Below are 72089 nucleotides of genomic sequence, written 5' to 3'. Positions count from 1 at the left end.
ACTTTTCAAATCAATATTTTTTTTTAATATTTCTAAAAATAAAATCCGAAATAACTAAATATGATTGAGAAAAAACAAGTTCTTTTTAAGAGCAATGTAAACTGGTCAGCCACTGAGGCTAGTCATCAAGACGCCTCTATTTGAAAAAAATAGTTTTTCCTATCAAACATTTAAATAAAAAAACACGTCGATTGCAATAAATTCGACTTGACTTCTGAAACTAATAAATAGTTTTGGTAAAGTTTACACCAATGATTTATGTAAGAATCAAGACACTAGACTTTTTTCTAATAGTGAGAAAAAATAGGACCATTCCTTTTCCTTAGTTTGAACAGTAGGTAATTTAGAGGAAAGAAAAAACGAAAAAATTAAAAACAACGAGAAGGATTTATATATTGTACATATTTGTTGGTTCGCTGTTCAGATAAGATTTTATTGCCTTTGTCTTGTGCAGTCCTCCGTGTAAGCAACAAAACGAAAATAATTTTATTATTATACTTTTATATATATATTTAATTATATTTGCATATGCAATTTATCGATGTCGTTAGACAAAAGCGTGTCCCAAAGCATGATGTTAAATAAAATAATGAATATGAACAACAAGATATTTTGAAGATAACTAGTATCCCATTTCTAAGTTAGTACATTTCAAACTATCTACTTCTCCTCCATATATATATATATATATATATATATATATATATATATATATATATATATATACAGGAAGAGCGAGAGAAGATTGTACATGTACATGTTCTCTCACTCTCTCTCTCTGTCACACACACACACACACACACACATATATATATACATACACACATGTATATATATATATATATATGTCCCAGCTACTATCCCTATCTCCTTATCTTTAGCTTGATATATATATATATATATATATATATATATATATATATATATACATATTCAGGCATATATTGTTTATAATAACAAAGCTTTTGTTAAGCGATGCCTATTTTTTGTTTTGCAAGTTTTGTATTATCTTTTTCTCTATATACATCGAAGGTTCAAGCATATTTCCTGTCGAATTTTCAGCGGTTTTAACTTTTCGGGAAATCGTCTTCATATTCACAGGAATGTGTGATAGTCTCGGTAAAGAATTAGGCATCATGGGAGATTTGCTGAAATAATAGTTAATGGTGTGTGAGCTAGGACTGTTTGACTGATGACTGCGTGAGGGGGATTTGTGTGGTAGGGAGGAGTGAGGAACACCTGCTGTTCTCGAGTGAGTGATAGGACAGGTAGTTGGGGGAAGAGAAAGTTTTATCTAAAGATATGGAGTATATTTCTACTATTCTGAATTGACATGATTGAAGGTAAGTTTTTGCGGTTTTGAAATATACAAAGTTGTAGCAGTCCATCTGAAGTCAAGCAAGGGTGATTTTGGACTAGTGTGCAGACGCCGAGCCCTGCTGCTCCACTTAGGGTCTGGCACCACCAGGGATCAGCACACTCTTCACACACTCAGGAATACTTTGGTGTTGAATTTCAAGCCGACTTCGAAGATGTGGTGTATCATTAGCGTCATGGGGTGGTCCTCACTTAAAATAGCACCAAAGACCATAAGCGTGCCTGGAAACTACGTTGAGCTGTGCCCTCTATAGCTACACTCTCCTGATTCGCATTTAAAGGAAGTTGGTAATGGTCCTGTTGGCATATTTTGGGTGTAGTGGCGCATCTCTGACCTCGCTCGTTGAACATTGCGTCACTTTGAGACATTATAAAATCTTCTATCTCTCTTGGGATTTGTACACAACTGGAACGAGTTAATTGTCTGCAACAAAAAGCAAAACCAGTTTTCAGCAAACCTAAATGCCTTTTCTAGGGCGATAATGTTATTTTCCACCTTGTACGACAAGACTTTAATTTATACTCGAATGATATTTTCTCTTCGTATTATTTTGATTCTGCTAAATACTATTCTCATTTAGAGTGTATATTTTGGACTAGGGTAAGTTTCTCTCGACCGTGGGAATGTAGACGAAATTCTGAATGGAAGCGATTTATATACTTTAGGGATTAGCGTTATTTCATTTCTTTAGCCATGAACTGATAGAGGTCTTAAAGTATTGCCACGGGTGTTTTCGGTCACTCACACTGAGAATAACACCTCACAATATCAGGAGAATATAACGTTTCCAATGATTTTATAGTATGGGCGACCGAAAAAATGCAATTGCGAATTAATTAAGCCCTCTATGCCGTCATGGGTGGCAGAAAGAGTGCATGTTACCTCCGTGATGTAAATAAGACTTACATTCGAAATTCGTTCAAATTCCTGAGTTCGACAAAAACATACCATGAGTCTGACAATATACACTTGAAGAAGGTCGACGGTTACATCGACCGAAACGTTGTGACAATGACACTTATAGTGAGAATAGTAGTCCGACACATACAAATAATCCAAATAATTAATCGTCATCTAAAAAATTCAGACACTTGTTTTTACAAAGGAATCGCCTCTTATCAAGGTTCAGAAGCCACGCGAGAGTAAGGGTTAAAGAGTGTACAGTGGTCAAAATGATAATATCATAGTAATCAGTACAAGTGTAAATTTGGCAAATTGGATTACTTAAGAGGAACGGCTCATCAAGAACTTGTTTACATTGGACTTGAAGACGGTCCTATTGTAGTCAGCTGGAAAGCAGATAAATAGAAGAGAGTTCCACAAGTGTGCAGTTTTTAGAAAGAAGCTTTGTTCATGGAATATACGTTTAGATTTTGGAACAGATAAAGAGTGGGGTAAATTATTGATAGTGTTTACAGCCAGACTAGTGTTTCTCGTGAATGTTTGGTGAGGGTGGACAATAGATTGGAGCTCAGAAATACTGATGATGGTATTTTATAATACATGTAACATTACGAATGAATAGAATTAAACTAATAAAATACAATACAATTAAATTATACTCCTATTTTCAACGTTCAAGCAGTTGCCGGTTCAGTGTTGTGAAATGGAAACACTTTTTCCATGGTCACTTCTCGCCGTCATATGCAGGCCACTGTTCTCTGACGACAGATACTCGCTATAGAATCAACATGTGCACTATAGCACAAAGAAAGGATATATATCATACATTCATATTGAAGACTTTATTAAATTTTTACGTGGCCTCCATTTCTGCTAGTTGAGATGTGAGACAATCTAGAGGTCACGCGTTTCTGGAGACTGGTTGTTTCTTTTGGAATTAACTGTTGCCTATTCTCATCATGTTTTATCGCTTTAAATTTCCGACAGTTTACGTCATGTCAGTTTCATTATATCGAGTCTACAAAAAGGGACTATGTTTCTAAATGTTTAGGGCCCTGGCTCCATCTGATTTTATTTTCTGTTTACGCGTTTACGGAATCTCAGTTAAATTATATCAGCAAATAAGGGTGTGATGATGCAGCAGTTATATGAGGTCGTTACAAAAGGAAACGGGCAATGTTGAAGAGTTCAGACGGAAAGACTAGTAAAATTAAAACGAACGAATTATTGTACTTCAATATATATATTCATGCACATATAATCACTATTATCAATTCATTTTGCCATGAAGTTAATGGCGCATCTCTGCTTCTGACATACATCCAATTTTCCCCACTCTTAGCAAATTACAATTTTTTTTGTTCTTATTTTAACGATGTTTTTTGGAGTAATAAAACAATAATAAAAACAAAATAAAAAAATTTAAAAAACCGGGAACGATTCGATTCATCGTTACTTTTTTTTATTCTGATAGTTTTTTTGTTGTTGTTATGTTTTTGTTTTCTCTCATACCAAATGCACTCATGCGTTATTTAAAATTATAATTTTATCAATTATCATCATTTATTGTCGTCCAGTCAAATTTTGCAAAATTACATTTTTTTTTCATCGTGGTCACAAAGTTTGTGTTCAGTTTAGTGCAACGTTATAATTGATAACTGAACCCCCACGTGAAAAGTTATGAAATTGGTTTTTTATCAAATTTTATGTTTATTATCTGGAACGTAAGTCTGTAATCGATGATATAGACAGGAAAAAAGTATTTAAAAAAGTGAAAAATGTGGAATTTACTTAGAACTGCACGCATATGCAACTCTCTGCCACTTGCCTTTCTCCCTCCTGACTTCAACTGGGATGTCTTCAAGTCCAACATAAACAAATTCCTGATGGACCACCTCCTTAAGTAATGACACTTTATCAAATCTCCCATACTAACGAATAATACAACATTACCCCATTGATTACTGTACACACAATAACCCTTATCCCCGAGTGATTTCTGTGCCTTGATAAGTGGTTACCCCCATGTAAAAAAGAAGATCTTGTGTTTTAAAGACTAACACCGCCAATATCTGCAACATTATTATTAGACTTTCAGATCTGAAATGCATAACTTCAATCATCATAGAACTGCAATAATCAGTCGATGATTATCTATTGGGACTGAATAAACATATGCGATTTAACCTTTAAACCCCTGTTTTATTCGACACAATATTAAACAGGTAGCCTGGTTCATACTTTTCCAAATTGTATGATCTGTTAACCGAGTACGTAGTCTACGATGTGATCAATTAAGCTATTTACAAATAAGCTATTACATACATTTATTTTACAAAGTGTGTGTAAAAGAAACAGAAATATGATTGCACATAGCAACATGAGATAAACTGTAATTACATTCGGCTTTTCGAATAAATGCATTGAGCCCCGCCCGTGTATCTTTGTGAATCTGTCAGGAGATTACGTAATGTCTCGTTGCATATTAACATCGCCCAAAGGGGCAGACTATAAGAGTAGTAGGAACGATATTACATTAAAAAAATTGTTACCGTTTTTCGTCTTAACACTTTGCAGGTGTATATATTTATTTTCATAATTTATCTAAACTTAACAAATTCGCAATGAGACAAAGATATGGAGGCGGGAAAAGACGTAGATGGCAAAACAGACTTCGTAATCAAAGAGCAGAAGTAGTATAAGATAGAATATACTGTCATTTACAAAATAATGTAAGTCAGTTAAGATAAGTTCGGTTAGTTCTTTAGTAATACAAGATAGAATTAAAAAATAAAACAACGTTAGAATGATGCGCAAAGTAATAAGAAAATAATGTTACTATAAGCAGGTTTAATAAATAAATATAAGGAATAATGATAAATATGAGAAAATTGTTCAAAATATGAATATTAAAAGACAACTTCCGTATGTAATAAATACATATATTATCAGGGAGTTATAAATTATCAAAGTCCAAAGGTCACTTAAGGACAAGGGTTAATGAATCTAATGTGGTAGTTTAGAAATTGATAATAGTATAGGTTAGGTGGAATTGCCAGTATTTAACAGGGATTGCTCACCAATAATTTGTTTACATTAGTCATGAATGCAACCATATCCTGATCGGCCGTGAATGTATACATGATTATAGCTAAAAGGTTTGACCGTAAGAAACTGTTGAGGCAGTTATTATATATAAACAAATAACATTTTTTTCAGTAAAATAGATCAATAGTGTAATACCAGAGCTACAAATAAGTGTGTAGCTGGCAGATCTTGTTGTGACAGCAAACCTCGGAACCGACCCAAAAATCAAAAGAGGCCAAGATGTGGCTTTATAAGGAGTGCTACGAATTTTACGTTTCTCACACTGAATCCCTTGAACCCGCTAAACGACTTTACTGATCATACGTCGAGAATATTGTCAACATGACCTCCCACAACAGCAAAGCAAGCCTGATGCCGCCATTCGCCGAGTATTCGCCGAGCTCTAGCCGGTGATGTGGAAATGCATGCTCTCAGTTCTGAGCCCGTACCGAGAAGGTGATTGAGGATGAAGGCAACTACATCGAATAAATGTCAGCACTACAACTAAATAAACGTACCTGAATTGATGTTGTTTGTAAATTTTATTTTAAAATAACGTTGTAGTGTTGTTAACTTAAGAGGGAAAACATTGTCGTTCCACCATATAAAATATTCTCTATCTAAATAAACATAATCTCATGCGTCATTATTTTCAACTCTCTCTCATTAATTATTTAATTAATACCATTACTTTTCATTTACTGATCTTTTTTTATATATTGTGACGTGCAATGACCATTACTAACGAAGAACAAAATTATTCTGATGATTTTCAACAGGGCATTTCAAATCGTTGCTTTTTAGAGACAGTGATTTTTTTTTAATCGAATTTATGTATGTGTAGAGCATTACGAGTTGTGTTTTACTTGTGGAATGAATTCAGGAGTACTAACTCTGTGAGTGACTCTATATGTTCTAGCTTTCTAATTAAATCTCACCGTTGCTTATTGTTGTGGAGTACAAATCAGCCTTATTTGAGAATAAAGTGGAATCAAACATTCCTATGAATACCACTGGTTTCAGAGTCTGAATGGGGACATTCATACCATGTTAAGCCGCATGCTACGAACACGTTCTTCTCATACCACTTTAGTGGCTCTGGTATTCTTTACGATCAATACAGATTATATTTTATACACTTTACACTACTTGTGGTGTCTTTTATTTGTAACCTCTGCACGGGTCTACACCACTAATATTAATAACTTTATTTCTCTGACCTTGTAATGTTTCATTACAATAAAACTGCATTTCAAAGGAAATCGTTTGATGCATACGTTCCTCGTGATTTGAATAGGGTCTTCATATAATGTGCATTTTCAAATTCAAATAGTTTCACGAGTTGTGCTGTCGTTTAGTGGTTGTCGATCGTCTTGTTTGTTTAACTTTCACAACTATGACGTGGAAAAGACAGGAGAGGTGTGTTCGCTGTGTTTCGTCAAGGTTTTATTGTTTGGGATGTATTTAAGGATAGAAAGAGACTAAAATGATCTCCTGGTATTTTTTTTTAAATTATTATCTAAATTAGTGGCAATTGGACAAAGAGGCATCGAATGGAAGATTGGTGCGATTATGTGTTCAGACTCATGATAATCTCTCATTCAGATGTATACACACACACGCACACACACACACACACACACACATATATATATATATATATATATATATATATATATATATATTAGTGTTGAGGCGATTAATCGGAATCGGTAAAAAAGGAGCTTTTGGGGTTGGGTATCAGAATCGGTTTCTCAATCGAGAAAATTTGAGCCAATTTTCATATGCGAAAACCGATTAAAATTTAATCATCTATTTAATTTTATTTTGTTTTGTTTTGTTGCAAAATGTTTAAATGTATTAAGGTATTTTTTTTTGAAAATGTGTTTATGTTGAACAATATTGTAAATGTGTACTTAATGTAAATGTAATGGGTTTTTGCGACAGGAATTCAAAGTCATTATTAGATATATACATTAGAATTAAAATGATCTGGGAAAAAAAGACTAAGACGAATGGTTGGCTTAGAAATCAGTTAGAATTTTAGAGATTGGACCAAATAACTTACGTAAACAGGTATTTAGAGAGTTTTTAGATGTGATAAGCCGTAAGAAATATGTTGTTTCTTTTAGTATTTTGTGTTTGTTTTTTGTTTTTTTAGAGATCCTATATTTTTTTCCAATGGAAAGTGACTTGGTAGGGATTGATAAGAACAAGATGTGTCCCTATTCGAAAAAAATTGGGAACCTGTGTTAATTAAGTGCTTAAAATGAGCTGGTCGCACGTAACGACTCCAAGCAAGTGGTAAGACTTGGCTTAATTAATAAACAGGCGTTGGAAAGAATACGAAAATTCATAAGGGGACCGGTAAACCGATGATAGGTTGTCTCGGGGAAATAACATATAGCTTACTGAGGTGAGAGACAGGCAAAAATAATCCGTAGGTGTGTAAGAAAGATATAAACTTGTATTTTTTTTTAGAGACGCATGAATGTGGGATATATCTGCTGGATCTTGAAAGCTCTCGTGAGAGAAAAGAAAAATCACAAAAAAATCCGCCTATTAGATAGAATTTAGTGCGCGATTAAGGTATTGGGCGCAAAAGGTGTTAGTTAGTTAAGGCTGATATTTTCTGGATCTTCGTCAGGTTCTGAGAGTCCAGGCAAGGAAATCCGAGCGAATCAGTGGATGAAAGGTATATCTTAAACTTTGGAAGCCAATCACAAACACAAATGAGCTTTAAGATTGTCCCAAAAAGATAAGATAAGTTACAAAACGAAAACAAAGCTCAAATTAATAGAAGACCCATACGGAAGAAAGGATGAAGGACACAATAGTACGAAGTGTCGTCGATTTCGTAAAGAGGTAAAATGAGACCTAAGTTTACGGCATAAGGGTGGCTGGAAGAAGCAGCTGACGTGAGTTATACGAGGTATTAACCTACACCCACAAGGGACATGCCAGGAAGCTCAGATAGAGAGTCTGGTCTAAAACAAAATAAAATTATGAAGTCAGTTGAAAAAAAGGCTGACTTGGAAAAAACGTTTCGGTTATGTTTTATGGTGTCTGATCTTTTTTTAGCCAAGTGGTTATATAGAAATAAAATGTACTAAAATTAAAAAATGCGTGCATTTTTTGGAAAAATGAGAGGAAGGGATGTTACATGATAAGGGCTGTCCTCTTTTCATGTAAGTATAAAATAGGGAATTAGTTGAATGTAAAACTGAAATAGACAAGACGAAATTCGAACCTCGTAATTTAGGTTTAGAAATAGATTACGAGAGAGAATTACAAAATGGAATGTAAAAAAAACGTTGTTTAGCTTATAGGAAAATAGTTTTAAGAAAAGGAATGTGCATTTGCCAATTCTGTTATGAAATTGAATTGAGGAATGAAACTGTAGGATAATTTAATAAAAATGATTTTAACATATTGAAAATATAGGTTACTGGAAATATAGGTTAAAATTCCTTTTGTAAACAAAGGATAATGTTTTGGACACGCATATTCAGAACACGTGAAAGAAGACACATGTTTTAACATGTGTATGACGTCATGGAAAATGGGAAGTTCTCGATATAGTTAGAAACTTTAGAGTTAAGCAGAGAGAGTCTTAGGACGACAGATGACAGTCTGGAGTCCAGAGATGGACAGCCGAACGTCTGGAAGCGAGATGGTCACCTTTGAAACATAGAATGTAAAACTTTGAATTCCTGACTAAGAAAACCACCGACCGGTTCATGGAAATAAACGTGTCATGTGTTTCTATAAACGTCGTCTTTGTGTTGTAATTCTATTTAAAGGTAAAGTGAAATTGTTATTATATGTCTTATATATCCTGTGCTTTAAAATGTCTTCACATACACAATGTCTCTACATCTCATATCTACAATGTGAACACTAAGACTGTCTCAACACTGTCTCCTCACTCTAAGAGCTTCTACTACACTTCTAAGTATGAACATTTTATATATATGAATCTCTTCATAAGAGGAACACAGGACGCAACATCTCTTAATAAGACTCTCTAAGACTCACTCTTAATAAGACTTCCTAACAACGAACAATAACAACAACAATAATAATAATAATAATAATAATAATAATTATGAAACCTATATAACACGAACAGTATTTCAGAAAATCTAATTAATATTAATTTAGTTATGTTTATTTTGATCTATGTAAAGTTTGAACAAATAAATAAATCTTACACTTGAAATGAAGTATGAGTCACGGGAAACGGATTTGTTTCCAAAGAACCACAAGGTAAATTGCATTTTAAACAGCTTTATAGACGACCTTTTTCACTCCACATTCCTTACTCAAGGAGTGTAAAGGGCGTTCTAAAAACACCCGTTTCCAGTAAATCGCCCTCTATATGGGTCACAACGCTTGACCTGTAGAATGGTTAGATTAAAATTATATTACTAGTTGTTACTGAGGTGACAGTGATCCGGGGTTAATACCACACGCTAAAGACCTGTGTACCCCCAGTTCTATTCCAGTACGTTCCGCAAATAACAATTTCACCCATGGTGTCAAATTTAAGGTGGCTCTTACTGATGTCTATCTTTAAATAATTCTAAATTAAAACATATCGTCTAAACCATTGCCAACAATAAAACAGTATAATGCCTTCGTTGTTATGATGATTTTGGCAGCAATTATATGATCCCTACGAAGAAATTAGGTGAAATATACTCAATCAAAATAAATACACTTTTTAACATGTCAATATGATAGTACTTCTGGCAAACTAACTACATACCGTTATATATAAATCATCATTGGATCAACAAAGTAAAGAATCGTTGATTCTGGCCAGTACTAAATAAATGACTACTTTGGAATATCATAATGTTATGTAACAAGATGTCACACCTATCTGAACAAACCTAATAAAAGTAACGTCCTAATCTCCCCATGTGATATATATATATATATATATATATATATATATATATATATATATATTTAGTCATCGACATACAGTCCTGTTTCGTTGTATCACAAGTCATCAGTGCCGCTAGACTAGCATCTCTCCCAAGCCAAGGATTGAACCTAGAACTATCGTGTTGACAGTCGTCAGTTCTCGCATTCGACTATGGAATCGACGCCCATAAATAACTTGTCGGAATGTATATTTAAATAGACACAGACCACCACTTTTATAGTGCTCAAATCGCCTGGTCGTTAAACAAACAAACAACGAGCTTCGCATTTTCAGCCAATTAAGTAGCGGGTGAGATTATTTCCGACAGTGCTCTACCCAAAGAAGGGGGCTTAAAATATATTTGTAGTCATCGATATACAGTATATATATATATATATATATATGTATATATATGTATATATATATATATACTGTATGTCGATGTCATATATATATATATATATATATATATATATATATATATATATATATATATGTCATATATATATTACTGTGTGTCGATTACTTATTTACTTTCTTCCTCCAGCCTTGACAGACGTGTTATAAATATTCTCTCCAGTACTTTTTAATTTAATGATTTGGAATTGATTCATTTGCGATTTTTTTCCAAATAACTCTACATTTTGGATCATTTTGGACCATTTGGAACTCACCCATTGGATTGGAAAGTTTTAATTCGATCGTTTTGAATTTTACCATTCTTGGATTTTTTACCATTCACCGGACTGTCCATTCATGTAAAATCTTTTTATCATTTTTCTTTTACCTCCTATTCCCCTTACCTCACCCTTTTTTTTAACCAAGTAAGATTTGTGACTTACTTGTAGTTTCATTAAATACTTTTGCATGCAAACTCCGATCCCGCATTTTGTTAATTCCTGCCCTCCGATGAACAGGAGAGTATTTCTTCGAAACTCCGCGGATTAAGGACTATCCACTTATCTTCTGCTTCCTTTTTAAAATTAAATATGTTTTTAACTCTTTTTCAATATATCTTTTAACATGTTTTATTAATCATTTGTTCATACGACTGGGTCACATTTTTAATTAACATTTTTATTTACTAGAAACTCCCATCTGCGGGGGACGCCTGTTCAATCCCTTTAGACTGAATTGTGCCGGACATGGGATGTCGCAAGATTTGCTTAGTCAACCTATTTTTAGAGTGCCTGTATCTTATTTTAACAGCGTCCCTTTATCTATACATACTAATCTGATTTTAACTGCCAAACGTTTAACGACTATGGGAAGCAGTACTTATTGGGGATACAGTTACAATTTTCAAAATTCTTATTCCGATGCGGATATCACCTGAAGAAGGCAAAAGGATGAGTTTGCCAAAACATGGTGAAAACAACAACAACAACAACAACAACTATGACTGAAATGAGAAATGAATGCATTACAAACAAAACTGCTTTTTTTCTCATTTACAAGTGCTCAAGAAACGATTTTTTTCGTGAAATACGTGTGCGCACGCCAAACACAAGTTTACACTTAAAATATTAGCTGTTTATTCAAAATACGCGATTTGGAAACAATCAATTATATATGTATGTGTATGCATATCTGGGATCAAGCACGTACATTTAAAGAAAAGGAGACAATTTTATGATTGCTTTACTTTTTTTTTTAGCGTTACTTAGGAATTCTTATTTAATAAAAAATACATGAGGTGCAAAACGTTCAACTTTCGATTGGTTTATAAATATGTATTAGTTATCGACCTAAACTGTGCGATTCTTCGCGCACTTCGAACGAAACTTTATTATGCAAATGTAGAATATTGAAAATATTTTACAGCTTTTGGCACGACACAGAAAATTGTTTTTTGTTAATAAGCACACACATACACACATACATATATATATATATATATATATATATATATATATATATATATATATATTTATATATATTTATTCTTTTTTACTTTTTCAAAAAAAAAGTCCACCTTTCTCGGGAAAAATGTTGCCGGGAAACTTTAATTCAATCAACCAGGCTCAAATTGTGAGTCCTCGTACTAGACATATAAAAACACATTTATTGCCAACTTTCTTACTATTCCCTCTCTCTTTCTCACCCCCTCTCTGTTTCTCTCTTTCCCCTCTCTCTCTCTCTCTCTCTCTCTCTCTCTCTCTCTCGCTAACGCGGTGAAATAGTTTTATTGACGTTTTCACTATGGTTTAATGATTCTTTTATATACTTGCGGGCAATATCGGCGCTGTCAGGTGATTGTAACATTTTATGTCGAACGAAAGTTCGCACCTGAGTGTTTTCATTAAACGTGGCTTTGCACAAATATGTTTGCGCCCGTGAGCGATCAATTAAATAATTTAAATAAAATCAAATGAATATATACACATATATATATAAGGATATATATATATATATCCTTATATATATATATATATATATATATATATATATATATATATATATATATATCCTTGAATGAGTTTCTAGACATTTTCCTATGAGGACTTTTGTTAATGGTACACAGACAAAACTCTAGTCCCCTTCAAAGTAATATCTTCCGGATACTATGCACTTGTTGTAACGTACCACCAACATCTCGAAGCCTTTCTGGAAGTCCGGTTTTGTGGGTATCTCATTTGCAATCGCCATAGATGGTTTCATATCTAAGTTCTCTCATAAGGACAGCATATAAAGTTTTACTTAAGCTTAGGAAATATACAAAAGTCATAGGGAGGACTTTGAAAACAATAGGGAAAGGGAAGAAAAATCTTGGTAAAATAATCTGAGACACGGATTGACTTGCATACTGGCAGATATAACGCTGAGCCGATTGTAAGAGTACTGACCTCTTTCGACGAAATATCTTGCTGAACTCCCTTAAAAGCCCGGCATATTATTCTAGGTGAATGTTCTTTGTCTGGTCTTCTTGGGTCTATGAAGACAGCATGATTCCACTTGTTACTTTATCTCTAGATCATTGCAGTAAATCCAGTTTTGTCGGTCACCAAATCATCAAGAACATTTAATTTATCAGCTAGATCATGCTTTTATAACAACGTCTTTTGTCTGATTTTATTTGAGCACTCTTAGGACACACTTTGCGCATTCTTCCATATCTTAAGTTTCTCGCGAATACGTATGTGTACTGTTCCCACGCTGACATCAAACTGTGCACATATTGCCTATATAGACACACAATGGTCTTTATTTATGAAATTCTTTATTTGGCCAATAATCGTACCTCCTACCACACATCTTTTCGTTCCTCACAGATTCCTTGCCTTCCTGTAATCTTGTATCCCACTATAAAACTGATGTTGCATTAATGCAAGATGATCCAATAGCAGCCTGAACCAATCCATGTGCTTCGTTGGTATTTTATTTAAAACAGAATTTTATTGCATATCGTTATTCTTACGTGTCCTTACGAACAGGTTGCATTTTTTTTAAATTAGCCATCTGAAAAAACCAGGCTTCAGTAGGGTGTTTTCTAATTCATGCTGTAAGAGTTTGTTTGAACTTAAAATCATAAAAAGTACTCAGATATTTTATAAGGTGTCTAGCAAAAATCTGCTGAATTTTCAAGAGTTTACGATAATTTTAAATGCCTGCGTTGTAGTGTAATTCTACACATGTTGTGTTGGAGATAATTGATCTCCGGAAATTTAAAATACAGGATCGGCTGATGAAGTTTGTTAGGGTATTGTTAAGCAGTTCTCATAAATTTACTACAATCAAGATTTTTTTTTACAAACCGGTCAGTATCACGTACAGATATTTGTATGTCGCATAGTGTGTTTTCAGACACAAGAGGAAATGCAGGGGGTATGCGGCCCTGATAACAAAGAATAGAATTTGCAGCAAAGTTATTGGCAAAGGTGTTTTATTCGTAAGATGCTAGCAAAATTATCTTGGGTTTATTGATAATATAAATAATAAGAGACATTCTTTGAAAATAAAGTAATATCATAAACGAACTTCGGTTGAGAGACGAAGAATACTCTTTCCACCACTTCACATCAATCTGTGTTAAATAAAGCAGTGCAACAAGCTTCTGGAAAAGGGCGGTGACTGATTCACTTAGGTGCTTCCAAGTTTAATAATGTAATTTTTAAAGATCCTCAAATCCGGCAACTTTTCAGAGATACAGACTTCGAAATCATAATGAACGAAGTGGAACTGGAAGCGTCGACGGCATTTGTTTTGGTACTGAAGAATTTATTGGCAAGAATAAAGACAGAAACTAAGCAGGACTTTTCAGAAACCTGGGCTTTAACATGAGCCTCAAGATGTACACCATATTTTCACGCATGGCCTGGTTTCCTGATAACTTGACTTAAATGAGTGAAGAGAAGAATATAGAGATCAAGTATCAGGGTCGCTTGGATTCCATCCCGGAGGCTGACTATTCTTGGAATCTGAAGAAAGATATGAATACCGCTAAGCATTTCCACGTTAAGCATTTCCACGTTAAGCATTTCCAAAAAACAGAAGTTTTATTCGAAAGTTTGAAAATTATGAAACAACATATAATGACCGTGTACACACCTCTATAAATACCTACCTATAAGTTTACAGTAATCGATGTCTCTTTCAGCTAATCAATATATATATATATATATATATATATATATATATATATATATATATATATATACATATATATATATATATATATGTATGTATGTATTATGTTCACTTAAAAAGTCTACAATGTTCAATATAATATGGTAGCCTTCGAATCCACAGTAAACCAGTTCTTGTTGAACCATCCTTTTTTAACACCACTTATCAAGGTCCAGTAGCCACTAGGGGATAAGGGTTATTGTGTGTACACTAATCAGTGGGATAGTATCGTAGTAATAGTTAGTATTGGGGATTTGATAAGGTGTCATTACTTAAGGGGGCGGTTCATCAGGAATTTGTTTGTGTTGGACTTGAACACATCCAAGTAGAATTCGGGGGGGGGGCAGCCAAGCGGCAATGAGTTCCACAGCCGTGCAGTTCTGAGAAAGAAGCTTTGTTCATGGAATCTACGTTTTGATTTAGGCACGGATAAAGAGTGGGGGAATTTATTGACAGTGGTTTCAGTAAGTCGGGTGTGTTTCGTGAAAGATTGGCGAGGGGGACCAGAGAATGGAGCTCACACGAGCACTTGCCATAGAAATAACGATAAAACAAAGACAGGCTCGCTACGTCTCTTCTGTGGGAGAGATGTTGCAGGGAAAAGAAAAGGTCTGCCCCACCAAGCCACGAAGTCTATTTTGTACTCTGTCAAGGCAGGATAGACTATTTTTAGTAGCTCCTACACAGATGTGCCAGCAGTACTCCATAAAGATAATCCAAGTCTCTTTACATTTACACCATTACCAATTACAACAACACCAAATTACATTCATTAAGCTTAATTCTAGAATGTTTTTCGTACCTTGATAATTGTTGACTCCCAAGTAAAAAAGAAACTTATATTTAGGAAAATATTTGTTAACAAAACTCAGCTTATAATGCCATAAAATATACTCGATTTTTTAAGGATATCTTATTACAGCCAAATCAACTTAGCACAAAGCCTGATCTAATGAAGAATTTTAGGTTCTTTAGTTAATTCAGAACATCAGAAATACGTTAATCAATCGGCAGAATCTGGGCAATATTGAAAATGTTAAACAACTTTTTAGCCATTGTTATCTTTCTCATAACGATTCCTCTGTTTCCAAGTTCCACATTAAGATATTCTTGTGGATTTTGCCCAATAAGTAATCAAATGCTCGCGGTACTTTTCAACCGTTAACATTAAAATACATTATCAATTAGCTGTGTATACTTTGGCCTTGCCTTATATATATGGTGTTGTACGTCAATAGCGATTAAATTCGCTGTAAATTCTGGAAAGAGTCATATTTAGTGCATGTCAACCTACCTTTAATCTTAAAAAAGAACAGGTCGAAAAAACGAGTGAATGAAATTTGAGAAATAAAAAAGAAAATGAACGATGATACAATTTTTCAAATCAGTACCAAAATAAACGTCTTGAAATAATATAGATAACTAGTTTTCTAGGAGAATTTTACTTCTTTATTTGTCCGTTTGCCTCAGCTTTAACTGTTTGTCACATGAAGTGGTTTGTAACCCCCTACTTTGCTTAAGAATTCGTAATTCCTTGTTGGCAACGCATCATTTGTATTTCGCCCAGCACCCTCCTAACTGTGATAGCATAGAACGCGTAGAATGGCGCAGGTGACTTACAGTTTACCTTGAAGGAAGATATCCTTTTGTTCTACCGGGCATCCGGTCACCCCAACTGACTACCGTAAGTATGATTTTTTAATTGATGTGGTTTTTTTTGTTTTTTTTCCCATTCGGAATGAAAATGTGCAGGCATAAGCCCAGCTTATGTGTCATTGTGCTACTCTGTGAAATGGAATTAATATATTTTCATATTTTTTACATATAAGTTTGGATGGGAAAATGTTCTTTACTCTTTCAGGGTTCTAAACATGAGCTTAGCTGATATAATATCTTAATTTTGCCTTGGTTTAATAATTTATATCATTGTATCACTAGCATTTCATCCCGGCGTTGCCCGGGTGTTTGAAGGTGTATGTTGGGCAAAAAAAAAAAAATGGTAGTAGAAAGGCAGGCTCGAACTTGTACTGTGAAGAGGAAAAGAATGAAAAAAAAAACGTGACGTATTTGCTGTAACGACCATCGTCAAACCGGAATTGACGTGACATATGTTTTAATTAAGGCTAGACAATCGAAAAGAGGGGATGGCTTTCGGCAATGACGGTGACCCCTCCCCGTATAAAAATTCCCAGTTGAAGGTCAAGAAATTAATGTTTATAGCCAATTTTTCGATATTTGTCGTCTGAAAGGTCGAGCTCAAAACGATACTGATATTATGAAAATCCGTTGCTTTCGTCGAAAGTTTTAGGTAGACATGCAAACATGCATAAATACATTTATATATTATTAGCTCAAATTTTCGACCAAACCGATTAAAAAATTGCCCTATCTCTGAATACCCTTTATGTAAAATTTCAAATGTTTAAACAAGAAATTGTCTGAGTTACTTGGTAGAGACCGCAGGTCAATTTTGTTTAACTTTGACCCCTATTATGACCCCTTAATATTTATTGTTTTGGGCCAATTAAAGTTATTAAGTAAGATCCATGTCCAATGAACCTATATCTAAAATTTCAAGTGTTTAGACCCAAAATTGTCGGAGGCGTTTGGTAGAGTTCTTAAAGATCAAATTGTTGAATTTCGATCCCTTTAAAACCCTAATTTTTTGCCGAAAACCGATTACTAAGATTTTCCCAAATCTCAGTACCTTGTGTATAAAATTTCGAGTCTGTTGACTGAAAATTGACAGACAGAGATATTTTGTAGGGAAATGTACACAGACAGACACATAGACAGACACTTCGATTTTATAGATATATCGCGTTTATATTTAAATCTAAAAGCTACATGTGATTAAGACTGTGAATAGAGAGTGTATATTGATACAGAATCAGCAGGATACCTATATTTTACAAAATAATAACACTATAAACATTTTTATGTTGGGGTGCATAAAACCCCTACGGGACTATCCATGTTTGGAACACCCTGGTGATCTACGCAAGGTTAAGTTCGCTGTAAATTCTGACACTGGTTATTTTTAGTGGATGTGAGCATAACTGGAAACTTAAACGAGAACACTTGTAAATACCAGTGAATTAAATTGGAGATTTGGGGCGAAAGTCAAACGCCGTAGATAAAACTGAACATGAAAAATGATGTGATAACAAGTTAATGAGGAGAATTATACTTCAATCTCTATGTTTGCCTTATATGCAAGGGTTTAGATTTGAATGTATTTAACCTAATAAGATAACATTTCTCTCTGTGTTAAGTCTATTTCTCCAAATCGAACGATATAGTGGACGTCTATTTTTTTTTTTACTTTTTTTGTGACTTTCTCTATAGTAAGCGTTAAACAAATACGACGATAAGCATTTACTAATAAAACCCAATAAAAAAAACGCGGCTATAACAAAATTAGAAATAAAAAGAACACGTATAAACGCCATGGACATTTGCGCAAGAAGGTTTTTAATTTTCTGGTCAAATTCATAAGCTTACAATCGTCATAGATTTGGTACCGACATTTTCTTCAATATCATAAAATTAGAAAGAAACATAGTAAACACAATTTCCTTTTTCCGTCACACAGCTCTACCAGTGATAACGAGTGTAATACTGTTAGATAGGTATTAAACGTGAACTAAATAATGTGTATGAAGCTAGTAACCTGTGGTGAAGCTTTATACTATAACGCTTATGGGGCTGGCCTACAACAAACACACAATCAGATGTATATATATATATATATATATATTTATATATATATATTTATATATATATTTATATATATATTTATATATATATATATATATTTATATATATATATATTTAATATATATATATATTTATATATATATATTTATATATATTTGTATATATAAATATATATATATATATTTATATATATATATTTATATATATATATAAATATATATATTTATATATATATATATTTATATATATATTTATTTATATATATTTATTTAAATATATATTTATATATATTTATATTTATTTATATATTTATATATTTATATATATATATATTTATATATATATATATAGAGAGAGAGAGAGTGATATACACACCACACAAGCACACACACACCCACCACATACACACCCACACACGTGGAAAACTTTTAGTGGGTTCCTTGCGAGAAAAAGAGCTGAAAATCAGTTGAAAATTAAATAAATTAGTACGTTGCCGTAATCTATATTCATATGTTTATAAACTGTTTCACGTTGGTTTGAAAACACTAGTGTTTAAGATTGTGGAAAGCTTGTCTAATGATTATTGTACTTGACTCACTGTCTTTAGATTTTGGTTTCGATCTCTTCTCGAGTATTAATCTTTTAAAAAAAATTAATTGTTTAGTAAAACACGTAATTTCTGCAGGCGAATGCCTGTATAACTTTCCGTTTTATTTTAAAAAAATTCCGTTTTATTTAACAATTTATTGTAACATATCGGGCAACGTCGCGTACGTCTTCGTATATATATATATATATATATATATATATATATATATATATATATATATATATATATATATATATAAGCGAGATAAGACAGGGATAAAATTCAGATGAAAAATCCTGATAGATATTACTGGAAGTAATACTTTCAAGAAGATCCTAGCCAAAAAGGAAAAGCTCAATATTTAAGAATAGAGCAATATATAAGTTTCGTGGTGAATTTTAAATTCTGAAAAAAACAACATATAGAGGCATGTATTCAATTTAAGAATTTATTGCTTGACAAAAATAATATATGGAAAGGGGTATTTAAATTTCCTTAATCAATTGATTTTCATAATAGCTCATACCATCAGAGGAAATAAAATGCAGTTAGCAAATGTTCTGCTGCGAATGCACGCGATTTTGCTTTTCAGCGCAATTATTGAAAATAGTTTTTTGAGTGATTGTGGATAATTATATTGAGAAAATTATACGAAAAGAGAAGTTGGCGCAACCTGAGTAGTAATCATCCCCGTGAGCATTGAGTTAAGTGTGCAATGAACCTTGGAATCAATATAAAATATATAAGTTATATATAATAAAGATAGCGCAATAATCCTGGATTTTTTTTTACTTTGGAGTCAACAATTATCAAGGTACGAAAAACATTCTAGAATTAAGGTAAATGAATGTAATTTGGTTTTGTTGGAACGGCTTGCTTGACGTGTGAGTCTTTTAGAAAGATAGTTCGTTTTCATTTTATAGTGGATGAGGGAAGCGTTTTAGATGAGGGAAAGAGGAGAGTGGGGTGAAGTAGAGAGGATAAAGAGACAGGGAGAGGGTTAAAGTTGGGCGAGCATACAGGTTATTAATGAATTTTTCTAGCGGGGGGGGATTGTGTTTTAGTATTCTTTAAAAGAGTTGACCTCTTGAAGTTCAAGTGGAGAATTGATATTCTTGTGTACGTGATAGGGGTGGGTGAGCTGTTTTTGATGTATGCTGATGAGTCATGGTGCAAACCTATGGAATGTTTGGAGGGTTATTTAATTAAGTTTGGGTTCTTTTAATTTTGAGTGTATATTTTGAAGGGGAATTGATTTGTTGAGATAAGTAAATAAATACGTTTGTTGTCGTAGTTTGATCTAGTTTAATTATTGTTTAAATTTTATGTAAAATACATATGCTTCTGTTTGGAGGCGATCAATGGATGAGTCTGTTTTGTTGTTCGTTGAGTTGGAATTAATGTTTGAGTGAGTGCTTTATATACTGTGGTTATTTATATAATTTTTAAAATATTTTTATAAGTGGGGAAGTTGATTTAAATGTGGGGCTGGGTATGTGGTCGCCCAGGCGTGGTTTATTTTAACTATTTATATAATGATTACTTGTATATCCACCTGTCAAACCTAAATATAAGTGCAAATATAAGCACATATACCCACGGACACACATACATACGTACATATACATATATAGACATACGCCTATACATATAGATAGCACGTACTTACGTACAAACACTGATTCATACCATGCTTACATAAATACAGATTTATATACATCCCCATCGTAATACCAATCCATATATGCACTCAATTACATATATTCATATCATAACGCAAACACGCATATTAGAGAATGGAACTACACGGCCGAACATCGATATAATCAAGTGCAAGCATTCAATTCATACTCCTTTTAGTATACCATCGTATACATACAGCAAATATACAACTACCATTGTTTTAGTCATTGTTGAAAATCCATGGATTAAGGAAATTAAAATAAAGCCTTCCATATATTCCTTTTGCCAAGCAATAAATTCTTAAATCGAATACATGTCTCGATATGTTGTTTTTTCATGATTAAAAATGTAATGACGGATCTTGTATATATATATATATATATATATATATATATATATATATATATATATATATATATATATATATATATATATATATAAAATATATTTTAGTCATCGACATACACTCGTGTTTCGTTGTTTCACAACTCATCAGTGCCGCTAGACTAACACCTATCCCAAGCCGATGATCGAACCTAGAACCGTCGTGATGATGGTCAGCAGTTCTACCCCCTGACTACGGAAGCGGTGGCCGCAATTAATATGTCCGAATGTCTATTTAAATAAACATCCGTCCGCCACTCGTAAAGTGCTCAAACGTTTGTTAGTTGTTATATATATATATATATATATATATATATATATATATATATATATATATATATATATATGAGCAAAAGTACCCGTCGTTGACTGGGTTCAAAAACAGTCTACAGAAAATGGACTCTGATTTATGAAAGTATGGTACGTTATGAAAATGAAGGGCTGTAAAGAGAGAGCTTTGAATTTGGGGGTATCAACACCAAATCAAAATATGATGAAAGTAGAAATATTATAAATAAACCCCATAATTTATTATACCATACCTGTTCACATTGAAACACTTATCACAATATTCTGTGGATCTATATATAAAAAAAATCTTGTTAAACTTTGTGACATATTTCCATTCTATGGAGGTCAGGTGCGAACGAACCCCCCATAATTTTATTATATCATATTTCTTCAAACTGAAACATAATTATCAAAGTATACTTACGCAGATAGATATGAAACGTCTTTATTAAAGTTTGTTCCTATTTCCATTCCATGGAGGCCAGACGCGAACGCAGACCCCCACAATTTTATTATACCATCCCTATTTATGTTAAAACCTACTTATCAAAGTATTCTAATGTACATCTATATCAAAAACACTTGTAAACGTTTTTTTTAGTTTTTTAATTTTTTTCCATACTTTGCAGAACCACAATTTTAAAGAACGACCATTTCGCCAGATCAATCATACCAATTCCTGTGTCTCGATACATCAGTTTTCTATAATAGTCAATCATATAAGAACCTATTCGTGACCACACACACACGCACACATTCAACTTAATATTACACACCCACACACCCACACCCACCCACACACACACACACACACACACACACACACATATATATATATATATATATATATATATATATAAGAAAATATGTGCGAGAGGGCTATCACAATGCATAGAATGAAGTGTGTTGCTGTTGAGGAAGGGTCACAAAATCAAATGATATACTTAAACTCTCTCTCTCTCTATATATATATATATATATATATATATAGATATATATATATATAAATAGATGTATATGCACACATATATATTTATTTAATGATTCTTTCTTTTTTTTGCTATAGTACAGCTTACCTAAAAAGTCAACATTACACAGTTATGTGGTGTGTATTACATTCTTCCATAATTTATTTTGAGGTAAATTGTCTTTCCCAAATGGCAGGTGTTTCAAGTCTTCAGATGGCCAGTATGAATTGGGTCCCATAAAATATCTTAGCATGGAATGGAATAGATTCATGTATTCATATATTCGAATTACATAGCGAATTACTATGCGCCATGTATAATGTTGTTAATTTATATTTGATTATTTTTTGTTAAAATATTCCGAATTATACATTTATTGCTTTTTTTTTACCGATGTTTATTTTTTATTTCTTGCTATAACAATTAGCGACTTTCGTGGGAACAGAAATCTGCAAAACACATCCACAGATGTACACACAGTGACACAAACATATATATATATATATATATATATATATGCATACACACATGCACGTATACACACCTGTATATGTATACGCATATATTTATATATATATATATATATATATATGCATATATACACATGTATATTTTAATACCATTATAAGTATAAATATATTTTACATTAATTTCCTTTTTTAGTCGTCGTAGAAGCCAATATAACTGATTTATTACTATTTTTCTATACCAATTAGCTATATATATATATATATATATATATATATATATATATATTAATACTACTATCAAGATGGATGTATTGATTTAAATTTTTTTTAGTGTATTTTGCTTATTCATTTATTTTATTTACAAGTTTATAATACATATTTGGTAATTGATTATATGTATCGTTATCGTTAATAGAATGATTTCATATAAAATTGTTATCTATAAATTGAGATCGTCGGTTAAGTAAATGAAATCAAGGACGAGAAAATATTTAAATATAAGCATATACATACACCCATACACACATACAAATGTACAAACATGTACTGTAAGAAATTATCTTACCCATTTTTTCCTATGGCAGAATGAAAGAGACTCAGAAAAAGCAACAAAGGCTCACCTTAAATCCAAGAATAATTTTATTTACAAAAGGGTAAAATAGGAGTCCATATTGCAAAAGAGTGCCCTCTTTAGCTTCTGCCAAATGGCGGGTAGTTCTTGCCTAGAAAGGCGATGGTAGTTGAAGTTCTTGCCTTGAAAGGCGATGGTAGTTTTCTTCTTGTGAAGATGCTGGTAGACTCGGCCGCTCGTAGAATTGGTTGAGGGGTTGCGAAATCCTTCCAGACTGTCGATATGAACAACGCACTTTGCGACCGATGTTCATAAATAATATGCCCCTTTTCGGGCAATGAAAATGGAGTAATTAATCCGTTGAACATTTTAGCCTCTGGCTAGTATCCGCCTTTAAATGAGCGGAGAATAAATGGGGTAGAACCATGTCTTAGTTCATTAGGCATAGAGCGAGATTACGCGCGTCTGCTTGGCTCGACGCTGAGTTGAATCTTGTTTTAGAACCGTGCCTTAGTTCAATAGGCACGGAGCGAGATTACGTGTCCATCTTATTCGGCGTCCTGTCGAAATCTGTTTTTTGAAACACAAAATTACCGCCAATTCTGAATCCTTCTTAGCAACTGAACCACGCAATACCATTGGTTGAAATAATCACGTGATTGTAGATCACGCGGTTATCGCCCTTGTAATCTGAAATTTCTAACAGTACACATATATTCATGCACACAGGTATCCACGTTTTCCTCTTCAAGTTCTATTTATGTGCGATGTATACATACGCTAAATAAAATTGGATAATATATCTTTCACGGAGGGTAACCCGCCCTACCCAGTCAACAATTTGCTTTTTTTTTTCTTTTTTTACCCCAATTTTAAGAATTACCCAATTTTACAAGAATTAATTTATCGCTTCATTTATTATTATTACAATGTATTCGTTTTCTTTATTAATTAAGATTTGACCTATTTTCTGCTTATTTGTCTATTTCTAAATCATTTTTATTCCACTGTGCCATTTGGGATTAATTTTTATGTTATCCTTAGTACAAGTTTTTTTTTTTTTTTTAAATTAACTTATTTCCTATCCTTTTTTTCCTTTTTTTCTTTTGACCGGAAATACTATTTTTACATAGCGTATTTTATCTTCTTTGTTTGTTTCTATATTTTATGATGTCGCAAAGAGGTAATGTTAATCTGGTTGTATTAATGTGGTCATTTCTTTTATTTATTCCATTAAATGCTTTATCTTTATTTCATTTAATAATAAACTTAAATCTTAGAGAGGTATCACTTATACCACTTATTATAGGTGCCACTGGGCTTATGAAGAAGGACCTGAAATCCTAATTAACTAATATTCCTTGTGAATCATGTGTAATAAAGATACAGACCTTAAGAGAACAACGATGATACTAAAAAGTGCTCTTGGCTGGTTTCGATAAAAAGCAGGGCAATGTTAGCAACTGGTTTGACTGCCCCATACCCAGCGATAAAGTCTTCAAATGAAGAAACATATAAAAAGTAAAAAATATATACTTAATTATAATTATATTATTAATTGTCTTTTTTTTCTTTGTGTAATGATTTTTTATTCTAATTATATTTCATTTTAAAAACATATTTTGTTTTATTTTATTTAGATATATTCTATTGAGGTTTAATATTATTAAATATAATTATATTTTTATATATTAGGGGTAAAATGTCATTGTTACTGTATGTGGTCAACAGATATACGTATGTCACTGTGTTGTGAATTCAAAATGGTGTAATTTATATTAGGAATAGTGTTCCAGGTTCTGATTTGTTATTGGAAAGACGCAGTGTCTACTATGACTAAATTGTTATTTATTAATTGGTCCGTTAGTTTGTAGATGTATTTTGCAGAATTTTAGGTAGCATCGTATTGTTAATGTGCATTTGCCAAAGATTTAAGTATCACAAAGATTTGTGAAGTCAAGATTGTGGAAGAATAAGGATAAATCAATTACTAATAAAACGTGTTGATTTCTAAGTATGTCGTCAGGATTGGTGTCGTAATTTATTATAATTTAAGTGTTTTAAAAAAAAGATGCAAAAACAAGATCGTTTCCCTCGTGTACATCAAGGCACTTTCAATATCTCCTAATTTTATACAATAGGTATATGAATTAATCAACAATTTCGAATTTTTTTTTTTTTTAAGAATTCAAGGGGCACACATATAAGCATTTAAATGTCCAAATAAACCAGATTGAATTCTTTGATACACTATATACGGCACAATCAGGTTGATACATCGATTCTTTCCTGATCACATAAGTTAAGCAACGTTGAGCCTGGTCATTACCAGATCAGTTTCCATTTAAGAAGACAAGTGACTTTATATAATATAAAAAATACTAGGTTGAGTAAACTGGCGCGGTCAATCCTTCTCTCGGTGGTAATTGGGCCTCTCTTAACCGTAGTAGGTAATCCCTCTATTGATTGCGTCACAATAAAAAATACGCTTGATACACGTGGCGAACATCAAGTATTTCCGGCCATCAGAAAAAAACATGAAAGATTCTGCAGAATTTGTTCGTGTTTCACTTGCGCCTACTGACATTGGATAAACTATTCCTTGTTTTTTCTATAATACTTTATTATGGATTCATAAACTGACACTTCTCAACTCAATTAAACGTTTGTCTTTGATATATTCAAGAATAAAATTATCTAAGTAACTATGATAAACATTTAATATCCAGTCTTTATATATATATATATATATATATATATATATATATATATATATATATATATACATATATATATATACATATATATATATATATATTCAGTTTTGCTGTATTATTTCTTGGTAGTGATGATGAGGGGAGGTTCTGTCATGATTTCTCCATTGCCTATGACCTCACTCAGATTGTTCAGGAACCTACCCGTGTGCCCGATAATGACGGCCAGTATGCGAGCCTACTAGACCTTTTTCTCACAACTTGCCCTGAACTATGTTCAGTTTCTGTTCTGTCGCCTCTTGGATCTTCCGACCACTCTGTTGTATCAATTAAGATAAAAATGAAATGTAATAAGTCCCCAGACGTACCTCTTCATCGTACAGTATATCGATACACTAAGGCTGACTGGGATAGCTTCCGTACATTTATATCTGATCTACGTCTGCATTCCATGTTTAAAAAGGATGTGTCCTCTATAGTATTAGACCTAACTGAATGGTTAATTGTAGGTATTGACCATTTCATACCCTCTAAAAAGTTTCAGCAAAAACCTAACAGCCAGCCATTGTTCTCTCCAGAATGTGCTGCTGCCATTGCGCACAGAAATCACTTTTTCCACTGCTTCAAACGTAATAGATGTATGGAAACTAAAGCCGTTTTCAGGACTGCCAGCAACCATTGTAAGAAAGTAATAAGGAACGCAAGAGAGTTGTATGCTCAATCTGTTAAGTCCAAAGTAGCTGAGCAGCGGCTTGGTTCCCACCAGTTTTGGCAAATAGCAAACAGAATCCTGAACAGAAGCGTGTGCTCCATCCCAACTATTATCAATGGACATGAGGTAATCTCGTCAGCATCAGACAAAGCCAAACTCTTTGTCAAGAACTTTACAGCTAATTCTACCCTTTGCGACCAAGACCGCCAACCCCCAATATATCCTCCTGTATCAGAAAACACGCTATGTGATATACGTATATCTGTACGTGATGTTGCGAAGCTAATCAAAAACCTTGATTCGAGTAAAGCAACTGGCCCTGATGGTATTCCAATTATAGTACTCAAAAAACTTCAACCTAAACTAGCGCCCATACTTACAAAACTGTTTAAACGTTCTCTTAAGGAGAATAGTTTCCCCATCTCCCTGGAAAATCTCATCAGTATGCCCTGTATTTAAGAATTCAGGTGATCGCTCATCCCCCTCTCAGTACAGGCCAATAAGTCTCCTGTGCGTCATGAGTAAGTTGCTAGAATCTGTGTTAAATACAGAAGTAATCAAACATCTCACCAAAAATAACCTTCTTAGTGACACTCAATATGGTTTCCGTTCTGCTAGATCTACAGCAGATGTGCTTACAGTTATATCGCATAGGATTAGCAAATCTCTCGACGGTGGCAATCTTTCTAGGGCAATTGCTCTTGACATATCTAAAGCCTTTGATAGGGTATGGCATAAAGGTTTACTTCATAAGATCGCTAGCTATGGTATAGCTGGAAAAGTCTTCTCAATTATTAAATCATTTCTTTCTGATAGGTTCATAAGAGTAGTAGTTGAGGAGCAAAAATCAGAAGCTCACAGTATTAATGCCGGTGTCCCTCAGGGATCCATCCTGGGCCCAACTCTTTTCCTGATCTACATTAATGATCTTCCAAATCATATCCTTACATCATTTGTAGACATTTATGCTGACGACACTACCATTTATGGTACCACATCTAAGACAGTAAACGACCAAGTTCTCTCCAATTCTCTCTCCTCTGATCTTGAGCACGTAGTACAATGGGGAAAGGAGTGGCTGGTTACTTTTAATGCATCTAAAACCAAGCTTCTCTCTTTACATCATCAACATTCTAATCCACATTTGTCATCAATTGAAATGAATGACTCTCGTCTTCAGGAGGCCTCAAGTTTTGACAAGCTTCTGGGCTTGACCATTACTCCTGATCTTAAATGGAACACGTATATCAAATCTGTTGCCAAGGCCGCTGGAAAAGTGGTGGGAGCTTTCTATCGATCCAGTAGATATCTCACTGCTGATGCTGTTCTCTATCTATATAAGAGCCAGGTACGTCCAAGGATGGAATACTGTTGCCACATCTGGGCAGGAGCTGCTAGAAAGGACTTGTCCTGCCTTGCAGTTCAAAATAGACTTCGTAGCCTCGTAGGAGATGTCCTTTTCTCTAGAAAGGACTTGTCCTGCTGGCAAGGACTTGTCCTGCCTTGAGTTCAAAATAGACTTCGTAGCCTCGTAGGAGATGTCCTTTTCTCCTCCTTGCAACCTCTATCTCACAGAAGAGATGTTGCGAGTTTGTCTCTGATGTATCGTTATTTTCATGGAAAGTGTTCAACTGAGCTTCAATCTATGGTCCCCCCTCGCCAAACTTTCACAAGAAACACTCGTCTAGCTGTAAACACTATCAATAATTTCCCCCACTCTTTATCTGTGCCTAAACCTAAACGTAGATTCCATGAACAAAGCTTCTTTCTTAGAACTGCACGCCTGTGGAATTATCTTCCGTTTTCCTGCTTTCCGGCTGACTACAATATGGTTGTGTTCAAGTCTAAAGTAAATAAGTTCTTGATGGGCCGTTTCATATAGGTTATTAAATTTGCCAAATTTTCATTACTAATGATTACTATATTGACCAATTTCTACTGTACACTCTTTAACCCTTATCCTTGAGTGGCCTCTGGGCCTTGATAATGTGGTGATGCCTTTGTAAAAAAAAAAAAAAAAAAAAAAGAAAAAGATATACAGTTTGTGTTTTTATTCGTCCCGGGACAAGTATTGTTTCTGTATAATTAAATAACATTTCCCTTAATATTGCTTTGTATCTTGTGTATATTAACCGTTATTATTAGATGACGTCAGAGAAGCCATTGTCAACACTGTACGACGTCACAACATTTCAATATAGAAAATAACAATGATTGACATTGGTGAGAATCGTGAATTTCTTCATAAAGTTGTATCCGGCCTAGTAAAGGCATTGGCAGCAATAGCCCGCCATCTCTCTCTCCCATGAGGCATTCATTAATTCATTGTTGTTCATTATTTTTGACGTTGTTTATGTAGTTAAAATGTCAACGTATGTTTCACTGTCATTCTCTGCTTCTGCTTACGATCTCTTCCATAAAAATAATCTGCTCTATTCTGCTTTCTTCAGACATGGCCTAAAATGCTTACATGTTCATAAAATTGTGCAAAAGCGACACGAAATATACACAAAAAAACTTAGGGGAAAAAAACTAGAAACGACCGAAGCCCAGTAGAATGTGGCTGAATTTATGGAGTATAAAGAAAAAAATGTAAAGAAAACTCAGAATGTTTACAAAGGGGTATGCTTTTAAAAACGAAATATTTTTAAAATAAGAAAATAGTTGCACACTATTTGAAGACACTTGTTTTGAATAGAAATTTGAATATTTGGAAAACTTTAAGTGTCATGAAAATGATAAAATCATTTTTATGTCTTTTTGTTGCTTTTGTAATTCCAATATTCGCTATATATATATATATATATATATATGCATATTTATACTACTTTTAGGTAATATATATATACATATACATATACATATATATATATATATATATATATATATATATATATATATATTCACATGTAAATAGATAGCGTCTTTATAGTTGAATTGCTGTCATTATCAACTACCTTAATATTTGTTTTTTATGCCTCACAATGAAGGCAAATTGAAACATAACGTCGTTTTTAATCTGAGGAATATTCAACTTCTTAAAGAGGAACAATCTGCATGCAAACAAAACTTTTAAAAATTGCATTTATCTAGAAGGATTTCTCCTTAACTGAATAAAAATTAACTTAACGTGATATAAGAAAATACTTACAACTTTTTTTTTCTAGAAATCAGTTTAAAATTGTGTTTGCTTAATTAGCTCGTTGCTAGTGTGTCTGTATCCATGCATAGTGGATCACGTCATAAAACGAAAATGACGCAAATAAATGGCCGATTAAATTAACTGCATAAGACATAAATAAAGGGGGGGATAAATAAGAGACGTAGACGTGTAAAGAAAGAAGGGCCTTTAATGGAAGTTAGATCAGCGAAACTCAGTCTGAAGATGCCTAGAGAGTCAGTCCGTTGTCTCATAAAGACGATATTCCTAGATTCATAATCGAAGTGGTTCATTAAATATTATTTATGTTGTTTTTTATTTGCGACATACAACCCTGTGTCGTAATAAACATTGCAACTAAAAATGCAGGTGTCGTTCAATAAAGGAATACAACGAATACAATTATAATGTATCAATCTGAAGCCAGCGTTGTGCCCAAATCGCCGCTGATGTAGGTTGTCACAAGGAAATCTACTGAACGATAAAGAAGCATTGTGTACATTTCATTCCGCAACACTCAATTCATCAACTCAATTTCTGATTATTAATCTTATGTGCTGGATTGCCGGGCGTCGCAATATAACTTACACCTTTATTATGGTCGTTGTTATTAGAATCTTGATGTCTGAATGCTGAAACATAATACAAAAGTAATTTTGCTGGAAATAAGATATTTCGATGGGATTTGGCATTTGGAAAAATTGAATAACAGCTAAATATGTAATAGTAATAATCTCTTAAATACATACAACCTGTCTTTTTTATGTGTGTATGCATTTATGCTATCCTAAAACTTTCAAGAGAGGGCGGATATTCAGGAATTCGGTATTGCTATTATGGTCAGCCCTTCGGACTACAAATATCGATAGATTGGCTTCAAATATTTATTCCTTCACTCTCAATTACTACAAGGAGGAGTCATTTTTTTCCTCTATATTTTCGAAAGTCATCCCATTTTTTCGATTGACTAGCCATAATTTAAATCTATTCCACTTCCGCTTTGGCGATGGACGAAACGGTAAAAACAGTATGTTTTTTTTTGTTCTTTTCCTCCTTCGCGGAATGGGTCCCGACTACCATTTATTTTTTTTTTTTTTGCTCAAAAAGCACCTCCAAACACCCCAAGCAACGCCGGCACTAAAGCTATGGCTTAATAAAATGGAAAGTTGCAAACAAATTTAGGAATTTCAGTATTTCAAATTATGACGTAAAACGTGGCAAATTATGACGTGGCAAAAATCAGGTGAGAAATTCTTTTGTCACATTACAAAGATTGACGGAGAAATTTGGAGAAGAATAACTAAGATTGTCCCCATTACTAACGGTTACTACGACACTATTCCATTGATTACTGTACACGCAATAACCCTTATCCCCGAGTGGCATCCGGGCATTGATAAGTGGTGACTACCATGTAAAAAAAAGTTAGATTTAGTCACGTAGTCAAAGCGTTATACAAATGTAGATTTATATACACGTAGATTTCGTCAGAGAAGCAATAAGTAGATGTGTGTGAGACGAGTAGTAGTTGAACTGGCTAGAAGAAGAGAGGCCGGGTAAAATAGCGGAAAGCAATCATAATCTCTGTACGCCTTGGGCACAGGAAACAGTAAGAATGTAGCAATAATGAACTGCGTGCAGCACCAAAGACTTCTACATCAGGAAGTAAAACTTGCATGACAAAGTAACTGGTGTATCGATTTTATAATAGTTCTTTCATTACATCTTTTGCAAACCTGACAATTTAAGATTTATGCTAAAAATAACACAATTGAGTTGATAATATTTATGCTAATTCATTTTTATTTAAATAATAGCAGGACCTGTTAATCGGTGTTGCCCGGTTGAAGCAAAAACGTACACTAAGGTTGGTGTTGGTGGTGAATGCTATACTCGAGGAGCAAGTTCGAATATTGGTCCGCCAAAAGGAAAATAATGGATTGCAAAAAAAAATAGAATATATATATATATATATATATATATATATATATATATATATATATATATATATATAGTACAGATTCAAAACAGACAATTACAGGATATAAATGGGCATAGTGTGTATGAACCTAGTGTGTGCATGTGTCTACGCATACCTTTTAACATCGCTTTATGCGTATTTACGCATATTAATTTTTTCCTTTGGTTTATAAATTCAATGTTGTATATAATTTGTTATTTTTCACTTGTTTTTTTTTCCTTTCTCACTTCTGTCCAAGACGTACGCTTTTAATTCTATAGATATTAACATAAGTAAAGAAATCTATTATTCTGAACCTTTTGCTTTCATGGAAGGATGACGTATCTCTGTCATATACACTTTTTCGATTTCGATATTCACATATATGTACACATAAATTGATTGTCTCCATTACAAACCTTTAATGATTACTTGAGAGAATGTGTGTGCTTATTTGGGAAAAGTTAAATGCATATTGGAAAAGAACTTAAAACGCTACAAGAGATGACTAGAAGTACTTGAATTCATAATGGAAAAGGCTATATTATCAACGATAAGTATCTTCGAGCGAGCAAGGTCTCTTTGTATAGAGGATTGTCAGAAACAGCTAGGTAGAGAATGTTTTCCATGAACTAACCCTAGCTTAATACTCAAAATTTTCACGACCAAAATAAGATCTGTTCAGTATAACTACCTTACACTAGTATTTAGTTTCTTTCAAGTAATGTTACTTCAAGTTTTTTAAGAAAAAATACTCCATTAGACAAGAGAAATTCTTGTCCTGGAATCCAATAACCCCAAGAGACACCAAAAAAGATATAGTATATTATATATAAATGGTTAATTGTAGGGAAGAAAAGAATATATTTCTTTCTCGTACGAACTCTGTGTTTTAGAGATGAAGACAATGTGAATGACTATTCGAATACATATGTATCTCATAGAAATAAAGTGCAAGCTCCCGGATGGAGCCATTAAATTTTTTTAAACTTTAACCGAGATAGAAAAAGTAACAACGCACGAATACGGATCGTTTTTCTGGGCGGATGTTGGTATTCAGTATCCTATTACATATTAGTAGAGGGCGTCCGGCTTTGCCCGGGCGTAAAACACGCTTTGATATGATATTTTAATTTTTCGCATTTAAGATTTCGCATATATTAATTACTATAGACCCGTGATTTCAAAAGTAAAAAAAAAACGTATTTGGGTGCCATCAGCTAGAATCGAAACCGAAAGAAAAAGCTGGTGACGTTACCACTATAGCAACGTTACACGCATATAAACTGACAAAAAAATAAAAATTAAAAGTAAATTAAGATGAATGTACAAAGTAAGTAACGATTATTTTTAAAAAAACTGATTTATTTTTAACCCCTTTAAATCTATTTTAACCGGCTAAAGACCCATAAAATAACAATCCGTAAAAAATCAATCATTTGTGACCCCTTGTGCGACTTTTAGTCTCGGAGAAGATTGTTTGACAATATGTTTATTGGTTGTTTTTGTTTTCTGGCATATCAACCCTTTTTCAGGTTATTTAATGTCAAATCCAGTAATTTGGAGAAAAATATTTAATAGAATATATAGTTGTTTTTTTTTTCAAGTAGGTTTCCATTTAACCCATAGTTGGGACCCTAAAAGTACTACTACTCCGGCTCAGAGTGGACCTGGGAGCAATAGCAATTAAAGGGTGGATCCATACTCCCCAATCGGATATAGTCTATGGTCATATCTAGGACTTTGTAAATATGGAAGCAGGGAGAGAGAGAGAGAGAGAGAGAGAGAGACAGACAGACAGACAAACAGACAGACATATATATATATATATATATAGCGGTTTATATATTAGATTTTATCCAACAAACATTAACGTACAAGCACATGTCCATATTTATATACGCTAATCAGTAAGCCAGCACATTATTCGTACTAACTGTGATGCTTATTATGGCTTTAATGTGGGCATGTGCAAATAGATATTGTTTGTAATATTTTCTACATATTAGAAACGACGTGGAATCATGTCTAGCCAAGGTGAACTTAACTCATTCACTCCATCACTTAACGTTATTCTACGAAGCTTATTACATGCCTGCTTTCCTTAATCCTGCATTAGACCCATGGAATTTTGTTATCCCGATTTTGATGAAGTGCTTATATTTCCTAGTTGGCAACTTATAAATTTCTTCCATTCCAGTACTCTCCTGACTCAGTGAGGTATTAGCACTCGTTGTATGGCGCTGTGGTATCTCAGTTTTCCTTTGAGGTATTGACAAACTATAGCCTGAGGCTTCGAGTGCAAAAACCCTGAAAATTCATAGGCGTCACAAAGCAAGGCAAAGAGAGGTGAATTTTATGCCAGGTCAAAGGATGAAAAGGTGAAAATGATAAATAAATAGCACTTGTGAGAAATTTTCTACGTACAACCACCATATTGGTTTTTGGCCGCCTACATGTTTTGTAGGCCGGTCTGTCATTGCTTTAAGTTGAATGCGCCAAATCTTGTCTTGGCGCCAATCTGTATTCATGGATTATTTTTTCAGTCTGAGAATGAACACGGGAAATAACAGACTCACAACAGCGGCGCTCTGTCTAGAGTGCCAGGATGCTACCTTCTTGAACACCAAACAGTGTATGAACGACGAAAGTTTCTCTAAATACAGAAACAACATAATTGCTGAACTTATTCTACACAATGAGGATATTCTACTGTGTTCGGTATGATATATTTGATTATAGGAATTATTCCTATTTCTTCCAGAGACCACGAGATCCCAAAATATGCCGTTTTGGACGCCAGCATTCACACCGTGTTTTACTATGTACAACATGGCTCCTTCTAAAAGGAAACCCGAACTAACATTCCCACAGAGGAATCAAACCAAAGGCTCCATGCTTATGGATAGCAAATTCAGCCACTGTTTTTCAAAGGACTTACCGTGACCAAAGATCTTTCATTTCATTGTGAAAATAATTTGAGATTTAAACGTATGTCTTTGTTTGTGGCATTTCATTTGTTATCTACAGGGAGGTAATTGGGCGTGTGTGAAAGACATTTCTTACACGCTTGCGTGAAAACATATTTGCAATGATCACACTAATATGCGTGTGAGATGCACAAAATCTGAGAATGCAGCACCAAATGGTGAATCAGATTGCAATGGGATTTTAGGTAATAAGTAATATTTAAGTAATGAGTTCATATTTTACTATTTGAATTACTAGAAATATTTTATGATTTCATCGCCCTCCATATTCACATGGATAGAAAATGTTGTGTTCATAATAGATATTTAAAAACTTACACACAAGTCTATACCTTGTATGTACCTATTATCTATATACTTATAAAAGTGAACGCGTCTGTGTGCCTGTGTGTGTATCTGTGTGTCTGTGTATCTGTTTGTCTGTGTGTCTGTGTATGTATATTTCCCTACCCAATAACTCTTTTAAATTTCAGTCTACAGACTGGAAATTTTATATACATAATACTGAGATTTGGAAAAATCTTTGTGATCCATTTCGACCAAAAATTTTCGCTGTTAAGGGGTCAAAGTCTAACGATTTGAGCTTTGAGAACTCTACCAAACTTCCCGTCAATTTTGGGTCTAAGCAATTGATATTTTAGATAGAGATTGTTTGGGCATGGGTCTAACTTGAATACTTGATTTGAGCCGCAAACAATAAATGTTTAGGGGTAATAATAGGAGTCAAATTTTAAAAAATGACCTCTACGGTCTCTACCAAATTACTCAAATAGTTTCTGGTCTGAACATTTCAAATTTGACATAAAGGATATTAAGAGATAGGGCAAGCTTTTGAATCCGTTTGTGTCGATAATTTTTAGTTACCAATATAGAAATGTATGTATGTGTGTGTATGTGCATGTATGTATGTATGTATGTATGTATGTATGTTCGCATGTATGTCTAAAACTTTCGACAGAGGCAACGGATTCTTACAAGCTCAGTATTCTTTTGAAGTTTGACCTGTTAGAAGACAAATATCGAAAAATTGGCTAAAAGAATTAATATCTTCACTTTCAACTGGGCACTTTTCTACAGGGCGGGTCGCTTTTTTCAGCGATATTTTTGTAATCATCCTCTCCTTTTCGATTGTCTAGCCTTCATTTAAGCATAAGTCACTTCCGATTTGGCGGTGGTCGTAACAGCAAAGACGTCAAGTTTGTTTCCTTTTCTTTTCCTACTTCACAGTACGGGTTCGAGCCTGCCTTTCTACTGCCCCCTTTTATTATTTTTTTTCTAGATATACACATCCAAACACCCGGGCAAGCCGGGCTTAAATGCTAGTATATATATAAAAGTGAACGTGCCTGTGTGTGTGTTTGTATGTCTGTGTACATTTTTCTACACAATAACTCTGTCAATTTTCAGTCTACAGACTCGAAATTTGATATACAGGATACTGAGATTTGGGAAAATATTTGTAATCGGCAATTGACTAGAAATTTGGCTGTAAAGGGGTCAAAGTTCAACAATTTGACCTTTGAGAACTCTACAAAACTCCTCCGCCAAATTTTGCGTCTAAACACTTGAAATTTTAGATATAGGTGTCGAGGACATGGGTCTTACTTAAAAACTTGATTTGAGCCCAAAACAATAAATAGTAATGGGTCATAATAGGCGACATCTTTTAAAAAATATGTTTTATTTATTTTTTTTTTTTTTTGCTCAACATACACCTCAAAACACCGGGGCAACACCGGGTTGAAATGCTAGTGTTTCTTTAAAAGTGATCTCAAGCTATCATTTTTTATATTTTTCCTTAGTTTTAAAATGTATTTTGTTGTATTACTTTATATTAATATCAACACGCTATAAGTGATTCAAACTGTTAAACAGCTACTGTGGATATATCCTGAACTAGCAGGATAACTATATTTTACCAGATGAAGGCATCATAGATATGTTTGTATTGAGGGTATAAACATCCTATGAGACTCAGCATGTTTGGAAACCCCAGATGACTAACGGAAGGATTACAATTGGTTACATTCTTTGTTTGCAGCTAATTTTCAATTTTAATTAACGACTTACTTTTAATTTACGACACTAACTTGGGTTTGAATCTGCCGAAACGGATATTACATTTAATACTGGCACCGATAAAGATATTCCCCGATGTTAAGACATGATTGTTTTCAATCTATAGGTAAAATCTTTCTTTAGTCATCGTTTCCTCATACGTATGTTGATGAAAAAAATACTTTCCGCGCTGCTTTCGGTTACATAGTTGTATAATATATAAGCAACAATACCGCCTACTAAAGTATTACATTGAAAAAAAAAGGCGTCAAAAAAGCGAAATTATTTGTTGGTAAGAGTTTAAGTGTGGTATTCGTTTTCTAACGGACCAGAGAACCTATAGAAGTGGCCAATGTAAGGTTAACGTAAAATGGGAAATACACCTGAAATTGACATATTTTCTACATCTGTATGTGTGTAGCTTTAATTTTATCTTTTTCTCAATCCTTGTTGGTATCTGTAACCGTAGGGCATTTCAGTATTCCATTTATATGTTACATATAAACATATATATAACATATATATATATATATATATATATATAACATATATATATATATATAACTACTTCATTTACTCACATAAAATTAATATACGAAAGTATAAATTTATGCGTAAACCTTAAGAATTTACTTAAAAAATGATCAATATATAGGTAGAGCTAGTTAGTAAGTTATAAAATATATATGACGATTAAGCTACACTGAATATTCCGCGTTTCATCAACTCTAGGACTCTTCATGCTTGTGCGCGAATTTTTATAGCTGTCTGTCGTTTTTATATACGCAACTTATATTGAGATTTTAGTTAGCCAATCAGCTTTCTCGTATCCACCGCGCCCTTCCTATCAGCCAATGAACATGCACTTATCGGACAAAGGCCTATTTGACCACTGGTTGACCTGTTCCTTTGTGTGTGCTCTATTTAGCCTGGATATCTAGTTTCTTGACCTGTTTTAAATCTAGGTTAGGGTTCTTTATGTTAGTTTATATATAAATATACATTTGTACATATATATATGCATATATATACATATATATATGTATGTATACATACATATATATGTGATCGTTTATGTATATTATTGTTTATTCAATTTATATATTTGTTTATTTTCTATTGTTTTTGTTAGTTTTAAAACTATTTTGCTTCGCTTCATAGAGTAAATTTTATCTTGTGAACACAGTTGTTCGCTATTTTTCTTCTACTTTTTAATAGATGTTGGGCTCTTTAAAGTACAGAATTGCAAATTTTTCATGAAGGCATAATCTACATGAGTCGACTAGGGCTCTACACGTGGTAGCTTGTCTTATTATTTTCCATTCGACTACCGGCGTATCCCAGCATTTGTTTACTAGCGTTATTTTCATACGGTGTTTTTTATTATTGAATGCACTTTTGTGGTCATAATATAGAGTTTTGAAATCTAAAGTAGCCATACCTACGTAATATAGACTGCATTTTTTTCTGCGGCATATTTCATTAAATAAAAATGACGGCTATCGTCTATCAATGATATTTTCAATCCTTTCACACTATAGTATTTCGCTTATTATAAATATGGTGATTACATCAGCTAGTCTCCACCAGAAGTCATGACTCTTATTCGGAAGTTGGAAATGGTCGAAAATTGAGTTAATACACTAAAAAACGTCTATTTTATTAATGATATATATATGTGTATTTATAATATATATATATATATATATATATATATATATATATATATATATATATATATATATATATATATATATATATATATATATATATGTGTGTGTATACCATAAAAGGCATTTTAACAGATGTTAGGATTTCTCGCTTAGTAACGTTAAACAAATTAATGATGCTAAACGCTCGTAGAGTGGATCTCTAGTTTTTCCTTGTTACTCGTATTCGGTCCTGAAAAGTACACCATTTTTTAAATAGATATCGCGGAATCTTATTGAATGTTCTTTATTTTAGTTATGTTGTCAGACTGTCCACATAGAATTCTATGCATAAAATGTATTTTTTAAACAGATATCGAAAATATCCTATTAACTATTTTTTTTCAAGATTTCCTTGCTACACTCTCTACTTCGATTACCTGTACATGTAAGTTTATACAAGCTTTCCGTGTTCTTAACAATTGAAGTTTATTTTAGATGAGAGAGAATAAATATGTTATAACAATAGTGACTGTAATGCTTTATTGCATATAATATCATAGATACCCTATAACCAAGGTCAGTCGTACTTGTCTCGTTTTAGATGGCGTTGTTGCGTTGTGTTTAGTTGAAATCTGAACTGTATTTTCGTATTCTTTGTAAATTAATAAATTACATTGCAGTACCGTTTTTTTACATAGGCATCACCACTTATCAAGGCACAGAGTCCACTCGGGGATACGGGTTAAAGAGTGTACAGTAGAAATTGGACAATATAGCAACCGTTAGTAATGGAGATTTGGTAAATTTGTTAATTTATATGGAACGGCTCATCAAAAACTTGTTTACGTTATGCTTGAAGACAACCATATTGTAGTCAGATGGAAAGCAGAAAAACGGAAGACAATTCCATAGCCGTAGTTCTAAGAAAGAAGCTTTGCTCATGGAATCTAGCTATATATAAGTTTCATTGAGAGAGTCTTATTAGTAAAGATATGAGTCTTAGTGAGAGTTCTTGTCTTATTACATATTATGTTGTATCTTAGAGAGAGAGATGTTGTTGTAATGGCATTTTATAACACAGACATATAATAACAATACAATTTACCTTTTTGTAGAAATCACAAACACAAAGATGAGCTTTATCACAAAACACATGATGAATTTATTTCTTTACGACCGGTCGTGATTTCCTCATTAAGAATTCAAAGTTTCACATTTTAGTTTCTGAAGTGACGTCTCGCTTCAGACGTCCGCCTGTCTCTGAGTTTTCTCACTGACCGTCTCCCCTGACTGTCTCCCCGACCAACTAACTCTCACTTCCTATATTGAGAAATCCATGCATCCCGGCCACGTGAGGAAAATTCACGTGTTTCAACATGCGCGACTTTGCACGTTTTCGACATTGATTTCCCAATAACCTATTTTTCCTGTGTTGTGTCCACAAAGGAATTCAACCTACATATCTAATTTATTTGACCCATATTTTATTATCCACATTCTTTTAACAATTGAATAGTTTATTTATTATTTATTTCATCCGAATTAACAATTTACTGGACATTCCATTTAAACCTATTGTTCTTTAAAACTTATGTCCAGGGTTCGATTTCTGCTTTCTCTTATTTTCATTTTAACTAATCTCTCTATTTTTATACTTACATTAACAGGGGACATCCCTTATCATGTAACATCCCTCCCCTCCATATTTCACAAAAAAAATGTATGTATTTTTAACTTTAGTACATTTTTTTTTAATTTTTACATCTACACAACCACACGGCTAGAAAGATCAGGCTAAAAAAAACAAACAAAAAAACATCTCTTTCAGTCAGCCCTTCACGGCTGACTTCACAATTATTTATTTTTTTATAAGATCAGAACCTTTCTGATCTTTGTAGCATTTACTTTTTAGGTGTAGGGTATTTACCTATGATTCACATCAGCTATTTTCCAGCCACCCATATGCCGCAGACTAGAGGTTTTCACCTTTCTCGAAATGGACGACTTCCTTCGTCTCAAAAGTGTTCTGATCTCTCTTTCCGCATGGTTAATCTTATCAAGTATGACTTTGTTTTTTATTCTATAATTATTTCATACGGGACATACCAAAGCTCATATACTTAAATCTTTGTGGTTGGCTTCAGAAGTTTAAGATATACCTTTTTTTCTCTCATACGGATTCACTTGGATTTCCTTGCTTGGATTCTTGAAACTTCGACGAGGATTTAGAAATATCACCCCTAACTAACTAACACTTTTCCTGCGCCCAACAACTTAATTGCGCCTAAATTCTATCTAATTGCCCGATTTTTTTTTTGTGATTTTTCTTTTCTCTCACCAGAGCTTCCAAGATCCAGCAGATATATCCCACATTCATGCTTCTCTAAAAAATACAAGGTTATATCTTTCTTACGTAATCTACGGCATATTTTTGCTTGTCTCTTACTTCATTAAGCTATATGTGATTGCCTCGGGACTACCTCTCATCGGTTTACTGGCCCCCTTAAGAATTTTCGTATTCTTTCCAACGCCTGTTTATTAATTAAGCCAAGACTTACTTACTACTTTGCTTGGAGTCGTTACGTGCAACCAGCTTATTTTAAGCACTTAATTAACCAGGTTCCCAAATTTTTCGTATAGGGGCACTTCTTGTGTTTATCAATCCCTACCAAGTCACTTTTCTTGGAGAAAAATTTTTAGGATCTCTAAAAAAAACAACAAAACCAAATGCTAAAACAAAACATCTTTCTTACGGCCTATCACACCTAAACACTCTCTAAATACCCGTTTACGTAATTTTAATTTTTCCCCCTTCTAAAATTCTAACTGAATCTGTAAGCCAACCATACGTCTTAACTTATTTTCTACTAGATCATTTTTATCTAATTTATATTTACTGCTGACTTTGAATTCTTGCTGTGAAAATCAATAACATTACATACATAAGACACTTTACAATATTTGTTCAACATCATAAAACATTTTCCAAAAAAAATACCTTAATACATGTAAACATTTTACAACAGTTATAACATTTTTTTTACAACAAAAAAAATCATCTGTAACAAACAACAATTCAACAGTCTGTCCAAAACAAGTGTCCGTTTTTTTTTCAAAACAAAATAAATAAACACACAAAAGCCGAAAAGTTCAACTATTAACACAAAATGCATTTCCAAACAATTTACACGCTGTTTCAGAGAGTACATGCGTCCTTTGAAAAATTCCTGTTTTGATTGACAGATTAAATTCAACAATTCGTCCAAACGATTTTATATTGACACAGATTTTCTAATGACACTTCTACAAATTTCAAAACAATAATGGGTTACACATTCTGTGCATTTGCGTGTATGTGTGTGTGTGTTTTTTTTAACAACCCAATTTATTTATCAATGAATTACTCATGGTGACTTGTTTACTATTTTTTCCATTACTACGAATTTTTTTACGGCATATCGGTCTTATCTTCTTTTTCTTTTTATTATTTCTTGTATCTTTTGTTTTCTGTGTGCGTGTGTGTTCAATATTTTTTTGTTCTTTGTTTTTGCTTCGCATTTCTGTGATCGTTAATTTTTTTTCTTTTTTTCCGTGGTATTATTTATTTATTTTTTTTTTAATTATGTTGGACTCTTTTAAAACGTTGTGTTTCTTTTTCTTTTTCGAATTCTGTGATCGTGTTTTTTTTTTCTTTTTCCGTGGTATTATTTATTTATTTATTTTTTTAAATTATGTTGGACCCTTTTAAAACGTTGTGTTTTTAATTTTTTTTCTTTTTTTTTCGTGGTATCGACCCCAGGTTCGGTTTCTGCATCGCTGATACAAACTGGTTCACGAACACCAAATTGTGAGTTGTTATATATAAGGTTTCATTGAGAGAGTCTTATTAGTAAAGATATGTGTCTTAGTGAGAGTGATTGTCTTATTACATATGATGTTGTATCTTAGAGAGAGATGTTGTTGTAATGACATTTTATAACACAGACATATAATAACAATACAATTTACCTTTTTGTAGAAATCACAAACACAAAGATGAGCTTTATCACAAAACACATGATGAATTTATTTCTTTACGACCGGTCGTGATTTCCTCATTAAGAATTCAAAGTTTCACATTTTAGTTTCTGAAGTGACGTCTCGCTTCAGACGTCCGCCTGTCTCTGAGTTTTCTCACTGACCGTCTCCCCTGACTGTCTCCCCGACCAACTAACTCTCACTTCCTATATTGAGAAATCCATGCATCCCGGCCACGTGAGGAAAATTCACGTGTTTCAACATGCGCGACTTTGCACGTTTCCGACATTGATTTCCAAATAACCTATTTTTCCTGTGTTGTTTCCACAAAGGAATTCAACCTACATATCTAATTTATTTAACCCATATGTTATTATCTACATTCTTTTAACAATTGAATAGTTTATTTATTATTTATTTCATCCGAATTAACAATTTACTGGGCATTCCATTTAAACTTATTGTTCTTTAAAACTTATGTCCAGGGTTCGATTTCTGCTTTCTCTTATTTTCATTTTAACTAATCTCTCTATTTTTATACTTACATGAACAGGGGACATCCCTTATCATGTAACAATCTACGCTTAGGTTTAGGCACATGCTTGTTTAACGTATGTTTCTTTTATTTCACAATAATACACCTGCTATGTTCTTCAGTGAAATTTATGAATTCATTACTATAATACAGAATTACGCTGAAGCACAGGTGGCGTTAGATCTCTCAATTTCAACAACCTTGGTTTGGGTCAGTTAGGCTACTCTTTCGAAATATCAGTCCCTCAACAGGTATATGCTAGAACTGACGTCGTCGTCTGTTCTGGCATGGATATACAAGCAGCTGATATTCCTATGAAATGTTGGAGAATGTCGTGTCAACAAACCTCTTGTTGATATCGCTTCGGGGGAAAGTGGGTTACATAAAGTATATTTATTAATTTAAACAGTTTACTGTGTGATATCAACGTTATAGAGCGTGTACTTCGATTTGTAATCCCAACGTCGTTCAATGCTATTTTTTTTGCTATTATGACGTCATTAAAATAAACGAAACGATTTGTTTGGCGGAACGATCTTATCACTTTTATCTCATTCGAAATTAAAAAAGTATAATAATAGTGACGAAAGAAATTTTCAAAAAAAAAATCTTTCTTAATACTGGACACTATGAATTCGCTTATGCCAGATTTCGAAAATCTCCACTGGACCGAATCGTTGGCGGTGATCCTTGCTTACCTGGTTCAAGGTTCAATCCTTGTCGTGCCCCAATTTATATCAACCGAAAAGCTAACCCGGCAGCAGCGAATATTGATATCACTTATTATTAATGTTGTTGTTGGGATAGTGATGGACATTGTACAATACCAGTATTGCCAACCAACGTTATTAAGCTTTGTGATGAGCTATATTGATAGTGGAGGTTTCCTTTACAAAAAGTACTACGTTTGTGTGGTGCTCGATCAGTTCAAATTGAGACTCCCTCTCATGACAGTATTTGCAAAGAAAACGGATTTGACGGATATCCTCTTCACATAAAAACATAGCAAATCAAATGAGAAAACTGTATCTATATCGTTAGCAATAAACAAATGGTGCCTTCTCATTGTATATGTTTATCTTTATTAAATAGCAGGTACCGTATGTAGCAAAGATTTCATGCAATTTATATATATATATATATATATATATAAAACAGAATGATGGTGATTCTAAGAAAAGGGAATGCAACAAAATATCAGGAATTATTACATCAATTATGAGATGCAAAGAGTACACTGCAGACAGTTTCAAAATAAAGAAACTTCAACGAAAACACTGTATGTATTATTAACGATATTTTGGGGGGACAAATTTATTCAACCCAAACGTCGTTGATTTTATCTCGTATTTAAATGTAGTAATGTGATCTCGTGTCGGTCTTTTTACACAAAAAGAAAATTTGTTGTTTAACTTTACGATGATGTAATCCTTACCAATTCTAATCATACGCTGTAATAATGCAAAATTAAAACCATACAAATAATGAAGGTTTTCCCGGCATATTGGAGCAAGTGTAAATGACAGATACCTGCTGAAACGCTTAATCAATGAAATTGGAGCCGACAAAATTTGGGAAACGTTGTAAACAATATCGCGAAAAATCAATCAATTTGTGATAATTTGTTAATATTAGTACGGATCTGAAGTTTAAACAATTTTTCGTGTTCGTGAACAACTATTTAATTTTGGGTATTATTATACAAACACCGTGACAGCGTTAGGGTTAGGGTTAGGGTTAGGGTTTAGGGTTAGGGTTAGGGTTAGGGTTTAGGGTTAGGGTTAGGGTTAATTCGCTGTCACGGTGTTTGTATAAATTTACCAATTTTGTTCAAGTAAAATAGCTTCAGGCTAAAGGAGAGTTTCCGAACGTGTGTACAAAGATCCGATTTTAAAATAAGAAGATACTTTTTTTTTAGATAAAGAGTATGTTTGGAGGTAATCATGTGGCTAAAAATAAATAACATTAAAATTGAAACAACATAACCACTTATTGACCAAAACAAATGATCTAACTCTAACTTATTTTCTTAGGTGCAGTTTAAAAATAGTAGAAACGAAACATACGCTAAAACATAATAATTAAACAAACCAACCTGTTTAAGCGATTAAAATAGTTTTGTTTATTTGATTTGTTTTGTAAAGTTTTTATTGCCTTTTAATTGTATGTTTTTTTTTGCTAAAATTTACTTAAGATTGTCATATGATTGTCATTTTCTATATTTGTAGGTTGAATCCTTACTTTTAACATTTCACTTACGTTTTAATACTGGAAAGCATTTTCACATCACCACACAAAAAAAAATCACGAAGATTTCGTTCGGTATTTTTCGATTGTTTACGTAATTTATTACAGTATGCCGACGGTAATGCGGATCGTATTATGCATGAATCCAGTATTCATCATCAGTAACATTTGTGTATTTCTATTAACAATGTATATTTTGTTTAAGTCATCGAATTCGGTTTTCCGTATTTATAGAGGAAACTGCTTACGTCGGAAACGGATGTCATCCCATAGATATCTCGGCAGGATTTTATCTTAAAAGAAAATAAACAATGAAGGTGACTTGTACAAATAAGATGATAAACGCATTATAACATTTGACCAAATATATTGTGAGAATTAACTGAGAAAAAATTGCTCTCTATATCAGAAATAACCCAAGGAAAAATATCAAGAACGTACATGCTGCATGAGTTCGTCGTCCTGGTTTCGTCATTGCTAAATTAAAATCGGTTAATTTAGTTGGCAATAGACACCGGGAAGTTATTTCGTGTGTGTACATGTTTGTTTGAGAAAAAGAATAATGTGGAAACAGTTTGATCATTAATCAATTGTTTTTTTTTTTCCATTTACTGGCATGATAATGTTTTTAACGGCGTATAACTCCTGCCAACTCTAGAGAGTTCATATTTCCTCGTCAATCGCATTTCCGATTATACTGTTACAAAGAAATGTAATTAAATTCAAAATAGAGGGCCTATAATAGAGTTCTGTTCGGCCCAAAATTTGCTGGCAGCTGACTCGAATTTAAAATTCCCGCAATAGGTGCAATGTCTGTCTTCCAGGTGAAGTTACTTTATCAACCAATCAGGAATCCCGTTTAATCCGTGTTTCTTCTGACACACTTCCGAGAGCACGAAATATAATTGGTAAACAATTCTATTTTCAAATGTTAATATGATTGCGGCTAATTGTCGTATAAACATTATATGTTTCAGTCTGACAACATCAGTAAAATCAACAGACAACAAGGTTTAACTAGATGTACGATATCATTGTATAATCATTGCATAACGAAATTCGAACATAAATCGGCGTTTGTTCCCTTATTGAACAGCGCTATTTTTAAATAGTATTTTCAAGTTAAATTACAGTTATACGATATCTGTTTTTCTTAACATCTAACGTGAACGTGCAGAATAGTTACAAAACACCTCACCCTCCACATGTTAATAATGGCTTTCTAAATAAGAATGTAATTATTTCGTCTCGGTTTCACAAGTGCATAAGTACCCATAAGTCAAAAGATAGCAATGGAGGGAGTTGACAGATTTTTGGAACAAGTTGAAGAGGACCAATCTCTGACCACATCCTGTTCCTCAACTGCGACAGTCTCTACCACCAATAGCAATGGCCAAGAACACATTACCCCAAAAAACTTATTTTAAACTCCTTGGCCTAACGTTTACAGGGAACATAAACTTGAGTAGATACATTGAGAGCATTGCCAAGACTGCTGCGAAGAAGGTGGACTCAGACTCGGACTCGGACTCGGACTCTCTCTCTCTCTCTCTCTCTCTCTCTCTCTCTCTCTCTACTGTGTTAGAAAACTACTTACGCCTGAAAGTATCTTGTACCTCTATTAGGCCACCATTCTCCCATATATGAAGTACTGGTTTCACATTGTGGCTTGTGCATAAACTACTTGTCTCTCACCTCTTGACAGGGATCAAAAGACAGTCACCAACCTGATATGTCCTGGACTGTCTCTAGGCTTCAGCCCCTCTCCCATCGACGGAATATTGCATCACAATGCCTGTTCTACAAGTATTTTAATGGTGAACGCTCTAACGAACTACCCGCACTTGTACCCTCTCGACGTGAATACCGCCCCACTAAACCGACAAGCAGCTAAATTCCACGCCTTCACAATAGAGATTGCTAGGTTTAAGAAAACGTTCTACTCCGATAGTTTCTTCCCCAGAACTACTAGGTATTGGAACTACGTTCCGGGAGTCTGCTTTCCCAAATGTACTGACATACAGAAGTTCAAGTGTAATGTGAACAGCAATCTTGCTACTCAACTCCCTTCGTGCTACCCCTGCAACTTATTTCCCCGATAGTAGTCCCCTACATCAAAATGGCACTGTGCCTTGTTTGGGGTAAAAATCGAATAAAAAAGAAGTAAAAGTGAAATCACTTATTGCATTTTTCTCAGCATATAATCGGAGAAGATGTGTTAATCTCCCCTGAACAAAGAAGGCAGAAGGACGGATCACCTTCCTCGGCGATTTCTATAGCAATTGCTACAAAACCATCATTCATTTCCAAGATGAACACATGTTTTAGGGAATGGACTTGTTCGCCATTATCCCTTAACGCGTAAGCTGAGCGACCCTTGCCATCATTCGCGTGTATGAGACGCTGTACCTTGCCAAGTGCAGAAGACTCTAAGGAGTTTTGATGAAGACAATTTCCCTAACAGTGGACAGTCGGTTAACATGTTTGTGTATCTCGGACTTAAGTATAGTAAATACAGTAGAACTCCGGCATATTGCATAAAAATTAGTAACAAAATATAATACCCAATACAATATAATCAAATTACATTATAAATAGCACCGTAATTCGGGGCAAATGTGTTGACCAGAAGACAGAAAAAAGCGTACTCCACATCGTAACCTGAAAAAACTGTATCCTAGGATCGCAATATCTCGGGATTCTACTGTAACAATTATGCTATGTTCTCCTGAATATCCCAACAGATTTGTCTTTTAATAAAGAGATTCCAAAAACTTAACTCTCGTACATAGATTTGGCCAAAGTTCGAGGATAGAATCCTGGTTGCAAAACAATGGTAAGGGATAAAAAATATCTAATTCTCCATCGGATGTTGTGATGTATATGAGCGGCTGATCATCAACCGTTGTTGGACGATCAGAAAAAATCGTTGGGGTATCATGTTTTCCTTCCTAGAGAGTCTTATGCATTGCTTAAGAGTCTGGCTCGTTCTCTTCCACACAGCTTCATGCGAAGCTGACTAGAGGAGATGCTGTCATGGTTAATTGATGTTGATTGACAGTTTTCTTTAAATTCGTCAGAATCAATTACATATGATAGCAGTATTCCAGATGCTAAGACATTGAGAAATGCCTAGATAAATATGAGTAGGTATACAAACAGATTAGTAAACATAATTAAGGATAGATTGCTGATGTCTAACAATAATTCCAAGTGCACAGCCGTAGACTCATGCAGGGGAACCACAAAATATAAATTTTAGAAGCTTCGTCGTTATTCTCTGTCCAGAAATGGCCTTGGAAACACCTGATTGTTGGAATAGGCTACTAAAATTTGTCTTTGTGTACAAGAAGTTGAGAACTCAAGATTCCTGATAATTAATATATATATATATATATATATATTTTACATATGACACAATTACTAAAAATATTGTTCACTAATGCCTCCCTCGAGGAACTCCAAAACGCATTAGCCTCAGCTGGGTTAGTGTTGAAGTTGTTCAATGTTGCAATAATCAAAATGTGCTTTTTTAATCACCTCTTCGGTTAAATCGTGACATTTTTTCAAGAGAATAGGGAGCTTAACTTGTTATAGATTAATATCTGTAGTCGTGTTAACCTTATTTATCAATGAATAATCCAAGAGCTCTCATTCTTGGTGGAATATTTTTACTAGAAAGTTCATTAAATTATTTTAATTGGCAGGGAAATTTTTTCCCTCTTTATCGAAGTAAAAAGCATTAATTTCGCTTTATTGAGAGTATTAATTTATCGAAGTTTCAATTGATCAACAACCAGTAAAACCTTCTCCAACACATTGCTTTTCTCTGTCAATGACAAGTTCGAAATTGTAAACAGTAACACCATCTCGTCGGAAGTAACATCATTAGAGAACATACAAGAAACATTTTTAATAGTCTCATTTAGACATGGTCATGGAGCTTTTTTTGTATACTTGTTGCTTCAAAGGATTACACACGTTCCAAAGGGAATAATTCGGTTTCAAATTTGCCAGGCTGTTCAGTTAAGACAGCTAAACAGCTGGCATTCCCTCACGCGTTCGATAATGACTAAACCAATAAGATCGGGTAACACGGTGTTATTTCATTGTCATAATCTTGGTAAACGTTAAATCGAGCTTTGGAAATTTTGATCGTTATTTAGTCTTACTGTGGCACCTCAGATTTCAAATTCTTTCCGTCTGTTAAAAGACAAGTGAAATTAAATTGTATTTATTACCGCTATTATAAAGAGATTCAGAATACAATAGATTTATGAATTTTGCACCTATAAATGTAATTCTTGAAATTTCAATGTAAATGCGTGTCAGTTTCTCTCGAGAAAAATATTTTCCTCAGTATAACACTTGGAAATAATGATGTTTGACTACCAATATCCAGCATGCAATAAAATATTACAGGGCACCCCTTTCATTTCATGGAAATATATAGCTAATATATATTGTTGCCTTCATCCAACAGCGTTGTTTGTCTGATATGGCGTTTATCATCCCTAGACCATATGGCAGAACAACGTGGCTTAAGGCCATATTAATTACAGGGATAAAGAAATGATTTTATACCTGAGCATTTGGCTTTCTTAATAAGAATTTAATTATTTCATCCCGGTTTCACAAGTGCATAAGTGCCCATAAGTCAAAAGATAGCAATGGAGGGGGTTGACAGATTTTTGGAACAAGTTGAAGAGGACCAATCTCTGACCACATCCTGTTCCTCAACAACGACAGTCTCTACCACCAACTCAACTCAAGATGTGTTTACATAAATTCAATTCTCCCGCTCTCTCGTTTTAAAAAAGAACAATCTTTCATTTATGCCCCATTTTATCGTATAATTTGCATGATTTATAATTAAAGTCATTTTTATTGTTTGGAGAAGCGGGTATAACCGTGGTGAATTTCGTGAGAGACTGATAGGAATATTTAATATAAATTTTTATGTTCCCTGGTCGCTTGCTGAATAAGATGGCGGATGAATTTGTAAAGATATTTTCCCTTCCTCTAAGGTAGGGAAAATATCTTCCATGTTGCTGTCAACGATTTCTGGAGTAGTTTTAATTATCGCTGTCAGAGAATGCTGTCTTGTACTGGCCTGCGACATTAACTATTACTGAATGTCGTAAAGAGCTTTTAATCAAACAAATAAATAAAAAATAAAGAAATTAAAGATAAGTGAATAGCTCAGTATAAAACGAGTTATCCCCAGAAACATCTCCATTTAAGAGTTATCTAACTCGAGCAAGTAAATTTGCCACGGTCATATATTTTCTGAACAGAGCAAGACTATCAATAGCCGCGAAACAAAAAAGCCTTCATTGAAAATTTTAATGTTGCTATCGGCTGGGTAAAATTTTATTCTCTCAAAATGTTTACAGTTCTCTGATAGTCTTCCGACTTAGTATCAAGATCGGAGCCTAATCCGAAAGCAATCCTGTCTAATTTGGACTTAAAAAAGGGATTTTTTTCAGCGTCGTTATATATATATATATATATATATATATATATATATATATATATATATATATATATATATATATACTAGAAGGTCGCCCGGCATTGCCCTGTCGTAAAGTACGCTGTAATATGATATTGTGATTAATGCTGATTTCGTGTTTATTGATATTGTACCGAATATATACAATGATTTAAAAAATAAAAATAAAATGACTCGTGCGCCACCATTGAAAATAGAAACCAAAGCGTTTAGTTTACAATTCACTCTTTCTATGGGTGTTATTACCTGAGTTATGAAAACATGTTTGGAAGGCTTTAAGTTATAATATGAACTAATACTTATTACGTTCGCATATTCTTAATGCCACCGTTCGACATAATTCTGGCAACTTTATTTTTTCTTAATTTTCAGCATTTTACACCAATTACAGTTTCACATGTGTTCGAATACCCTATATATGAAGGTTCATGTTCATAAACTCAAAACTGACAGAGGCGTTTGGTAGGCAATTTTTAAAAACAAATATATATATATATATATGTGTGTGTGTGTGTGTGTGTGTGTGTGTGTGTGTGTGGGTGGGTGTGTGTGTGTGCGTGTGTGTGTGTACGTGTATTGTTAGAAATTTCAGAATGCAAGGGCGATAAATGCTAGATTGGTCCAATCACGCGATTATTTTGACCAATGAAATGGCATTGTTTCAGTTGCTGCGGAGGATTCAGGAATTGGCGGGAATATTGTTTTTCTTCAAACAGATTTCCATTCCGTGTCGAGCAAAGCAGACGGGTGGTGTCTCGCTCCGTGCCAAATGGACTATAACGCAGGGGTCTATTCTATTTGTTATCTCCGCTCACTTAAATGCGGATACAAGCCTGAGGCAAAACTGTTTATGGACTAATTACATTCATCATCATTGCCCGCAGGAGGGCATCCTTTATTATGGAACATCGATCGCAATGTGCGTTGTACTTATTTGACCAGTCTGGAAGGATTTCGGAACCCTTAAACACTTCTATGAGCGGCAGAATTCAACCAGCATCTTCACAGAAGAAAACTACCTACACATTTCGATGCATAAACTACCCGCCATTTGACCGAAGCTAAAGAGGTGCACTCTTTTGCAAATATGGACTCATTTTACCTTTCTTTTAAATAAAATATTCTTGGAATTTAAGGTGAGCCTTTGTTGCTTTTCTGAGTGTCTCTTTCATTCTGCCAAAGGCAAAAACGAGTAAGAGAAATTCTTACACCGTTTTTATTGCAAAAGAAATCCTCCCCCACCTCCAATCTTTTTCTTATGAGTAATAACGTTCTTATTGCATAATATTTCGATCCCCCCCCCCACATTATTTTGGAGTTTTTCCTTTCATTGTGTCGCCTTAAAAAATATATATAATTTTTAATATTCATTTTTATATTTAATTTGTAATGGTCCTTAAAAGACGATGTGCTTTGGAAAAAAATAATATATTGAATATTCATTCTTATATTAAATTGTAATGGTCCATAAAAGAACTTATTCATTGGAAATAAATATTATTTCATGTAAATTGTAACTGAAGTTCATTTGAAAAAAAAATATTATTTAATGTAAATTGTAAACTGAAGTTTTAATTCGTAAAAAATGCCTTTCAAATATTTTACGATAATTGTAATCGTTTAAATAATGTATGGAAAGCAATTATATATTAATTCTTGAATTTATAATTGATTCATTGTTGAAATGTGTTGTCGTAATGTCGGTCTGAACATTCTTTATGGGTTTAAATTCCTTGTTCATTGAGAGTTTCGAATTTTGTTGACGTAACCCCCTTCAGATAATAGTTGTTTCGCGCCCTTTGCTTTTATATCCACATGTGGGAACGGCCATTTTTTTCTCGTGTTGTGTCCATCGAACATGGGTAATTCAATTCTCCTTGGTCGAATAGAGGCTAAGAAGTGTCGTATAACGGCTTGGATGAACGAAAGAGGAGGTGGGCGTTGTATAAATAATTTTTCTTCTTACATCGAGAAACGGTTGTCTGAGGTGGACGATTTATTAGATCAGTTAATTTTGAAGTCCCCAGATGAGGAAAGACTAAATATCTGTCGTGACTTCGAAATGTTTAAGGCGGGAGTCCACGACAGACTGGCCGTCTCCAGCCGTAGATTGAGAAATCAAGGGATATTGTTCCCATGAAAATGGAGTTGAAGTGCCCCCCTTTAGTGGGGATCCAACTTCCAATAAGTTTGAATTCCGTGGGTTCCTAAGGAAATTTGAATTATGTACTGCGAACATGAAAAGTGCAGATAAATTATTATTGCTAAAATCCAAATGATCAGGAGAGGCGTTTAATATTATTTCTAGGTTAGATGTGATTCCCGAGAATTACGACGCAGCTTTGGAGTGTCTGAAGGAAAAATATTTAAATCCTTCAGCAATTATGAACAAAATATTCGATGACATTATTCCGCAACCAGAGCATTATGCGTCTTTAAGGGATATCAGAATCCTCCTCCAGCGAGTCAAACTAGAACTGACGGAGATGGATAATTCCTTTGGCACGGATTTTCTTACAGATAAATCCACCTCAGAAAGATTAATAGCTCATATTCTGCTCGCTAAATTTCCGAACAGTGTTCGCAGAGAAATAATGAATAATTCCTGTGAACGGTTTCCTTCTTTAAAGTCAATTTTAACGTATACGCTTGATGTTATAGACATAATAATGGCGTCGCCTTTAAATGCGTAAAGGCGGGAAAACTTCCCGCCAAACATGTCGGGTTCGTTGAATGCTGGAACCCTCGTGGCGAAGAATTCGGAGCAAAAATAAATCAAGTCATTTCAGAGTAATAATAACTCTAAGTCGTTCGTCAAAAATGGCGAAAAAACATTTTGTAAATTGTGTCAGGTTAATGGTCACCTGACAAGAGTTTGTTCTAAATTTCCAAATTCGGAATCTAAAATTATTCGAGCGAAATAATTAAGATTATGTCTCCGGTGCCTCGGTGAGCACTCAGAGTCCAGTTGCAGGGGGGTTAAGGGGTTCCCCTTCCATTGCAGAAATTGTGGTCTAAAAAACCGTTATTCCTTAATGTGTCCTAAAGGCTCTAGGTCCTTTGTGGGACGTACTTTCGTGGCGGATCAGGACAAGACTATTAGTCCTGTACTCAAGATATCTATGAGGGTTAAAGGGCACCCGGTTTATTTTTTCTGTCTGATAAATACGGGTAGCCAGAAATCTTTTTTCTCTAAAATAATTCTGGACCGGTTGATTCACAACCGTAATCTAAATCCTGAGAGGGTACAAATGTCCGTCAATACCCTTGTGAGGAATAAGTCCTTACATCTTTCAGAGCCGGACGTGTCTATTAAATTGGGACATCAACGTCCTTTTTATCATTCTGCATTATTTGCTGAAAATTTGAAATTGAAATTTAACGTAAACAGGTTCGACGAGATTACGTCGAATTTAACTGAAAAAGGGTATAAGTTTTGCCTTGGTTATTCTGAACTAAACGGTTCTAACATTCTCGGTATCATTGGCCTGGATCTTATTCCTAGAATCCATGATCTCAGTTTAATTAAGTGCTAGGAAGGTTCCGCTTGGAAACTCCCCAATTATATCATTCCCTTCGGTGAGGAGTCAAGTTTTTTAAACAAAAATGATAAGGCTGTGGAAAAATTGCCAGCCTTCGACCAAGTTATTAAAACAATCCCTAGGTGTCAGTCATATTTGATTGATAGTGTATTAAAGCCAGTAGCATCTTACGAGGATGTGCTGCAACCTTTTTTGACGGTCCTGCTGTACGTGGAGTAGAAAAGTTTTTTTTTCTCTGGACGCCATAGGCATAGAGGATGCCAACCAGTTGTCTTCAATTGATAAAGAAAAAATAAATGCCTTCGAAGAGGCTATAGTTCTCAAGGAAGGAAAATATTACGTCGAGCTGCCTTGGGAGCATGACAAGCTTCTCAAGGTGAAGTCCAATTATGTGTCTTCACTACGAATAATGCATAGGGTGGCCCAGTCCTTGGAAGGAAAACGACTGTATAACGATTATATACAGGTCTTCAAAGAATACGAAGACTGCGGAATTATCGAACCTTTCTCCGTTCCCCATGGAACTTATGAGAATTATAAATGGATTCCCCATCGGCCAGTAATTAAAGAAGGTCTGGGAATAACTACAAAAATCCGCCCTGTTTTCAATTGTTCGTTAAAACGTAAAGGTAGCATTTTGATTAACGACGCTGCTTATTCGGGTGTTAACATGACTGCATTTTTGCTAGATATTCTACTAGCTTTCCGAAAAGAAAATATGTCCTTTTGGGCGATTTGCGCAAAGCTTTTTTACAGATCAGGTTAAAATCTATTGAAGATAAAAATAGATTTTGTTTTTTCCTCAAGGTAGATGGCAAATTGTGTGCCTACCGATTTAATACTATTATATTTGGGTTCAATGCCAGCCTTTTTATATTAAGCTTTATACTTAAGCATCATGCCAAAAAATATGAAGCCGATTTAGCTTCACATTCGATTTCCAATAATTTCTATGTTGACAATTTAGTTACTACAAATAGTGACCGAGATACTCTAACCCATGTGTATAATAAAGTCCGCGACAGACTCGGAGAAGCGGGGTTTGAACTCCAATCCTGTAACTCCAATTGCACGAGCATACAAAATAAAATGATGGAAGACGGTACTATCTCCTCTTCTTCCCCCACCTTTGAAAAGGTGCTGGGGTATCAATATTCTGTTGAAAGGGATACCCTTAAACTCGCTCCATCTGTAATAGATGGCAATGCCAATACTAAACGCAAGATATTATCTCAAGTTTCAAGTGTATATGATCCATTATCTTTACTTCTTCCTGTCACCGTGCAGGGGAAGATTATTATTAGTCAACTGTGGACAAAGGAGTTGTCTTGGGATCAACAAATCCATTAAGAAGTTAAGGCCACGTGGCAAGCACATGCCAACGTGCTGAATTGTATAGGGGACTTTGAATTTCCTTGATGTACTCTCCTAGCTGAATCCCATGTTGAAATTATTTGCTTAACGATGCTTATAAGCACGCTTATGGGTTTTCCGTGTATGCGAAACAAGGTGCTCAGTGTTCCTTGATATTCGCCAAGGCAAAAGTGGCACCCATCAAGGGAAAATCACTATCTGTTTTGGAATTATTAGCTATATTTCTAGCGTTTAAAGTTATTCCAAAAGTTTTGGGAGCTCTAGCGCCCATCAATATCAAATCCTTTTTTATCGTGTCTGACGCACAAGTAGCCCTGTCATGGATTTTGAATGGGAAGGCTGCGAGAAAAATATATTTGTAGAAAATCGCGTGTCAGACATTAATAAGTTCATTGAAAACATTAAACTTAAATATGGGATAAACCCTAAATTTAGATATGTTCCTTCGTCGGATAATCCGGCTGATCTTTTAACCAGAGGTATTACTGCCTCTAAGTTCAAACAATTTTTCAAATTTTGGACCTGCGAACCAGATTGGCTAAATCAAGTTGAAATCAGGTGGCCCACGTCCCCCTTGCCTTGTCTTAACAATGTTAACAGGAAGATGGTAACATGTATGTTCTCGGATGAAACTGCTTCTAACGAGAATCACTTGCCAATTTAAATATCTGATTTTTCCACATTAACTAAGGCTATTAATGTCTTAGAAAAAGTTGTGAGATTCGGTGATAAATTACGTCACGGAAAGACTGACACCGTCAAGAGAGCTAAATTTTTGCCTTCTCTCATTTACAAAGGGAAGTCTTTCCAACAGAGCTTGCTTATTTGCAACAAACCTCTAATAGGGCTGTCCCCCAATGATTACGGACCTTGGGTTATTCCTAGATAGGGAGGGACTGATACGCACTCAAGGACGTATTCAGAACTCCGGGGTTTTTCCATATGAAGTGAAATTTCCTATATTGTTAGGAAAAAATATCCACCTGACCAAATTGGTCATTATTGAAGCTCACCAGAATTGTTTTCATATGGAAGCCAATTCAACCCATAGAAAGGTGCGGCTATCGGGTTTTTGGATCCCCCAAGGGAGACAGGCGCTGAAGTCGGTTCTCCGTGACTGTGTTATATGTAAGAGAATTAATTCTCTACCGCACAAAGCACTCTCTGGGTCTCAACTGCCTTCTGATAGAGTAAATTTTGTCCGGCCTTTCAAATGTGTAGGGGTGGATTTTACTGGACATTTTTTGTCAAAAACAATAATGATGATGTCAAAATGTACATGCTACTGTTTACTTGCATGAGTTTACGTGCCATATACTAAGAATTAGTACCGGACATGAGCGCAAGATCTTTCTTGTTAGCGTTCGTTAGGTTCACCAACATATTTGGTGTACCAACTCATATGTATTCCGACAATGCTAAATCTTTCATAGCGTCGGGTATTATATTATCAGACATATTTGTGTCTGATGAATTTAGAGAACATTTCAAATCCACTACTATTGTTCATTATACAATTCCCCTGTACTCTGCGTGGCATGGTGGAGTATGGGAGAGATTAATTAAAACTGTGAAACAGTGTCTTTCCAAGTTGTTGGGTAGGAGGAGGGTCGGTTATTTCGAGTTCCTAACCGCCCTTTCAGATGTTCAAAAGACCATAAATGATAGGTAACTAACATTTATTTCAGCTTCTGATAGAGGCCTTGATGGGTTGACTCCCCACCATTTTTTGCAGACAGGATATCATCCCCGCCTGCTTATCAATCTTAGCGGTTCAGAGGACCCTTGTCCAGAATCTCCAAATAGAAATTCGCTCTTACATTCCCTTGAAATGAGGGATGAATTTGTCAGTAAATTTAAACTTAGTTGGCATAATGACTACTTGCTCTCAATTAGAGAAGTAGACGCCCACATTACAGAAAATGAAACCTCTAAACCATCAGAGGGTGAAATTGTTCTTATCAAAGCTCCTAATAAGGCCCGGCCCTTCTGGGGGCTGGGAATGGTAGTAAAATTATTGGTCGGAAAGGACAGCAGGGTTCGTTCAGCCTCAGTGCTGAAAGACGGGTGTGTGCAAATTCATTCCTTAAAAAATATTTATCCTTTAGAGATAAAACATAACCCTGAACCTACATTAGCAGAATTTGCGGAAGAAGGAGGCCCCTTCTTTTGTCCTACATGTTCAGTCGCCAACAACGGAACAACACCTCTGGTGTGTTGCGACTCGTGCAATGAGTGGTACCATTTTGGTTGTGTCGGCGTCGACCAACAAGTTACCGTTGAAGATTGGGTGTGTCCGGATTTTGCGGACCAAACACCAAGTTAATAATTGTTTATTCCATTTTATAGACTCATCAGGAGAATCATACCTTTTATTACTAATAAATTCTCTGTTTGCCATAGAGAGATCGTTATAAGTTCAGATTGACAACAGACACACATTAAATTTAATTGCTATTATTGTGTTAATATTAAGTTCTTTGGGACAGAATTTCATTGTAATAACTTGTCAAAATACGCAACAATCATTAATTTCCCGATAAAAAAGGACAGAAATGAGTAATCAATTTCTTTCTCTTCCTTCCTTTGGCAGTGTGTTAAAAAATTCAGAATGCGAGAGCGATAACTGCTAGATTGTTCCAGTCACACGATTATTTTGACCAATGAAATTACATTGTTTCAGTTGCTGCGCAGGATTCAGGAATTGGCGGGAATATTGTTTTTCTTCAAACAGATTTCCATTCCGTGTCGACGAGCAAAGCAGACGCGTGGTGTCTCGCTCCGTGACAAATGGACTATAAGGCAGGGTTCTATTCTATTTGTTATCTCTGCTCACTTAAATGCGGATACAAGTCTGAGGCAAAACCGTTTATGGACTAATTACATTCATCATCATTGCCCGCAGGAGGGCATCCTTTATTATGGAACATCGATCGCAATGTTCGTTGTTCTTCTTTGACCAGTCTGGAAGGAATTTGAGAACCCTTAAACACTTCTACGAGCGGCAGAATTCAACCAGCATCTTCACAGAAGAAAACTACCTACACCTTTCGAGGCATAAACTACCCGCCATTTGACCGAAACTAAAGAGGTGCAAATATGTATATGTATATGTATATATATATATATATATATATATATATATATATATATGCATAAATATATATGCATATAAATACATATATATGAGGATTGCAATGTCTTGTCAGACGAGTGCCACTCACTCAGACACTTAACAATATTACCGACCAACATAGATGCAAACTCAACTAGATATTACAGACTTTTACCCCTCCATTACAAAAGACACACTTGAAAAAGTATTGAGTTTTGCATAGTAATAGAAACCATCATGCGTGCTAGGCAAACCCTCTTATTCTATGAAAAGAAGACCTGGGTAAAAAAATGAAGCCCAGAAGACGCATTTGACGTGACAATGGAGGCCCACGATAGTGCAAACATCTGCGAATAAGTGGGCCTATTTTTGCTAGAGAATCTGAACAAAAAATTCCCAGATCATACATTCGGCCTTTATAGGGACGACGGCCTTTGTCTCTCACGCGATCACAACGGGAGTAGCCTAGATAAGTTTAGAAAAGATCTAACCATGAACTAGGTTTTAAAATAACAATTAGCACCAACCTACATGAAGTAGACTTCCTAGACACAACTCTAAATCTAAATAAAAAGACATATAGACCCTTCCAAAAACCCAATGAGACGTTCCGGTACATAAACAAAGGATAATGTCACCCACTAAAGTTTTCAAAAACATGATTGCCAATATAAGCAAAAGAATCTCCCCGCTCTCATCAAACGCCGACATCTTCAACCAAGCAGCCCCATATTACAATGAAGCGGTCCAAAAAAGCGGATTCACGAAAAGCATTAAATACCAGCCAACACAACATCGACTAACAAAAGGCCGGCGCAACAGGGAGCGGAACATCATTTGTTTCTCACCCTTATTTTCCCTAAACACTAAACCACGAGTGGCGCACCTATTTGTGAAACTGCTAGACAGAAATTTCCCTTCACAACATAAGCTGAACCAACTATTCAACAGAAACACGATTAAGGTCAGCTATTCCACCACTTCATCAATAAAAAAATGATAGCAAAGGAACGCAATGAAAATGAAATTGCGGACTGCTCTTGCAGATCCAGGGAAGATTGTCCATTAGACGGAAACTGCAGGGTGAAATCGCTCGTATTGGAGGCGACACTCACACATCCGGCTAACGATACACCAGAAATATACATAGGCATGACGAATAGGACGTTTAAGCAGAGATTTTACATGCACACCAGGTCCTTCAGGGCAAAAACAAGAATAAAGACAGCATTAGCCGCCCGAGTATAGCAGCTAAAAGACAACGGAACACCATTCAGCATTAAATGGAGGATCATAGAAAGAAGACCAGCATACTCACCAGCTTCAAAACGATGCCAACTTTGTGATGCGGAGAAATATCACATCATAAAGACTATTAATGGCCTTCAAAAGACCTGTTTGAACGTACGCAGTGAGATGTTTGCGTAGGAGACAATCGCTACTAATAAACTGGAAGGACCGAACAATAAACGAAGACCCCACCCAAGAGGAATTTCTTCAAGAGTACTCTAGATGCAGTCACTTAACGCATAAATTAGTAAAGTGTAATGGACATTTAGGAATTTGTAAGTATAAATATTTAGTATAAAAATTAAGTATAAAAATGAAGAATATTATAATTACCTTAAAGAATACAACACCTATATACAAAAAACTTAGAAATTAAATAGCCTTCACACCTACCCTCAACTATTTAAAATATTTAAAACAAAAAAGGAAAAAATAAATAAAATAGATTCATTACTTCCCTTGGACCAACTGAAACATGGATTATCTCCCCGTAACGAGAAAAAGGAAGGGAAATTAATAAGAAAAATAAATTTTCTCCCTTGCACGAGCTAAATTTAACGGAAGGCAAACCGGAAACCATGCAAAAAAAGAACAGTACATATTTACTAAAATGCATTAAATAAAAAAATTAGAAACTTAATATTAGAATAAAATAAAGTATACAGACATAGGAATAAGCTATAGTTAAATAAAAATGAACATCATTATATAAAAATAAATTCGGGCCTGGAAAATGTTTCCCCGGATAGAAACAACATGGTTGACGAGAGCCGAACATCGATTACGGGTTACCATTTACTGGTTCCCTTTATGTTGGGCTTAAAACCGATGGTGCCAATATTTGTGTCTGAATTTCTGTACAACTATATATATATATCTGCATATATATATATGTATGTATGTATATATATATACATATATATATATATGTATGTATGTATATATATATATACATATATATATATGTCTGTTTAAAACTAATTAAATATGTTTAATCGCTATACACACTTGTATAAGAATAACACCAAAGTATTTTAAAAACCCTTTCCTCTTTTTAAAAAGTCTAGATGGCAAAAGCAGTGTTGTGAAGTTTTACATTCGGGCTCTTTCCAACGAGAACTGAAAATACATTAGTTGTGTCCGGATGGATTAACAAACACTTTACCCTCTTTTTATTGGCACCGTTTTGCAATCTGTCGATGTGAAGAGATTATGATCGTCTTAAAGTTCCACCAGCTATCTTCGCATCCGACACATTAGTTGAAGAGCCCCTCCATTAGGCGATAACGTTTACTAATTTGCACTACTCAAGATCAGCATGTTGTTATTGTTTTCTTCCTTCATTTCTCCTACTTGCTAGTCGATTCAAAATACTTTCGGGTGCCAAGCAAAATTGATTTGTGGAAATATGGATCGTCGGAAGAATGTTTTTACTTTTCATTCGATATGAATTGAACAATATTTGAACAGAAAGCCGCATAGTATTAAGTAATATCGAATAAACGTAATACGTTTTTTTTGGGGGGGGGCTCATCTCCATAGTTTATATTTGACAACGTTTCGAGCAATCCATTTGTCCGGCGTCTTTCAGTTACTAAACCAAGATGGGGATAGAAACATTGAGTCTCGTAACTATATCCTCAGTAATTACGGCCTCCCATAGTTATTGTTATCCTATAACGTTTTTCGGTCAAAAAAACATACAGCCTGCTTTAGGTACGATTTAAACTGCTATCTTCAGATAATGCTCGCCTTAGATCAGAGTTATTCAACACCTATCTCCATTGCGCCAGGGGCCTCGAAGCGTAATCAAAGTTAGATTGGTTTTGGTCTTAAAATCTAAGATTTTGTTCCGATTTTGTTTTCTATTGCCGGGTGAATGATATTATATATTGTTTTTTTTTTATTTGGAAGACTTTGAGATCAGTAAAGCGTGGATTTATTTATTTAAAATCATTCCAATATGAAATAATATATAAAATGCAATGCGTATTATTTTTTTTTTCAAGTAACGCATATTTAACTGATATCTTCATGGATGAAGAAAAATAGATATTTAGAGAGAAATAAGAAACACACAACACACAGTAAATATGACGCCGCATTGTTACTTCATTTTACATTGAAGTCACCACTTATCAAGGCCCGGAGACCACTCGGGGATAAGGGTTATTGCGTGGACAGTAATCTATGGGATAATATCGTAGTAATCGTTAGTAATAGATATTTCATAATGTGTCTTATTAAAGGGGGCGTGTTATCAGGAATTTATTTATATTGGACTTGAAGACATACATCCAAGTTGTGGTCAGTTTGGAAACAGCCAAACGGAAGAGAGTTCCACAGACGTGCACTTTTGTTCATGGAATCCACGTTTTGATTTAGGCACAGATAAATAGTGTGGAAAACTATTGACCGTCGTTTCAGCTAGACGGGTGTTTCTTGTGAAAGATTGGTGAGGGGGGACCAGAGATTGGAGCTCAGACGAGCACTTGCCATGAAAATAACGGTAAAACAAAGACAGGCTCGCAACGTCTCTTCTGTGTGAGAGAGCTTGCAGGGAAGAGAAATGGGCATCCCCACTAAGCTACGAAGTCTATTTTGTACTCTGTCAAGGCAGGATAGGCTGTTTTAGCAGCTCCTGCCCAGATGTCGCAGCAGAACCTCATCCTTTAATTATAGGATTGGTCCTAATAAGATCAATTTATAAATACAAATAAATACTCATAAAGTAATATTGTTCTATATAGTGAAACACAAATAATAACATTACATTGTAAGAGATGACATTTAATTTCCTATTTCAGTACAACATCCCTTGGCAGACAATATTTTTCAAGTTTACCCTTTTTTGTTGTTTTTTTTCTCGAATGTTTCTTTGTTAATGTAAATATTTGCAAACTCCTTTCTTCGTCGAATAACTGTTGCACATGCGCATTTCTGCTACACCCATCTTCACATCATAACAACGTTGATCATATAGTATAATTATAATCTACATATTTATTTATTTATTTATACATAGATGTCACCACTTATCAAGGTCCGGAAGCCACTCGGAGGTAAGGGTTATTGCGCGTACAGTAACTAATGGGATAGTATCGTAGAAATCGTTAGTATTGGAGGTTGGATAAAGTGTCTTACTAACGGGGGCGGTGCATGAATATTTTTTTTTTTATGTTGGACTTAAAGACATCCAAGTTTTAGTCAGGTGGGAAACAGGCAAATGGGCGATAGTTCCAGGCGTGCACTTCTAAGAAAGAAGCTTTGTTCATGGAAGCTACGCTTTGATTTTATCACAGAAAAAGAGTGGGGAAACTTACTGACTGTGGCTTCAGCTAGACGGGTGTTTTTCGTAAAAGATTGGCGGGGGGGGGGGCAGAGATTGGAGCTCGGACGTGCACTTGCCATGGAAATAACGATAAAACAAAGACATGCTCGCAACGTCTCTTCTCTGGGAGAGAGGTTGCAGGAAAGAGAAAAGGGCATCCCCCACTAAGTCACGAAGTCTATTTTGGACTCTGTCAAGGCAGGATATGCTGTTTATGCAGCCCCAGTCCAGATGTGGCAGCAGTACGCTATCCTTGGACGTACTTGGCTTTTATACAGATAGAGATTTGCATCAGTAGTGAGATATATTCTGGATCAGTAGAAGGATCTTAGCATTTTCCCAGCGACCTGGGCAACAGCCTTGATGTACGTGTTTCATTTCAGATCAGGAGTAAAGGTCAAATCCAGAAGCTTGTCAAAACATGGAGCCTCCCCAAGATGAGAGCCATCCATTTCAATTGATGGTGTATGAGAAAAGTTCTCAACCTAAATAAACAACGAAATTTTATCTACAGATTTGAAATTTGGTGTATAGGATATTTTTTTTAATCCGAATAAAAGGATTCTAAGGGGTCCAAATTGAAAAATTGCTTCTTGGGAGGGATCATATTTTTATTTGTTCGCTAACTGTTTTACAACTGCGCATGCACAGCTGTAAAACATATGAGCTTCTTTATGTTTATAAGTTGGTTTGAAAACACTTCTTAAAGATGGTGTACATCTGGTTAGTAGTTATTGTACTTGACCCAATTTTTTAAGCTTTGGTTTCTATCCTAGCTTTAGTTTTTTTTTTATTACAGCAATTTATCTGTTTAGAAAAAAAAACATAATTCTCGCATGTACCTATCGCAGTTTCTGTGTTGATTAAAATACACTTATTATGCGTATTTTATTATCTTCAACACAGGGCGGTCTGGTAGTAATATGGTTAAACAATGGTTCATCAGAAGGTGGCGACTCCTGTACTTTTACCCTTGCTTAGAAAATTGGTCTTTTCCAAGTAACATTTTCTTGTATGTAGTCTGTTTTAAAATAGTTTGGCTTTCAAAGATTATGTGTGCCTTTTATTTCAAAGCGTAATGTATAAACTATCTGGCGAATAAATAAGCAGAATAGTATGAGAATATTAGTCGAAAATGAAATAACTTAAAAAGTTCACTCTCGTATCCTCATATTTTTTTTTTAATTACATTTTCACCCCAAACAAGGCACATTGCCACTTTGGTGTAGGGGGCTACTATCAGGGGAAACATCTACTGGGGTACTATGTAGGGATTATGGCAGCGAGATGTTGGTTCACGTTGCACTTGAACTTATGCATGTCAGTACAGTTGGGGAAGCAGTGACCTGGAATGGAATTCCAAAGTCTAGCAATTCTGGGGAAGAAACTACTGGAGTAGAAAGATCTTTTACATCTAGGGATCTCTACAGTGTGGGGGTGGGATTTTGCAGCTTGTTGGGTCTGTCGAGGGTGTTCACGTCGTGGGGGCACAAGTGCTTGCAGTTCATCAGAGCATTCACCATTATAATACTTGTAGAACAGGTAGAGGGATGCAACGTTTCGACGATGGGACAGAGGCTGAAGCTTAGATTCCAGTTTAGGGCCTATCAGATTTGCGACTCTCTTTTGAACCCTGTCAAGGAGCGAGAGACTAGTAGCCGATGCACCAGCCCAAATATGACAGCAATACTCCATACATGGGCGAATAGTGGCCTTATAGAGGTACAGGATACTTTCGGGTGTTAGAAGTTTTCTAGCACGGTAGAGAGAGCCCACCTTCCTATAGGGTTATCATGATGTCCGTTCTGAAGCCAAATTACACATGTAAATCTTTTTCACGCATTTTAACATACGGATTATTAAGAAAGGGATAAACAAACATTATAAAACCATGCAATGCTATTGATTATACATTTTTTTTTTTTTTGCTTTTATAATGTTCCTAGCTTCCGGATTATTATAATTAAATTCATCTTCATGTTGCGTTAATATCGAATAAAATTAAACCTAATAACATTTCGTTGCTCATGATTCGATATTATAGACTCATAGATATGTGCCTTTATGCATTTTTGACATTACTAAATATATTTAGTTTAATGCTGTCTCAATTAACCGGCCTAGCCAGGTTGTTCAATAAGTAACGTTACATGTTTCGCCCATCTATAATATAAATCTCGCCAGTTTGTTTAAAGGTATGCATATAGGTATGTTTGCATATTTGCCTAAAACATTCGACAAAGGCAATGGATTTTCAAGTGATTGGTATCATCTTGAAGCTCGACCCTCCGGACGCAAATACAAAAAACATTCTTTCAGTCTTAACTGTGCACTTTCCTACAAGGAGAGTCCGCTTTTTTAACAGATATTTTCGAAAATCATACCCTATTTTCTATTGAATAGCCTTGATTTAAACCTTCACCACTTCCGCTTTGGATGCATGAGCAAAGACGTTATTTTTTTCAAGTTGTTTACCTCGTTAGCTGTACGGGTTCGAGCCTGCCAGCCTGCCGACCTTATACAACTTTTAAAAAAAATTGCTCAACACACACCTCAAAACACCGGGATAACGCCAGGCACCCAGGACAGTATTTATTGAATAAATAAAATACGGATTACTAAAACGTAAATATATACAATAGTACTACAAGATTCAAAATAGCTAAACTTTGTTCAATGTAACGGCCTTATGCACCAACAACCTGCGGCCAATGCTTTGTGATTTCTCTATATGAGTCTCGGATTATTTTCATGGGATTTTGATCCATTCCTCACTTATTTTGTTCAACTTTAGATCCACAATCGTTTTATGGGTTGAAGTTGAGATTTTACTCTGCAAGATAGACCAAATATCTCGATCTCACCAGTCGATCATAAACGTTTTAGTGCTCTCAACACTAACATTCGATCCACATATAAGGTCCTCCCAATATTTTTTGCATACTTCAGGGATTTCAGAGCTCTACGATGACAATTTGCCTCGCTTTATCATGAGTACATTGTTAAATAGAATCTTCAAGTAAAACTGTATTGATATACACCTGAAATATTAAAATGATATAACAATTCACTAAATATGGATAATATAATACAGTCGTAACAGTACATATTGACCACTTTATATATTCTCTGGCATTTTTCTTACATTTTTTCGAACCATGAAACATTCTATTAAAAATCTGGCATCAAGAAATTTTATGAAATTTTGATCTGAATAATCTATTCAATTTACAAATAATTCACCCGTTGAAATATAGTCCCTGCATTGCTATCGAGAGGATTGGCCACTTTAAACTAGTCCATAAAATCTAGTAAATAGGGGATACTTTCTTTTATTGTTTAAATGACATGTAGTATTATGAAAAATGATGGAAGTGCTCCTTGTTTAGGCCAATGCATTTCTGGGCACGTTTTACAACCTTTGCATATACTACCTGTAGATCATCTCCGGGCATTCTCCTGATAGCGAGTTTGGATCAAAGTTCTGAATCTTTTAGATTAGGACTGATTTTTCATATGACTTGTGCTGATCGGATTATTGTTATCATCTCTAGTGTTATAAGCGCTACGCTTTCGTCGGATTGTTCTTCGACCGTCATCAGGCATGTCGGTTTTTGCTTGGAGAAGAAAGGAGAAATATTACTTACTCCGTAGATATATTCGTATTTTTGTGAGCCAGTCTCCACGTGCTGGTCATTGTTTCGAATGTGTGAGAAAAAAAATTATAGACAAAGGGAAGGCGGATCCCCATTCCATCATCTAAATGTTAAGGGTGTATATTCTTTGTACTTTCTACAATTAAAGGGTTTCCCATGTTACTAAATTCTAGGCTTGGTCTGCCTAGTAATTTTCACTATCTTTTTACAGTATTCGTGCTGCTACCTGAAGTCGCTTGACCCTGCACTTTACATCCCTCTTCAATTATGTTGATCTCATCCCACAAAAAAAAAAAAAAAATTGGATTGACCTTTTTTTTTCATAGATGATCATTTACTTTCGACTTTTCTACCTCTTCCCGTATTATTTACGGTGTTCTATTAGTCATACATTTAGAAGGCGACTGGTCTCACCTGTGTATGCTTTTTTCGGATTTGCAGGAAATCTAATATACAATAGTGTTTTGTCATGAGACCTTCACCCGAGGACTTGATTCGTACTAAGCTATTTTTCAAATTTAAAATCAGTCTTAAATATTGTTCTGATGTCATTTCTTCGGAAACGCATTTCATGTATAGTGCGTGCATTGTGTCAGGTTTTCGGGTATTGTGTTATTTGGTGTGATCCAAAAGTGGAGACGCACTCACAAAGATAGAGAAATATCTACGGAGCCAGTAACTTTTCTCCTTTTATTTTTAAAACAACAACCGACATTCCTGAAGAGCAACTCGACCGAAGCGTTGGACTAACAACACTCAAGATGAGAACAATACAAGCAATATGAACAGTTTGCGTTATTATCAGTAGACAAATATCAAAGCGACGCATACTTAACTTGCATCTCAGCACTGTGTGCTTCATTTGAATATGAAGATTGTTTGTTGTGTAACTTCGATTAATTAAATTTTCTCTTATTTGGAGTAAGATTTCAATAAACTGACAGTGAATATCAGATGCAATTCAATTAGATTACATCGCAGGGAGTTTCATAAGAATTCTGTGAGCGACACTATGTGTGATTCACGAGGTGCTGGGCATGGTATCGTGTGCCATTCAAATGAATGGCGCAGAACTTTGTAGGCTATTGAGATCTCACATATTATGAAAAAAATCTCACATATCATGAAAACATGTCACATACCATGAAAAAGATCTCACATATCATTAAAAAATCTCACATAGATAAAAAAAAAAACTCACATGTCATGAAAAAATCTCACATATTATGAAAAAAATCTCACATATCATGAAAAAAATCTCACATATCAGGAAAACATGTCAGATACCATGAAAAAATCTCACATATCATGAAAAAAATCTCACATATCATGAAAACATGTCACATACCATGAAAAAATCTCACATATCATGAAAAAATCTCACATATCATGAAAAAATCTCACATATCATGAACAAATCTCACAGATCATGAAAAAAATCTCACATATCATGAAAAAAATCTCACATAGCATGAAAAAAATCTCACATATCATAAAAAACACAAGCTAAATTAGTAAATAAGTCCGGGCGTTGTGTTTTGTACAAACAATCATTCAAACATGTCTATTGCTCACATTTATTTTACCCTCAGTCACCTCTAAACTATAGAATGACATCTTGGAGGATGTCACCCATTTCCATAGTTCTTAGAATAAGAAGAAGTGCATCACCCAACATTAAAAAAAAAACTTTAACGATCAGCTTTTAATGGGAAAGAGATTAGTACTGGAATATGAAGACATACTGAACTCTCTGCTTGTAAAAAGAAAACTGTCTATAAATGAAGGGTGTCTTCCGTACACGTGTACTGAAGTCCAACGCAATGTATGAGACTTCTAATAAGTAAACGTGTGTGTTACTATCTCTCTAGTAAATCCCAGTAGCAGAAAGGGAGGGGGTGAGCCCCAGAAGAGAAGAAGTACGTTGGGATGACCAGAAAATAGGGAATATTCTGTGTGCTAAATAACCCATTTTATCAATTGTTATCATCTGACGAGCTCAAAAGAGAGATGGCACCTGATAACGCACTCCAGAATGGGCGTGAAATCCTTGCATCGAACTTAGAAACAAAATACAGATATTAAATAGAAACCGCGGCTTTTCGCTTAATGTTGTTTTTAGTCTTGAGCATCTTTCATGATGATGCTCTTGTTGACATTTGTTTCCATGATCACTTTCTATTAAAAATTCTTTCAAGAAAGATATCGAGTATATACGTCAACGTTCCCAGGCAAAAGCGTTTTTGTGAAACGAGCTCACATCGAACAAGCGACATCAAATTTTGACGTTCGCGTCGTTAAGCAGAAAGGCACTTTCACATATCTGCTAATGCGTTCGACTATAATCATTACTACTGCTATTATGTGACCAGGACAAATAGTATTTTTTACATCATAATTAGCCATTATTAATATTTCGCATATTTATTTTAGTACCCGCATATACACATAGCAAATTCTTAATATGTCTCTACTAACATATATTTTTCCTTTTTTTTCACTAAGGAGACACCACATACAACCGCCAAAGTTCACCCGGGGATAAAGACGTAATGAGTGTACAGTGGTTACTTAAAGCAGAAATTGATCATTTAAGGGAACGGCTTAACAAGAATTTTATTTTTATATTAGACTTGACGATGACCATATTGTAATCAGCTGGAAAGCAGACCAGCTTAATAAAGTCGTTGTTTTAGTATCGGTAAGTGTCCCTTTTAAAGGTATAAGGATTTTAGAAAAACGTATTTCTTTCGAATGAATCGGGGGTTATGTATTTAAGATTCAGAAACAGCGTGAGTGCGGTGTTTTGGTTTGACAGTCTAGATTGGAATACAAAATAAATTCCACCAAAATTGAAAAGGATCTGGTGTTCCTGCAAAATACAAGTGATAAATTGTACATGTATTGCTTTTTTTGCCAGAAAATGTGTTATAAAAGTACATAAATAACAAAATATCCTAGTTGTATTATAAGTAACGATTCGATTAGTTTTATACATTATAAGGTAGTTTATTTTAAGATATAGTTTGAATATTCGAACTGTTAGAGTAAGGTTTTTCAGAGACTCAGCAAGGAAGCAGCTGACTACGATGGCATTGTAAAAAATGTAGTTATTTTTCGGCGATGTGTGTGTTTTTTTTTTGTATTGAAAATGAAAAAGAATAAACAATGGTAGAATCAGAGAAAACGATATACAATTAATCGAAACGATTTTCTTTTCTTTATAATGACCGCCAAAGAATTAGGTTTTTATGGCTTTCCTTAATTGTCTTTTATGCTCCAGACATTAAATATTTCGTCTGTGCGCTGAGATTAAATCTTGCTATTTTTTATGTCGGTTTTTATTTCTTATTTTCTCTGAACGTTGATCACAAAGCTTGTTTGATGTAGAATATAAGTTACTTATTTCGTATGTGGGACGCGTTGTCTTTGAATATAGCGTGGTGTTGTAGTGTTAGATATCTCCTGTCTGGTGGCTGTATAACGCTGTTGAATTTATAATATGGCGATTTTTTTTTGTTTATTTTTCATTGGTTTATATTATCATTTGTTGAAAGCAGACGCCTGGGAACATACGAATATATGATGCTTTTGATGATGAACTGGTTCGATATATATAAAAAAACACGCTGGACTAGTTTTCTGAAAACTGATCATCAGACGAATTTCGATCGTAGTTTGATGTTAGTTTTTAGAATAAGTTTGATAGCAACGCAATATTGTTGTAATTGCACACTCTGCTATCACAACTTGTAATCTGATTATTCGAAGTAAGTATAATTTATTCCTCGTCTATTATTTGAGAGTACTATTCATCTTTTTGGATTAAATTACATAAAAAAATTGATCTCTGCAGTCTCTAGCACATTACTAATAGAGGTTTTGGTCTAATTATGTGAAATTTTATACAAAGTGCATTCAAACATACGGCACAGTTTTTTTTACTCATTTCTTGGTCGGAGGTTTGGCTACCAAGATTCAAAGTTAACAAAAATAGTTACAAGTGAATTGTTTGCAAGAGACCGCAAGAGTCACGCCGGCCTTCGCGGTCTCTAGCAAACTATTCAGCCAATTTTGAGTCTTAACATTTCAAATTTTACATAAAGAGAATTCAGCCAGGCAGCAAGCTTTTTCATTAGGTTTTAGACGAAAATTTTGCCGCAAACATGACAAAGTTTACAGAGTTGACCTTTTCAGATTCTACCAAACTCCTCCGCCAATGGTGGGTCTAAACACTTGCTATTTTTGTGATAGGTTATCTGGACATGAGTCAAACATTTTTTTAATATAAATATGCATATGCACATAAAGTTATGAACAGCACATAGGTCCCCAGCAAGCCCTGCTGAACTTCTAGTATACAACAAAGTTAACTCTTTTTCTTCATAAATAAAAAGGGTGTATAATATAAATATTAATACATACACAAACAAAAATCTTTTTATAGAATATATTTGATCTGATAAGTTTCAGATTTTTATTCATTCCAATACGTTATTCTAAAAGTCTCATTATATGTGAGAATCCATTAAATCTATTTTCATTTTTTTAATACAGAAGTTACTCGCTTAGGATGCCACGTAGCAGATGATACAATAAAAACAATAGCGATTTA

This window comes from Euprymna scolopes, chromosome 31 (genome assembly GCF_053919585.1).
Source record: "Euprymna scolopes isolate OS-2025 chromosome 31, ASM5391958v1, whole genome shotgun sequence".
Classification (NCBI taxonomy): domain Eukaryota; kingdom Metazoa; phylum Mollusca; class Cephalopoda; order Sepiida; family Sepiolidae; genus Euprymna; species Euprymna scolopes.
The sequence above is the reverse complement of the archived record's forward strand: the minus strand, read 5'-3'. Positions refer to the sequence as shown.